Genomic DNA, 72,089 nt, shown 5'->3' on the forward strand with positions numbered 1-72,089 from the left:
CTTATCTTGCACTATAATTGAGTATAGACCTTGAACACTTCGTGGATGTGAGTATGGACCTTGAGAACACTTCAAAGACACCTCATTTCATGAGTGTACGGCTGCACACCCATTGGGCCGCATACTCATGGCCGCACACACACTCTAGGTGGCCATACACCCCTACACTCAATCCTACAAGGTCCTATCACTTGGTGCAAATAATTTCAAGTCCCTAGAGTGGTTTTCCATCACTTATAGTAGTGAAAAACCTTCATTTGACTCGTTTATGTGTCATTGATTATTAATTAGGATCGAATCGTATTCAAGGCTTCACCTGAACACCCAGCTTTCCGTACCGATCCTTCAATCAAACCACTTACCCGAGGTGAGTTCATACCCCTACGTTTTCCATGTTTTTAATGTTTTCAGGGGGGGAATACAAGCCAAACTCCAAGTATTTTATTAAGTTTTAAACTTATTAATGCAGTCCAACGATTTCCATGTTAATAACATATTCGGATGTTTTATCTCTTTTTGTAATATGTTGAGCATAAGGGAAACTACTATTTTGGAAATCTAATTTCATAGCTTTCAGAAAGGTTTTTACAAAGCAGCTCTATATCAACTCTAATAAACTATAACGAGTATAGTTTGGGATAACCCTCTAGGCATCTCTACCTAATCAGATTTCATAAATGAATATATATATATATATATATATATATATATATATATATATATAAACTATGGCAGATTTAGTTTATGTTATATATTTTCTCAGGAGTATAAATTACTATTATTCAAGGATAATTATTGTTTTATACTGTTTCTCGCTAGTAAACTAGAGTATACAGAATTGTGAGGCTCTACTTCAATACTGTACCCTTAGGTGTATAGTGATAAATCCTATCCCAGTATAACCAGAGTCTCCTGGAAGGAGAGTGTGAGATTTATGAATAGATCTATTCGGGACTGACAATCCCACACCAGAACTGCTAGCTACAGTTAGGCAGGCATGCCTGTGGTGGACAAATGTCATTTAGCTTAACGCCTGGAGAACGTTATAAAGGTCTCTCGGTCATATCAAGTATGGTTATACGACTCGCAAATAAGTATAAACTAACTTTGTTTACGGACTCTATTCTTCATTTGTTTTATTTTAAGTAATAAACCTACTTTTATATATGCTGATAGTAATCAAGGACTTCTAAATTGGCATCTCTACCTCTAGGACGGATAACATGTTTTCTAAAACTGATGGTTTATTTTCTACTAATAGACACTCTTTCAAGACCGCTTTTCATAAGAAAATACAGGATTTTCTTGAAGAACACTTTTCAGATGGATTCAAAGAACATTTTCTCACTAAAACTAAATACTTATGAACTCACCAGCTTTATGATGATATGCTTTCAAAACTGCTTGTATTCTCAGGGCATTAGTAAACAGGTACTTCCAGGAGTTCGGAGAAGACGAAGCGTTAGAGTCGCGTCTGTCTATTTTACTTTTGATATGAATAAAACTATGTATAAAACAATGTAAACCTTTTTCACATATGTATTCAATGTCTGGTTGTGTTTACTATGCTTGCTATGATACAATTGTTGTGATACTACGCATGACGTCCTCCACCCCGGAACGATTCCGCCATCACGGTTTCGGGGTGTGACAGATTGGTATCAGAGTCCTTGTTTATAGCGAACTAAGTATACCGAACCTTACATGGTATACAACTATAAATACTAAGGGGCCTAAGTGCTCTAAACTAAAAATATACTTTCAAAAATACAAGTATTTTTATAAAAGTATATAAGTATACCCGAGTATCAGAATTCGTGTCGTAAGTAGAACAAAACAAAAGTATTTGGATGTTGGACATCGCAGTTAAACCTAGGCAGTTATGTAATCATGTCTAGGGTGAATATAGCCTGATCAACTATATTCAGTCGGGACATGACCAACATGTGCTTGGGAGTGACTATGGTGTTACAGCAAGTCTAAAACTTACCTAGATACTAGAGGAGTTCTAGAGCCAAACATAAGGATTAAAATACTATAGGAGTATTTTAGGATGCTATAACGACTAAGCCAAAAACTTACCCAAGGATCCATCCTTCAAGAATCAAGCACGTAGCCATGATACATTGGAAGTATTATTAGATTCGATGCCTATTAACTATTCCTTTACCATCACCGCGCGTAGATAGCATGGCTGGATTCCATCTTCCTGGCAACCCGTACTTTCCCAACCAAAGAGATGGTGGATGGATCGAACCAGAGCCAGAAGGAAACCATGAAATCCCTTTTGACGATGACATTGCCGAACCATTTCCTGAAGAGACTGACTCGGAACCAAAAGTCGAGAACTTACCCCCAGTGGCCCCAATACCAAATCCCAACCCTCAGCTTGTACTCAAAGGCCCAACGCCTATGTGGGTCGGAAGCCTGGATAAGTGGAGTCACGAACAAGGCCAACCCCGCCCCTATAATGGGGATCACCGCTTCTACAATGTGGACGGAGGAGGCTCCGCAGATAGAGCCCTTCCAACTATAGTCCGCCGAGTGGCCCGCAATGTCGAAATGAATGTGGCGGCCATTCAACAAACTGTAGAACTCGAGGCAGACTCGGATGCCAACACAAACCGTATTCGCAGTCTCGAGCTTGCTCATGGGAGGATTTTGAGAGACAACGAAGCCAGCAGCGAGAACTAGCTGCAACTCGAGCGGAGGTCGTAGAGCTCCGAGCACGCCAATCAGTATACGAGAGCCGCCTGCTTGACATGGAGCGCCTGCTGGCTAACCTAAGGTTTCGCCCGAGGAATGCCCGTCGGCAGTAGGAAATATTCTACTTGTCCTTCCTCTTGGTTTAAAGAATAGCTTTCCTATTTATGTTCTAAGTAGCTCCTTTCTCTGTAGACATTCTTGTCTTGCAAGTACCGATTCACTAGTTCTTTATGTTGCTAAATTGTTCCTCTGTTGGTATGTTGTAGACCTACTCCTAGGTCAAATTTTCCAAACTCAGTGTAACCTTAATATCGACAATGGTACAACTATCATATTTCAATTAAAGATTATCATTGTCAAAAGTATACCTTGGATCAGTAGCATGCAAATTAAGCAATTTTATCAAGGTCACACCACCATTTCTTCTTAAAAAGCATGTGTCATAGGAAGTACTCTTACCTTAAGACGATCATTCCTTTTCCCCATCGATTTCAGATCAATTACCATAAAAGCTTCGATATCCTAATCGGCACGGGATGGTTAAGCCCCAAATCGTGCTGATATCCTTTGCTTCAAGAAAGCAGTTTGTCTCAATCTTTCCTTCTGACAGAGTCCTCACTGGTTTTCAGTGATAAGTCTGTTCGAACCTCAGTATCATTTCATGCGTCGAAGCCTAGGAGCATCTACGGAAGGAATGCTATGCATTTCTGGCTCATGCTGTCAATGAGACGCAAGAAGTTAAAGACCTCGAGAGCATCTTCGAAGTCTACAACTTTCTCAATGTCTTCCCCAAAGACATTCCAGGGATTTCTTCCGAGTGTCAAGTTGAATCCCGTATCGACTTGATCCTCGGAACTACCCTTATAGCCAAATATCCATATCGTCAAGAGCCGACGAAAATATGAGAGTTACTCAGCCAGCCCGATGAGCTGAGCAACCAGGAGTTCTTAAACTTATTGTATGTGAACTTTGTGTGCTCAAACCTTTTCTATCCTTGCTAAGACCATATCATGGGGATGTGGGTCGAATCAATGAGACTCAGATAAGCAAAACGGGAAACCTCAAGGCATAGATAAACATTTAGGATACATCCAGAGGCAACCATTATTGCTCACAAGCTTCTTTTCCTGGCATGTAGCGGATCATGCCTCCAAAGAAACGTAACCAACCCACCGGTAAAACACCAATCCTTCAGATGGATTCAGCTACGTTCCAAGCTACTGTCACAGCAGCCGTAGCAGCCGCCCTAGCTGTTCTTAACGCTAACAACACGAATGTGGGTGGATGTGTTAATGGTAATCCAAACCTTGGACTTAACCAACCTCAACAACAAGTGCCTACTAGAAAGGACACCCTTGATCCCCAACCTAACATCCCGAAGCGAAAGTTCGAAGGAAGTTGTTCAACCCAAGGACCTACTGAAAGGAAACGAATTGGGACAGTCAATACCCCAGTCAGCCTCGTTGTTCCAACCCCAACCGTATCTTACTTCGGAAACCTCCCGCACTGCAGCATATGCAACTACCATCATTATGGAGTCTGTCGAGTGTTGCATTGCACCAGATGCAACAGGAAGGGGCACACCTCCAGCAGATGTAGGACCCTAGTCGAGTTCGTCACTCTGAATGCCAATGTTGGGGCTAGCCCAACCTGTTACCTCTGTGGTAGTGTAGGACATTCCAAAAGAAATTGTCCAAGGGCTAAGAATGGCAAGGAAGCTCGCTTCGCGAAGACCCCGACTCAACATATTTTTCCTATTACCGATGCTAACACAATTCAAGTGTGTTGTGCATGTGGCGAAATGGAACATTTCAAAAGGGACTGTCCAACAGAGAAGAACGATGAGGAGACCGGAGGAGTCTGACCTCAGCAGATGGGAATCATCAAAGAACCCTACAATGTTCTGGGTACGTTCTCAAAAACCTCAATAATTATTCATAATCATGATTTCTTTCCCGTCCAAATTAAATCACAACTTACTTTTAAAAGTTGACGCCCTAATGGGTAAATTACGGTAGCCTAGTGTATACATTGGAGTCAGTTGTATTTATACATGGCTTGTGTACACCAAACGATCATAGAGGGATCTAGTAAGAACCAATCCATCAAGAGTTCATAGTTTCAAAACATCCGGACCCTCGCATTAGTAGTACCCACCAAGTCCAAATCAAACGCAGAAAATACCAAAGACGTTCATTTAGGGATGCCAATGTGCTAGCAAAACGATCCTCCCGGACTAACTTGACGCGCGATTCTACGACACCATCCTGTCTAGCTCGACTGAGTCTATGTTATACCAAACCCTTTTGTCTTAAATCGTTCGATCGCGAAACTCCCGTCGCTCGTGACGACAACTAGATGCGAACTTCAAAAAATTCATGTCTCTTCGAAACCCGAAAGTATTCATACGAAGAGTATCATCCACAAAGAGAAGGACAAAGTAAGGGAACTATCCGGACAATTGGAAATACATCGTGGGTCACTCATCTACCCTTAATTGAACTTTCTTGCAATGACGGTGACCTCCCCAGTATCAAGGTTGCATCGGTCGAAGCCCTCTATAGTCGTAAGTACAGATCCCCTATGTGTTGGGCTGATATGGGTGACACGCAAATAGTCAAGAGTCAAGTCTCCGACAACACTTGCACAAGTCCTAAAACCATCCGTAAGACGACTAAAAAGATCGTACGAAAGGGCTACGACCGATGAGAGACAAAAACCCTTGAAGTTCCAGATTGGTGGATGTATCCTTTTGCAGGTCACACCCTGGAAAGGCCCGATACGCTTCGGAAGGCGTTGAAAGCTAAAATCAGGATACGTTGGACCGTCCAAGCTCCTTTCTGGGATCAGTCCCGTAAGCATGCAAACTCCAGTTACCCCGAGAACTCAACGAAATCCATCCCGCCTTCCTCGTTCCAAACCAAAATGAGTGTCCATCCGATGAGACACCTACGATTTCCCCTCGACAACCTCTAGTTAGACGAGAGTCTACCCTTTGTGAGAGAATCATCCGAGCTCACGGAGCGAGAAGTCAAGCGAACGAAGTAACGTCACATCCCGATAGTGAAGGTCCGCTAGAATGTCAACCAGGAACTTGGATTCACTTGGGAGCACGAGAGTCCCATGAACCTTAAGTACCTCCATCTTTTTCAAGACCATGAGTTATATTCTTATTCTTGAATTTCGAGACGAAATTCCCTCGAACGGGGGGATGATGTGACAACCCGGAACTTTTATCTCGCACACTTAGTCAATTCAATCTAAGTGAAACTGGATATGTTGACTGCTTGCACTGTTTGAGGGTTCGTTTAAGTGATTTTAAGCTCGAGTATGACCAAGGTTGAGTTTAGGAACGAGTCGGCAAGCCATAGAGTGACAAAATCAGGCCATACACACCCTTAGGGGGTGTGTACGGCCGTACACATGGGTGTGCGGCCGCACACTCACCTCTTGGCCGCATACTCCCTTCTAGGCAGCACACCCACCTTATATAAAAGGTAGACCCCTTTCCTTTCATTCCTTTAACACCCTGGCAGCACACAACACCTTTTCTCTCAAGACTCTTCAACCGCAAACCCTCCCAAGGCTTCAAAAACGTGAGTAATCCATTCCTTAGCTTGTTGTACTTGAAGAACCACTTCATCTAAGCCTTGATTCATCAAGTTTCATCATGTTCTTCATCCCTTGAAGGAGTGCGGCCGCACACCTTCATAAGGTTGGCCGCACACTCCTAAAACAACCTCCAAAGTGAGAGTTTTACTTCCATATTCGAGATAGACATGCCCATAGCCTTGCTACACCTTGGAAATTGCATTCTGAACATTTTTGTGTGGGGTGTACGACCGCACACACCTGTGTACAGCCGCACACACACTTGTACAGCAACACACTCCAAGTGTGCGGCAGCACACCCAAGTGTGCGACCACACACCCAAGTGTGCGACCACACACTCATTCTAGGGCCCCAAACACACTTCTAGGACCCTTATCTTGCACTACAATTGAGTATAGACCTTGAGCACTTCGTGGATGTGAGTATGGACCTTGAGAACACTTCGAAGACACCTCATTTCATGAGTGTACGGCCGCACACCCATTGGGCCGCACACTCATGGCCGCACACACACTCTAGGTGGCCATACACCCCCTACACTCAATCCTACAAGGTCCTATCACTTGGTGCAAATAATTTCAAGTCCCTAGAGTGGTTTTCCATCACTTATAGTAGTGAAAAACCTTCATTTGACTCGTTTATGTGTCATTGTGTATTAATTAGGATCGAATCGTGTTCAAGGCTTCACCTGAACACCCAGCTTTCCGTACCGATCCTTCAATCAAACCACTTACCCGAGGTGAGTTCATACCCCTACGTTTTCCGTGTTTTTAATGTTTTCAGGGGGGAATACAAGCCAAACTCCAAGTATTTTGTTAAGTTTTAAACTTATTAATGCAGTCCAACGATTTCCACGTTAATAACATATTCAGATGTTTTATCTCTTTTTGTAATATGTTGAGCATAAGGGAAACTACTATTTTGGAAATCTAATTTCATAGCTTTCAGAAAGGTTTTTACAAAGCAGCTCTATATCAACTCTAATAAACTATAACGAGTATAGTTTGGGATAACCCTCTAGGCATCTCTACCTAATCAGATTTCATAAATGAATATATATAAACTATGGCAGGTTTAGTTTATGTTATATATTTTCTCAGGAGTATAAATTACTATTATTCAAGGATAATTATTGTTTTATACTGTTTCTCGCTAGTAAACTAGGTTATACAGAATTGTGAGGCTCTACTTCAATACTGTACCCTTAGGTGTATAGTGATAAATCCTATCCCAGTATAACCAGAGTCTCCTGGAGGGAGAGCGTGAGATTTGTGAATAGATCTATTCGGGACTGACAATCCCACACCAGAACTGCTAGCTACAGTTAGGCAGGAATGCCTGTGGTGGACAAATGTCATTTAGCTTAACGCCTGAAGAACGTTATAAAGGTCTCTCGGTCATATCAAGTATGGTTATACGACTCGCAAATAAGTATAAACTAACTTTGTTTACGGACTCTATTCTTCATTTGTTTTATTTTAAGTAATAAAACTACTTTTATATATGCTGATAGTAATCAAGGACTTCTAAACTGGCATCTCTACCTCTAGGACGGATAACATGTTTTCTAAAACTGATGGTTTATTTTCTACTAATAGACACTCTTTCAAGACCGCTTTTCATAAGAAAATACAGGATTTTCTTGAAGAACACTTTTCAGATGGATTCAAAGAACATTTTCTCACTAAAACTAAGTACTTATGAACTCACCAGCTTTATGATGATATGCTTTCAAAACTGCTTGTATTCTCAGGGCATTAGTAAACAAGTACTTCCAGGATTCGGAGAAGACGAAGCGTTAGAGTCGCGTCTGTCTATTTTACTTTTGATATGAATAAAATTATGTATAAAACAATGTAAACCTTTTTCACATATGTATTCAATGTCTGGTTGTGTTTACTATGCTTGCTATGATACAACTGTTGTGATACTACGCATGACGTCCTCCACCCCGGAACGATTCCGCCATCACGGTTTCGGGGTGTCACATAAATCTCAGCCAACTTCTCCGCATAATATTTCTCATTAATGGCTAATAAGTGAGCACTCTTCATCAAAAGATCCACTATTACGTAGATAGTGTCAACACCCCTTTCAGTCCTCGGTAACTTGGTAATGAAATCCATCGTAATCTGCTCCCACTTCCATAAGGAAACCTCCAGAGGCTGCAACTTGCCATGAGGGTGCTGGTGCTCAGCCTTGACCTTCTGACGGGTCAAACATCACTCCACAAACCATGCAACATCTCTCTTCATACATGGCCACCAATAATTATGCATCAAGTCGAGATACATCTTGGTAGCCCCCGGGTGGATGGAAAATCTCGATTTGTGGGCCGCCTCCATTAAAATTCGTCGGTCCCCACCCACATACGGTACCCATACCCGCCCATGAAGAGTCAAAAGCCCTCGATTGTCAATATTAAATGCCAAAATCTGACCGATCACCCGTTCACTTTTCAGATTTTCCTCTTTTATGGCCTCCGATTGTGCTTCCTTAATGATATCTAAGATTGGAGTCATCACAGTCATCCTCATGCACACATCCCGAATCGGGGCACTTTCCGCACTCCGGCTCAAGGCATCGTCCACCACATTGGCCTTGCCCAAATGATACAATATCTCGCAATCATAGTCTTTCACTACACCCAACCACCTCCTTTGCCTCATATTCAAGTTAGGCTGATCCATAAGGTATCTCAGACTCTTAAGGTCCGTGTAGATGGTACACTGAACACCATAGAGATAGTGGCGCCAAATCTTGAGGGCGAAAACCACCTTCCCCAACTCCAGAGCATGAATGTGATATCTTTTTTCATGAGGATTCAGCTGCCTCGAAGCATATGTTATCACATGCCCTCTCTGCATCAACACAACACCTAATTCCTGCAATAGATGCATCATAATAAACCATAAAGTTCTCAACTCCCTTAGATAGGGAAAGTACTGGCGCCTCACACAATCTCTGGCGAAGAGTCTCAAATGATGCCTGCTACTCAGGCCCCCAACTAAAAGCAACATTCTTCCTTGTCAACCTGGTGAGAGGGACATCAATCTTGGAGAAGTCTCTGATGAATCTCCAATAATAACCTGCCAAACAGAGGAAGTTTTGAATCTCAGATGGAGATCTCGGCACTTCCCACTGCATCACCGTCTCAATCTTGGCTGCGTCGACCAAGATACTGTTCTGATTGACAAGGTGTCCCAAAAATTGAACCTCGCACAACCAGAAGTCACACTTGGAGAACTTAGCATAAAGCCTCTCCATCCTCAAAACCCTAATAATCTCTCGTAGATACTCCTCATGATGTTCCCTAGTCTCCGAATATACCAGAATGTCATCGATAAAAATGATCACTGGTCGATCCAACATGGGCCTACACACCCGGTTCATGAGGTCCATGAACGCCACCGGTGCGTTGGTGAGCCCAAAAGGCATCACCACAAACTTGTAATGTCCATAGCGAGTTCAAAAGGCCGTCCTCTAAATATCTTCCTCCCATACCCTCATCTGATGATAGTTAGACCTCAAATCGATCTAGGAAAACCAATATGCCCCTTAAAGCTAGTCAAAAAGATCATCAATCATCGGCAAAGGGTAACGGTTTTTCACCGTAAGCTTGTTCAGTTCCTGGTAATCAATGCACATCTGGTGTGAACCATCATTCTTCTTGACAAAGAGGATTGGGGCTCCCCAAGGAGAACTGCTCAGCTGAATAAACCCCTTTCCTAACAGCTCCTGCAGTTGAGAGGATAACTCCTGCATCTCAGGAGGTGCAAGACGGTATGGTGCCTTGGCGATTGGCGTCGCACGTGGAACTAGATCGATCCGGAACTCTACTTGCTTCTTAGGAGGCACACCTGGTAACTCCTCGGGTAAAACATCGGGAAAATAACATACCACCGGAACATCAGAAACAGATATTGATCCCTTCTTCTCAACCCGAGTATCCATTACATATGCCAGATAACCCATACACCCATGTTTTAAACTCTGCCTTGCCCTGGCGGCAGAACAAAAAGCAGATCCTGATTTAGTATCATCGTCGTAGATAGTCAGCACCCCCCCCCCCACTGGGGTCTCGAACTGTCACCAACTGACAATCACAGTCAATCAGAGCCCCAAACCGGCTCAACCAATCCATACCCACGATCACACAAACATATCCCATCGCGATAGGGATGAGATCTATCAGATATCCAACATCGAAGATCTCTAATACACAACCCCGGTAGACATCAGTAGTAGAGACTGGCTGCTCATCAGGTATCGAGACTCTCAAGGGCCTGCTCAAGGTCTCTCATGGAATACTAAAATCGCGTCAAAATGATGATGACACAAACGATCGAATCGCACCCGAGTCAAACAGCACAAGCACAGGCAAATAATTCACAAGAAAAGTACCTACATGATTGATAATATAGGCATCATATTTAAACCAACAGAATTATAAAGAACACATACCAACCACGATGTCTAAAGCTGCACAGGCCTCCTCTGTTGTCAACTGAAATGCTCTCGCTTGAGCCCTCGGTGCCTCTGCCTTCCCTTGCCGACCATCAGTGATACGCAGGGTCGTAGGGGCCAGAGTCTAAACCGCCCTAGATGCAAGCTGAGGACAACTTGCCTTCATGTGGTCCACATGGTTGCAGCTAAAAAAAACCGAAATCCCTTGGGGAAATCCCTAGCCATATGCCCCTCCTTTCCACACAGGTAGCAAGCTGACCCGGAACGACAGGGTCCCTCGTGTCCTTTGCTGTACTTCCCGCAAGTGTGGCCCTTCTGGCCTCCAGCTCTCTGATCAGTGGGCTTGGGCCGCTTAGTCGATGATTGCGACTGCACTAGCCTCCTATCTCTCCCCTGGATCTCCCTATCTTGGGTCTCCAGCTCAATCTCTCTACTCCTGGCATTGGTCTGCAGCTCAGGCAATGTCATATACGTGGTGTTCGCCACGAAATCCCGGATATCCCTCCTCAAAATACTCAAATACCAAGTCACACGAGCCTGCTCTATTGATACCTGCTCAGGGAAAAATAAAGCCCTCTCATGAAACATCCTGGTGATCTCAGTCATTGTCTCTGTATTCTGCTTGAGAGACAGAAACTACTGGGCTAACCTTTCCTGCTCGACCACGGGTAAAAACTCATCCCTGAACATCTCAGTAAACCTCTACCAGGTCATCATATTATGCTCTGCAATAGAGTAGGCAACTGTCACAAACTTCCACCAGTCCTTCGCTCCCAAGCGAAGTAGGTTCAATGCGAATCGAACCCTCAAATTCTCTGGACAAGATAAGGTATAGAAATATCCCTCAACATCAAAGATCCATCTCATAGCAGCAATTAGATCTTGGGTCCCATCAAACTCGGGTGGCTTTGTGTTGGTGAACTCCCGGTACCATAACAAATCACCCTTCTGCGGTCTCGCAGCAGCAAGAGCTGCGGTGGCTGCGGCAGCAGTAGCTTCAGTGACAGCGGTATAGCGCTCATCAAAAGTCTCAATCAACATGGTCTTAACAGACCCAAACATCTTCGGGATAGCCTCTCTGATTGTTGCGGCCACTTCCGTGGCAACAAACGTGTAGATCTCATCATCACTGGCACTCGGCCTCTAGGGGTCGCTGGAGCCTGAACCTCGGGTAACCACCATACTGAAACGCATAAGAAAATTATCAAAAAACAGGCTAAAACGCATATACCAACACCCATACCCCGACAAGCTCTATAGTCCCTTGAGGTTATTCCTAGATCCGCGTACGAATCCAATGCTTCGAGTAGTACGGGTCCAATACTACCATCCACACAAACCCGTATTTGTCTCGAGTCGTACCCTCAAGACCCCAAGTCGCAAGGACTCTACCTCCAAAAAGCAGCTAGGACCCCCCCCCCTTCCTGCTGGTTCCCTAGAACTAGCACTAAACATCTAGACCCTAACCCTTAGACTGCTCCCAGCACTGCTCTGCCTCACAAGATCTTCGTTGCCCTCGCCATTTGCTTCATGTATGCCAATTGTACATAATACGAGACTCAATAGGCATTCGAATAAATGATACTACCTCAAATCCATAACTAAACAATGAACAAGAAGAAAGGCCAAATTAGGCATTCTAAGGCTATAAAATCCTAACTATGTACAACTATGTAGCATACACTCAGCAAATACTAAGGACATATTCAATCTCACAAGAACGAACTCCTAGGCTAAGGCATCACAAATCAAGCAACTTTACCACACTATTCCTGCAAGATTCCTTAGCCTATCACTAACTAGCATTCAATTCTATCAGCTCATTGTATAGATTTATCTGCTCTGCACTACTCATAATATAAATTATGGTATTTTGGGAAACTACCGCTCGAGCACTGGTTGATTGTACACACTGCTTCTCTATGTTTTTCTCCTGTAAAAATTCTGCATTCCTTGTTAAGTTCTTTAAAATAATTCAGATCTTTAGTTTGAGTTTGGACTCACCCAGAGGTTCATCCAAATCCCTCAAACCAGGGCTCTGATACCAAATTGTAACACCTTAAATTTTCGACCAAAATTTTCATTTTTAAATTACCAAAATTAGAGTTTCACAACCAAGTTATCAAATACATAATTATCCCAAAACAACCAGTATCATAATTATCAGAGTTCATAAACATGTCGCGGTAGTAAATCCCCCAGTGCGTTTGTATAATCAGACCTTCGCCTGCGTGCGGTCCTGTGAAGTACCTGTCACACATAAATCAACAACTTATATCACAAAGCTTAGTGAGTTCCCCAAGATACCACATACAACACAACGTACATAGTCAACACAAATAATTAACCCTAATTAATAATTAAGGTCCAAAAACTCACTCATGAGTCCAAATCCCATGGATAAACCTTCTAAGGGCAAAAGGACCATTTTGCCCTTCTCATGGTCCAAAATCCCTAAATCTTGACCAAGGGTCAAAGTTAACAAAATTCAACACTAAGCGAGTACGCTGAGCGTACCATAACCTACACGGGGCGTACAACTCAAATCAGCAAAATGGTGAGGCTGGGACCGGCTATGCGGGGCGTAGCCAGGAGTACGCCCAACGTACTCTGTTTGTTCCTATTTCTACCAACTTGTGTCTTAAACCCTTAAGACAATTACTCCCAAACATAGATCTGGCCATTCTAAGATGTCTAAAACCATAAAGTTATCAACTTTAAGCCTTTACACGGCTAGAAAAGTCCCAAAGCAACATTCATAAACTCCTACCACATTCTAAGCTATTTTGCTCATGCATGAACCAAAAGAAGTGATCAAGCTACCATTTTTATGAATCCACAAGTCCCATAATACATGAAAGGACAACTACAAATCCCTAGAGTTCCCCAAACTCATAAAGGTCTAATCTTTGGGGACAAAACTCTTAAAACTTCAAACATGTAGATCTAATGAAAGTCTTGTCAAGGTACAAACATTATACCTGAAAATGATGCACAATGAGGGAAGTTTTCCGGATCTACAAGCTTGCTAACACCCACTTCTTCTTCTCTAGCTTCCTTCTTCAACTAAATGCACCCAAAACACCCAAATGAACTTGTAAGGCTCATACAAACACTCAAACTCGGGATTAGGGTTTAGGGAAGGTTTGGAGGCTGATAAGGGTGACCAAAAGAGGACTTAATGTTCTTTATATAGAGAGCAACTTATGAAATTAGGGTTTGGGAGTCTGGGATAGTACGCCCGGCGTACAATATGTACGCCATGCATACTAGCTGGCCACCCTCAATCCTTACATTGCATGGGTACGCTGCGCGTACCCTTACGTACGCCCAACGTACGACTAAAATAGTGAAACTTTTTTCCAAGGGACCAAAAGTGCCAATTATGATAAAATTACAAGGAATATTAAAATACCTGGAAATTCGGGATGTTACACATACACTGATGTCCTTACACTGATGATAGACTGATCATATCAGGAAATGTATTTCTGACACTGACGTTGATATCTTGATTAGTGTGACTCTCTAACGTTGATGCTCTTATCAGCATACGACGTGCTGATGCTGATGTCCGAATCTGGAGTAGATCATAATTACTTAGTGAAGAAGCATTCTGAATATCTGATCTGATATGTTTCTTAAATACCATATCTGTATTTATCATTGAGTATTCAATTCCTTTAAATCAGGGATTTGAACTAAATAGAAGATCTGGAGAATCTGCGGAACTGTTATCTCCCAGGTTTATACTAGTAGTTATATTAGCCTCTCTCATTAGTTGAGATTCAATGATTTGCATTGATTATTTAAGATAGAGTATTTTCAGAGTATCTTTAGAGTTCTTGGTGATTTTTGAATCATTGTACCCATTCTGTTTCTAGGAACATTTTTCTTAGTGAAAAACATGATAAATAAAATTTGTTCTTATTTGTCAAATACTTGTGTTATTATTTTGCATTTCTATTAGATTTATACATAAGTGTTAGGGTTTTGGGACCAATATGTGGTATTAGAGCAAGCTAGAACATCCGTTCTAGGATTTGTTAAAGATTCAGAAGTTCAATCACTATTCAGAAACTTGAAAATCGGAAGAAGAAGAAGAAGAAGATAGATATTATATAATCATCTGGATATGAAGAATACATCAGACATTCAGAACAAAGAGTATGGTATGTTTTCTTATCTTTGGTACTATCTAACTGCATCATGTATGTATGGTAATTATAATGTCTCTCAGATGAGAGAACTATTTTTAAGTGGAAGGATCAACAACGATACAAATGTTCTTGATGATGAAGAACAAAAGAATAGTTTGAAAAGTAAAAGGAAAATCGATGCAAGTCCTTTGTTATGTTTTCCTTAACTGATGTATTGATCCAAATTCACCTTTATCTGTTTTCTTCATGGTTGAACTTAATCTGAAAGTCAAAGTCATTAATCAGAACCAAGATATAGATGACTTGAAGAAGAAACTAATAGAAAAGAAGAAAGATATATTAGATCTGAAGGAGAAAATAAAAGAGAAAGATGTACTTGAAGAAAGTTCATCATCAAGAAACCCTAGTTTTCACACTGATGAACATTATAATAGCTCTTGCACGAACAAGCCTCACGTTGATAAGACTCATGTTGAGAAACTACAAGTTGTTCATACTCGAAAAGCGTCATCATAAACCATTTCCATTCTTAAACGACCCACTCTGTCATTTCACCTCACACTGGAATGAAATCGGTTCAAACTGATAAGTCGGTTGCCGCTGACAACGATGTTCACACTGACAAGTCGAGTCTTACTTCAAAGAAAGTTCACACTGCCACTCCAGTTCGCACTGCCAATAAGTCTCGCACTGTTAAGACTCCACATGTTGACAAATTAGTTCACACTACAAAGACTTTTGGCACTTTTATCCATCTCTCCCTTTCAAGACTCCAGTTCCATCTAAAACTTCAAACATCAGAAGAGCTCACACAGGTAAATTCTCTGATGTATGTTATTGTTTTAGTAATTCTTTTTATACGACAAAATAAACAAAAAAAATCAGAGGCAACAATCAAAGAAGACTTGGGTTCCAAAGAAATCATTTCTGAACCAACAAAGATGAAGCAGGTTTGGATTCCCAAGTATACATCTCTTGATTCTAAAACGAAGCCAACAAATGAAATTGGAAAGATATATTGGAATCAAAAGAATCTAGGAAAGAAGAAAAGAGTCCATAAACCTGAATCTAATGTCTCCTTATCCGTTTAGAGACATTCAAAAGTGAGGTATGTTTATAAACCTAATCTCAAATGGGTTCCTAAGATTTTTTGTTATTTTATGAGGATGTGAGATAGTCTGGACTTTAAAAAGGTATATATTTGTTTTCTCTCTTATTGAAGAAATGTTTGAAAGGTGTGTCTATATGTTATTTTTATGTAAAAATGATTTTTAAAGTTTGTCTAGTAAAGCTTTGTCAGCAGATGTAATGTCACAACTAGGAAAATTAGGGTTGAGATTGTGATTCTTGTACAAATGATTTCAAGGGCGAAGTCTGATTCTAGTGGGGGAGAATTGTAACATCTGGTTTTCCAGGTATATTATTTTCATTATTTAATTTGAAAATCTTGGAGAGACTCGACGATTTGACGCCTCAACTCGTCGAGTAGGGTCGTGACTTGTGACGTGGATTAATGAATGGACTCGACGAGTCTGTAAGCCGACTCGCCGAGTCAGCACTGTTGAGGGAAACCCTAATTTAGCGGGCATGTGTCCTATATAAAGGCACTTATAGCCTCCCTTTGGTGGCCACACTTCCCTGAGAAACCCTAAACGACCTTGGAGCTCATAGAGTGAGAGAGAGAGAGAGAGAGAGAGAGAGAGAGAGAGAGCTAACTTTGAGATCTTTGGTGCATTTGTGGAAGGGAGAAGAGAGTTTTCAAGCAAAGAGTAAAGGAGGGGCATTGGATCTGCTAATACTCATCCAGGAGCTTCTGTTAAAGGTATCAAGTTCGAACCTTTCCTTCTGATTAAGTAGATGACATTTTTGGGAGATTAGGGCTCCTTTTTGTGTATATTTTGGGACTTGAAAGGTTTGGGGTTCATGAGGAAGCTTGAACTCTAGATCTAGACTGTAGGAGACCCTTAACATCTAAAGGTTCAAGCTTTATTCTGATTTGGTGAAGTCCTTGTGAGAAAAACCTTTGTTAAGGCATGATCTTGGCATTTCTTGCCGAAAATGCCATGCATGGACGTAAAGTCTATGACTTTACGTGATATTTGAGCCCTGAGAATGTGGATCTGGAGTTTGAGGAAGTATTCCGCCTTCAAATCGTCCGAATGCAAGCTGAGTCCTAATAGACTCGCCGAGTTGATGAGCCGACTCGGCGAGTAGCTTAGGGTTTGTCCCGATGAGTTGAATCGAGTTATAACTCGACGAGTTAGGGGTTAAATCGATGAGCTGGACCTTCCTGAGGTTACTGAGAAACGATGGGACTTGACAAGTCGCACGAGTGCAGTCGGCGAGTTTGGTCAATTTTGGACTGTTGACTAGAGTTTGACTTATGTTGACTGTAAGGTCTGGTCAAATGAGTAGTAAAAGTTAGGGAGGAGTAAAATGGTCTTTTACCCATATAAGGGACTAAGAGTGTAAGAGAGATCAACGAATAGTGTAATTGAGTGTGAGGGGAGTATCGATTAGAAATATTATCCATGTGATAGGCGGAGGCTAGATCGAGGATTTCGAGCACGAGATTTTACTAGCTAACTTACGAGGTGAGTCTTCTCACTATACTTTACCTTGAGTGGTATTTATGTGTGACCAGAGGGTCTTATGTGCTTACTTGAGTTGTGCTTTATTTGTGTGATATATATTATGATATATTATGCGAGGCTGAGACCGGACCGGAGGGTCCAACGAGCCATGGGACTGGAGGGTCCCAACCAGACCGGACCGGATGGTCCAACGAACCGCGGGACTGGAGGGTTCCACTGAGACACATAGAATGGAGGGTCTTACAGTGTTATAGCCTCGAGTGCCTAATATGTTGAATGTGGTATTTTGGGGAACTCACTAAGCATTCGTGCTTACCGTGTTATGTGATTATGTGTTTCAGGTACCTCCGAGGATCGCGGGAAGGCACCGGCTTGATTGTACACACACACCTGAGCTGGAGTTATATTTTTATGGATCCTGGATTGTGATAATTACTTTTTGAAAGCTATGTTGATGACTGATATTTGGAGTTTTTGATGTATGTGACATGTGTTTTGGTATAAATGAAAATGAAAAATTTGTTTAAAAATTTACGTCGTTACAAGTTGGTATCAGAGCCTTGGTTTGAGGGATTCAGATGCACCTTCGGGTATGTATGGACTCAAACTGAGGATTTGAGAAAAAAAATTCAAGAAAAACGATTTTTCTAAAAACAAGTAAGAGTTTCTAAGAGAAAAGCAGAAAAGAGCAGTGTGTACAATCAGCCAGCGCCCGAACGGTGATTTCTCAAAATACCCTTACTTTATGTGTTATGAGATATTTATGAGATGATTATGAGATATTATGCATGCTAGGGAGTAGGCTATGTATTTCATATCTTAGGACTAGAGTGGCCTGATTTGTGATGCCTTAGCCTAGGAGTTACTGCTACCGTGAGTTGTTCGAGTGTGAGTAGGTAGAAGGGAGGAGCTTATGAGAGGTCTACTAGAGAATGGCCTATGTTCGGAGAGGCATAGAGTACTTGTGATCTGGGATCCTAGGAGGAGGACTTGGGGTGAGTACTGATGCGGTGTGGGAGGTAGTATTGGGCCCGTACTGCTGAAAGCATCGGATCCGTAAGCAGCCCAAGTAAGAATCCTTAGGATGCTAAGGGGCAAGTAGGGGCGAGTGATCGAGTGTGAGTATACTCAAGCGAGTTTCTGATGATTTTATGTTGTGTTTCAGAGACATCTAGTGGGTACGCACCACAACCCAGGAGGCAGTGGTATCAGTGGTACTAGTGACGAGGAGATTCGCAGGATGATCCACGAGGAGGTGGCCGCAGCCATTCGAGCAGAGATACCGGAGATGTTTGGGTCTATTAAGACCGCCCTGATTTAGACATTTGATGAGAGATATGTTGCTCTTACCGAGGCGGCTGCTACTGCAGCCACTGCAGCTGTCGCTGCTGCTAGGCTACAGGGAGGTGACTCGTTGTTGTACCGGGAGTTCAGCAACACGAAGCCACCAGAGTTTGATGGGACTCAGGATACGATTGCTGCGGTGAGATGGATCTCGGATATCGAGGGGTGTTTCTACACTTGTTCCTGTCCGGAACGTTTGAGGGTATGGTTCGCGCTGAACCAGCTTCGCTTAGGGGCGAAAGACTGGTGGAAGTTTGTGACAGCCAGTTTCACTCCTGCAGAGCACACTACAGTGACATGGGAGAGATTTACCACGATGTTTCGAGAGGAGTATGTTCCCCCGGTGGAGAGGGAACGGTTGGCCCAGGAGTTTCTGTCCCTCAAGCAGAGGACAGAGTCAGTGACAGTGATTACGAGGATGTTCCATGAGAGGGCATTGTTCTGACCTGAGCACGTGTCTACCGAGCAGGCACGTATGAGCCGATATTTGAGCATATTGAGGAGGTATATCCGTGAGTTTGTGGTGAACTCGACTTATCGGTCATTTGTTGAACTTCAGGCAAATGCCCGAAAGAGGGAGATTGAGCTGGAGACTCAGGCCAGGGAGGAGGCAGAGTCTCAGGGAAGGGATCGGCGGCCGGTACAGTCTCAGTTGGCAGCCAAGCGGGCGAAGCCCGCTGATTCGAGATCTGGAGGCCAGAAGGGCTGCACTTATGGGAAGTGCGGCAAGAGTCATGAGGGGGTGTGTCGAGCGGGTGTTTGCTACAAGTGTGGCATATCGCGAGGGATTGCCCGAAGGGATTTGCAGTCTCCTTTCACTGCAACCAGACCGGCCATCGGAAGGCCGAGTGTCCCCAGCTGCTTCAGGGATCAACGCAGGATCTGCACCTGCTGCTATTCGAGCTACAGAGAGTCGGTCAGCGAAGGCTGAGGCACCGAAGTCTCGCGGGAGAGCGTTTCAGCTGACAGCGGAGGAGGTCCGCTCAGCACCCGATGTCGTGGCCGGTATGTGTTCTTTTACTTATTTATTTCGAGTTATTTGTGCTTCTATTGTGTTATGCATAGGTACTTTTCTTGTGAGTTCTGTACATGCCTTGGTGTTATTTGACTTGGATGCGAGTCGATCCTTCGTATCATTAGCTTTTAGTCATCACATCAATATCCGACGAGAGGCATTGAGTCGACCTCTAAGAGTTTCCATAGCCGATGAGCATGTGGTGCTTGCGACTGATGTTTTCCAAGGATGCACGATAGAGATCTTCGGAGTTGAGTTTCCGATAGACCTGGTACCGATCGCGATGGGGGATATCTGTGTCATCGTGGGCATGGACTAGTTAAGTCAATTTGGAGCTGTTATTGACTGTGACCGTCAGCTGGTGACTATACGAGACCCTAGTGGGGGAGTGCTTACAGTGTATGGCGAAGGTACCCGATCAGGGTCAGCATTTTGCTCGGCCGCCAGAGCGAGACAGAGTCTGCAGCAGGGTTGTAGGGGTTTTGTGGTGTATGTGATGGATACACGAGTTGCTGCCGAGAGATCGAGTTCTATCGCTGAGGTTCCGATAGTGAGGGAGTTTCTAGATGTTTTCCCCGAGGAATCACCGGGAGTGCCTCCCGAGAGGCAGGTGGAGTTCCGAATTGATTTGGTTCTGGGAGCGGCGCCTATTGCCAAGGCCCCTTATCGCCTTGCGCCGCCAGAGATGCAGGAGTTATCCTCGCATCTTCAGGAGCTGTTGGGGAAGGGATTCATCCGACCGAGTAGCTCGCCTTGGGGAGCGCCGATCCTTTTTCTCAAGAAAAAGGATGGTTCACACCGGATGTGCATTGATTATCGGGAGTTGAATAAGCTGACGGTCAAGAACCGTTATCCACTTCCAAGGATCGACGATCTGTTCGATCAGTTGCAGGGTGCATCTTGGTTTTCCAAGATTGATTTGAGATCCGGATATCATCAGATGAGAGTTCGGGAGGAACCCATCCAGAAGACGACCTTTAGGACTCGTTATGGGCATTACGAGTTCGTGGTGATGCCATTCGGACTCACTAATGCACCGGCAGCGTTCATGGATCTCATGAACCGGGTGTGCAGGCCCATGTTGGACCGGTCGGTGATCGTTTTCATCGACGATATTTTGGTGTATTCGAGATCCAGAAAGCAGTATGAGGAGCATTTGAGGGAAATTCTGGGGGTATTAAGATCGGAGAGGCTTTATGCCAAATTCTCCAAGTGTGATTTCTGGTTACGAGAGGTCCGGTTCCTGGGACACCTCGTTAACCAGAATGGGATATTGGTCGATCCGGGCAAGATTGAGGCAGTTATGAGATGGGAGGTACTGAGATCCCCTATCGAGATCAGGAGTTTTCTGGGTTTGGCCGGCTACTATCGGAGATTCATCAAAGACTTCTCCAAGATTGTCGTCCCCCTCACCAGGTTGACCCGAAAGGGCGTTACTTTTTCTTGGGGTCCCGAGCAGCAGACCTCATTTGAGACTCTTCGCCAGAAGCTGTGCGAAGCCCCAGTGTTAGCTCTTCCCGAGGGGATGGAGGACTTCGTGGTTTATTGTGATGCATTTATATCTGGGTTGGGTGTGGTGCTAATGCAGAGAGGGCACGTGATAGTGTACGCTTCGAGGCAGTTGAAGCCTCATGAGACGAGGTATCCCACCCACGATCTAGTGTTGGGGGCGGTGGTGTTCGCCCTCAAGATCTGGTGCCACTATTTGTACGGGGCTCGGTGTACCATATACACAGACCACAAGAGCCTGAAGTATCTTATGGATCAGCCCAACCTGAATATGCGTCAGAGGAGGTGGCTAGATGTAGTGAAAGACTATGATTGTGAGATCTTGTATCACCCGGTCAAGGCTAACGTGGTAGCCGACGCCCTGAGCCGCAGATCAGAGAGTGCCCCGATCCGAGATGTATGTATGAGGATGACAGTGATGACTCCAGTTTTGGATACCATACGAGAGGCCCAGGCGGAGGCCGTGAGACCGAAGAACCGCAAGAGGGAGCGAGTGATTGGACAGGTATCTGAGTTTGTGACGGATAGCCGAGGACTTATGACCTTCCGAGGGCGAATTTGGGTGCCCTATTCGGGGAGAGCTCGGCGTATACTGATGGAGGAGGCGCACAGATCGAGATTATCGATCCATCCCGGGGCCACTAAGATGTATTTGGACCTGAAGAGAGATTACTGGTGGCCCTGTATGAAGAGGGATGTTGCTTGGATAGTTGAGAGGTGATTGACTTGCCGCCGGGTCAAGGCAGAGCACCAATGACCACATGGTCCATTGCAGCCTCTAGAGATTCCCTAGTGGAAGTGGGAACAGATTTCGATGGACTTTATCACCAAATTATCGAGGATTGCGCGTGGAGTCGACGCGATTTGGGTAATTGTGGACCGACTGACGAATAGTGCTCACTTCCTTGCTATAAGTTAGAGCTCTTCCGCGGAGAGGTTGGCAGAGATGTATGTGAGAGAGGTAGTAGCATGGCATGGGGTGTCGATCTCTATTGTGTCAGATCGAGACGTGCATTTCACTTCCAGGTTTTGGAAGAAATTTCATGAGGAATTGGGCACATGCTTACATTTCAGTACTGCGTATCATGCACAGACAGATGGGCAGAGTGAGCGGACGATCCAGACACTCGAGGACATGTTACGAGCGTGTTTCATGGACTTCGGAGGAAGTTGGGACACCTACATACCATTGGCCGAGTTTTCTTACAACAATAGCCACCATTCGAGTATTGGTATGCCTCCCTTTGAGCTTCTTTACGGGAGGAGGTGTCGGACTCCCATTTGCTGGGAGAAGTGGGTCAGAGGGTGATGGGTAGCACGGAGATAGTGCTAAAGATGACTAAGCAGATTTAGCTAGTCAGGCAGAGATTGCTGACGGCCCAGAGCCGCTAAAAGAGTTATGCGGACAGGCGACGGTCCGAGCTGGAGTTTCAGGTCGGAGATTTTGTGCTCCTGAAGGTATCCACATGGAAGGGGGTGATCCGGTTCAAGAAGCAGGGCAAGCTGGGCCCCCGATATATCGGTCCGTTCAGAGTAACCGCCAGAGTGGGTAAGGTAGCATACCAGTTGGAGCTACCCGTGAAGTTGAGTCAGATTCATAACACCTTCCACGTATCCCAGCTGAGGAAGTGTGTGGTCGATGAGACGGCAGTGGTACCGCTAGAATACATTCAGGTGGATGCGAGCCTAAATTACATTGAGAGGCCGACCGCGATTCTAGATCGAAAGGAGAAGGTTCTGAGGAACAAAGAAGTGCCCCTAGTTCAGGTCCAGTGGCAGCATTAGAAGGGATCCGATTTGACTTGGGAGTCGGAGTCAGAGATGCGAGAGCAGCATCCTGAGCTATTTGCGGAGCATGACTTCAAGGGCGAAGTCTGATTCTAGTGGGGGAGAATTGTAACATCCGGTTTTCCAGGTATATTATTTTCATTATTTAATTTGAGAATCTTGGAGAGACTCGACGAGTTGACGCCTCAACTCGTCGAGTAGGGTCGTGACTTGTGACGTGTGTTAATGAATGGACTCGACGAGTCTATGAGCCGACTCGCCGAGTCAGCACTATTGAGGGAAACCCTAATTTAGTGGGCATGTGGCCTATATAAAGGCACTTATAGCCTCCCTTTGGCGGCCACACTTCCCTGAGAAACCCTAAACGACCTTGGAGCTCATTGAGTGAGAGAGAGAGAGAGAGAGAGAGAGAGAGCTAACTTTGAGATCTTTGGTGCATTTGTGGAAGGGAGAAGAGAGTTTTCAAGCAAGGAGTAAAGGAGGGGCATTGGATCTGCTAATACTCGTCCAGGAGCTTCTGTTAAAGGTATCAAGTTCGAACCTTTCCTTCTGATTAAGTAGATGACATTTTTGGGAGATTAGGGCTCCTTTTTGTGTATATTTTGGGACTTGAAAGGTTTGGGGTTCATGAGGAAGCTTGAACTCCAGATCTGGATTGTATGAGACCCTTAACATCTAAAGGTTCAAGCTTTATTCTGATTTGGTGAAGTCCTTGTGAGAAAAACCTTTGTTAAGGCATGATCTTGGCATTTCTTGCCGAAAATGCCATGCATGGACGTAAAGTCTATGACTTTACGTGATAATTGAGCCCTGAGAATGTGGATCTGGAGTTTGAGGAAGTATTCCGCCTTAAAACTGTCTGAATGCAAGCTGAGTCTTAATAGACTCGCCGAGTTGATGAGCCGACTCAGCGAGTATCTTAGGGTTTGTCCCGATGAGTTGAATCGCGCTATAACTCGATGAGTTAGGGGTTAACTCGAAGAGTTGGACCTTCCTAAGGTTACTGAGAAACGATGGGACTCGACGAGTCACACGAGTGCAGTCGGTGAGTCTGGTCAATTTTGGACTATTGACTAGAGTTTGACTTCTGTTGACTGTAAGGTCTGGTCAAATGAGTAGTAAAAGTCAGGGAGGGGTAAAATGGTCTTTTACCCATTCAAGGTACTAAGAGTGTAAGATAGATCAACGAATAGTGTAATTGACTGTGAGGGGAGTATTGATTAGAAATATTATCCATGTGATAGGCGGAGGCTAGATCGAGGATTTCGAGCACGAGATTTTACTAGCTAGCTTACGAGGTGAGTCTTCTCGCTATACTTTACCTTGAGTGGTATTTATGTGTGACCAGAGGGTCTTATGTGCTTACTTGAGTTGTGCTTTATTTGTGTGATATATATTATGATATATTATGCGAGGCTGGGATTGGAGGGTCCAACGAGCCATGGGATTGGAGGGTCCCAACCAGACCGGACCGGAGGGTCCAACAAACCGTGGGACTGGAGGGTTTCACTGAGACACATAGACTGGAGGGTCTTACAGTGTTATAGCCTCGAGTGGCTAATATGTTGAATGTGGTATTTTGGGGAACTCACTAAGCATTCGTGCTTACCGTGTTATGTGATTATGTGTTTCAGGTACTTCCGAGGATCGCGGGAAGGCACCGGCTTGACTGTACACACACACCTGAGCTGGAGTTATATTTTTATGGATCCTGGATTGTGATAATTACTTTTTGAAAACTATGTTGATGACTGATATTTTGAGTTTTTGATGTATGTGACATGTGTTTTGGTATAAATGAAAATGAAAAATTTGTTTAAAAATTTACCTCGTTACATCTCGGCCCAAATACTCTAGGCCAAAAACCCTTTTCCTTTTGGCTTCATTGGACCGAAAACCCCTTTATTGGGCCAAATTAAGCCCAAAAGTCCATACACACCTAAAAACCAAAAACTCTTCTATTTGAGCCATAGTGAAACCGAAAACCCACATCATAAGGACCGAAAACCTCATGGAGAGGTGTTTTCGGCCACCCTAAAAACGGAAAACCCTCTCTCAAGTCTCAAGCTAATGAAATCGGAATTGGGTTTAGACAAAAAAAAAGAGTTAATCAATTTAAAATGTGAGACCTAAATTTTACCCCACAAACTCCCATACAATTAACCATCATATATCCATGTATATGCACTAATGACCATCATATTTCTATGCTAATTATCCACCATGTAACAATAACCCACCATCCTCTCCTTTCTTTTAAACTTGCGGCCGAACACACACACCCACACCAAAAACTTCCTTCACACATTTCCTCTTAAGTTTCTTCCATTTAGCCTCTCCAAAATCGTGAACCACCTTCAAAGGAGGATATTTCTTCAAGTGGTCCTAGAAAACTTTGGTAAGTTTCTTGTAAAACCCAAATGATTATACACATTTTTCAGTTACGATCATCTTGTTTCCACACCATTTTCGTGTGGTAGAGTCCTTAGAACACTACCAATTTTCGAGTGTTCTTCAAGTTGTGCAAGGCTGGGCTCGACATCTTCTAAATTTTTCCTTGCCACAACTCACGAAATACCAAGGTGAGCTTCATACCCCCATGTTTTTCGTGTTTTTCATTCTTTTCGGGGGGGGGGGGGGGGGGGATACAAGTCAAGCTTCGTATAACCATTGGATATTTACATGCACCAACTTGTTTATGGAATGATTTGTGCACTTGATGTTAAAAACTTCAGAGTCTCCTGGAGGGAGAGCGAGATAGTTGTGTATAGATCTATACGGGATTGACAATCCCACACCTGAGTTGTTCGCTACAGCTAGACGGGCCAGTCTAGGGTGACAAATATCTTACCGATTCCGACGCCTGAAGAACGCCGTACAGGCATAACAGTCATACTAGCATGGTTATAATAACTCACTTAGGAATTAACAATACTATCTTGGTTTACGGGAAGCTTACACTTCACCGGTTTTATCAAAAAATAAAACTGCATACTACTTTTCTATACATTATTGGTTACATTGTTGGTCTTAGGGTTTATAAGACTATAGTTTTTCATACATCAGGGAATATTGGATTTTCTGGGAACTTACAAAACATGCATACATACATACATTTTCTGTCTTTGGTATAAGACATACAATTCATTATTATAGAAAATATCGGATTTTCTGGAAACATACAATACTTTTCAAACAAAACAGATACAAACTGTTTTCATACAAAAATGCTTATGAACTCACCAACATTCATTGTTGATGATTTTCAGAATGACTTGTATTCTCAGGTAACCAGTAAGCAGGTAGTTAAGTCATCGGGAACTGGATTTTGTTGCATTTTGGAATTGTTACTTTTCAGATAATGTTGTGTAAACTTTGAACAAATACACTATGTAAAAAATATAAGCTTGTATTCTCTATGTATGCTGAATGGGTTGCTATGTTTCATTCATATTCAATTGTTATGATACTATACAATGACGTCATCCGCCCCCGGACGTTTCCGTCGTCCTGGTTCGGGGGTGTGACAGATTGGTATCAGAGCATTGTTTATAGTGAAATAGTATATCTAACCATACAAGATATACAACTATAAATACAATGGGACTAAAACACTCTGATTAAAAACAAAATGTACGTATTTTACAAAAATATACCTACATGTGAGCACATTAACAATAGAGTCCTAATAAGAAACAAATAAAAGGTCTTTAGAGGAGTTGGACATCGCGACTAAACTTAGACAGTTATGTAGTCATATCTAGGGTAAATATAGCCTGATCAACTATATTTATTCGAGATATGACCAACATGTGTTTAGGAGTGGGCGAGGTGGACAACAAATATTAAACTTACCAACTTTAAAACCATAAGGGTCTAAGAACAAAACTAAAAGAAATAAAATACTATAGGGGTATTTTGACATTCGATCTATTTTCTCGTACTTATATATTCTCGTGCAGACGCCATGGCAGACTTTCACCACCCAGGAGATCCTTTTCCCCCAACCAGGGGAACGGGGGATGGATAGAGGAGGATCCGGAAGAGGTCATGGAGGAGTTCGAGGAAGAGGAGATCGATGAGGAGGTCGACGAGGATGAGGAGGAGGATTCAGACGTAGAGTCCGTAGTCATCGGCCCTCCTTACATGGCAAGGGCACCAGTGCATCGACGGGGCTACAATGGCCCTACGCCCCCTGGGCATATGATCTTGAGAGATGGAGCCGGCACCAGGGGCAACGCCCACCTTTCAGGATGGAGGGAGGATTTTATGATCTTCGCCATGGAGGGCCCGCGGACCGAGCCCTTCCCGTCATGGTCCGAAGGATTACAAACATCAGATACCAGGCTCAGACGACAGCCCACCGAGTCATGGGGATGAGGGATACTATGGAGGTCACAGTTGCATGCACTCGCGACCTCAAGAGGGACTTTTACCCTATGGACTGACTCGTCGAGGACCTTACTACCGTGCGAGCGGAAGTGAGGGAATATCAGGAGAGGCATGTTGCTCTAGAGGAAAGGGTGTTGATAGCCGAGCACCGACTAGCCAAGCTGCAGGGTGCCTCTAATTCATCCTAGGCACCACAAGGGACTACTCGACGTGAGTAGGATCTATCCTACTCACTAGCTACGATAGAATAGATGTATGGGTATAAGTTAGTGCTACCCCTTTTTTATTTTGTAGGACCGACCCTACGTCTAAGTGATTACACTATTCGGAGGGTCGATATGCTGCCGAATCGTATCTTGATGTATTGTAGACCTTATATAGGTCAATTTTTCCAAAAAAAAGTCATGTACCCCTACTCTATTATTAATGAAACAAACATGTGTTTTTATTTATGGATGTTGTTATCTGCTATGTCTTACTTATTCATTTTTTATTTGGTAAAATAAGATTTCAATTGTGTGTATAAAATAACGCTCGATAATCACTAGACCTGACATATCTAAATGCGATGTTTCATTACAATAGTATCCGCATCATAACCCTTATCAAAAACTTATCAAATTCCACTTGTGGCAGTAGAATGCCGCCCCGGAGATACGTCCGACGCAAGAACAACGAGACAACACCACCGCCACCGTCGCCTCCACCACAAATGGATTCGGTCGCATTCCAGGAGGGAGTTTCAGCTGCAGTCACTGCAGAACTGGCACATATTAACAACAATGGTGCAAATGGAGGCGGAAGTGGGAATGGAACAGTCAGTTCTAACCATGGGGTTAATCAAGGGCCTCAACGAGCATGCTCATACAAAGACTTCACAAACGGGAAGCCAAGGCCATTCAACAGAAGCGGGGGTGTCATAGCCCTAACTCGATGATTTGAGAAGACGGAATCAATCTTCGAGATTTGCGGATGTCCGGAAGAAAACAAAGTGAAATTTGCAACCTGTACTTTTGCTGATAGAGCCCTTACATGGTGGAATGGCCACATCGAGGCTCTAACCCTTCCAGTGGCGAACTCGATGGCTTGGGAGGACCTCAAGACCATGATGATTGAAGAGTATTGTCCTAGAGGGGAGGTACGAAAACTCGAGAAAGAAATGTGGAATCTCACTGTAAAGGACTCCGACATTGAAGCCTACATTGCCAGGTTCAGCGATCTGGCGATCTTGTTTCCGGGGAAGATCACCTCTGAAAGTAAGAAGTTCGAACGTTTCATTTGGGGGCTAACTCCCCCGATTCAAGGGAATGTGATTGCGGCAAACCCAAAAACGTTCGACAGCGCCAAACGCCTCGCCCAAAAGCTATATGACCATGGGGTACAGAAGTGCACAATGACTCCTACAATGGAACAGAAGAAGGGAAATGAGAACAAGAGGAAGTTTGGGAACAAGATGAAAGGACAACCAACCCAGGAACCCTCTAAAAAGCAACAAATTGTGGCAGTTCATGCTGCTACCGCTCCTGCCGCACCAGTACCAGCTGCACCAGCACCTGCAAAACCATATGCAGGCTCTCTCCCAATATGTGATAAATGTAATTTTCACCACAATGGTGTCTGCCGAGATCTGCAGTGCACAAATTGCAATAGGAAAGGGCACACTGCCCGATACTGTCGGACATCTGTTCAACAAGCCGCCCAATCCACCAGTGCTGATGTAAGTCAAGCATGTTATGGGTGTGGAGAAACGGGTCACTACAAAAGAAACTGCCCAAAGGTTAACAACAGAAACACCGGGTGATCGGGATGAGTCCTATCAATAGGACATGAGGAGGCAGTGAAGGATCCCGCAGTGGTCACTGGTACGTTTCTCCTCAACAACATCTATGCATGCATTTTATTTGATAGTGGGGCAGAAAGAAGTTTCGTGAGTCATAAATTTAAACATCTACTCAATTAAAATCCTCAAAAATTGAACGAAACATTAATGTGGAAATGGCTAACGGGAAAACAGAAACAACAAACAACGTATTCATAGGGTGCACGCTAACTTTAAATAACCACTCCTTTCGAATCGACTTAACGTCGGTTACTATTAGCAGTTTTGATGTGATCATCAGCATGGATTGGTTAAGCCCCCACCGTGCTGATATTATGTGCTACGAGAAGGTCGTTCGCCTTCACCTACCTAACAATGAAACCCTGGTTATATATGGCGACAAACCCGGAACAAACCTTCGTCTCATGTCGTGTATCAAGGCACAAAAGTGCTTACACAAAAAAAACCATGATTTCCTAGCCCACGTGGTGGACAAAAAGAAAGAAGAGAAGAGCATTAAAGACATCCCGGAGGTGTGTGATTTTCCCGACGTGTTTCCTGAAGACCTTCAGGGAATACCTCCCGAACGACAAGTCGAATTTCGGATCGACTTGATACCCGGAGCCACAGCAATCGCCAAATCGCCATATAGATTAGCTCCTGCGGAAATGCAAGAACTCTCTAGCCAATTGAGCAAGTTGTTAGACAAAGGGTTCATAAGACCAACCTTCTCTCCTTAGGGAGCTCCAGTCTTGTTTGTCAAAAAGAATGATGGTTTGTTTCGCATGTGTATTGATTACCGTGAACACAACAAGCTCACCGCCAAAATCGATACCCTCTTCCCCGGATCGATGATCTATTTGACCAGTTGCAAGGAGAAAGTTACTTCTCGAAGATAGATTTAAGGTCCTGGTACCACCAACTATGAGTCCGAGAAGAAGACATCCCCAAAACTGCATTCCGAACCCGCTATGGCCACTATGAATTCGTAGTAATGCCCTTCGGTCTAACAAATGCACCCGCGGCATTTATGGACCTGATTAATCGAGTTTTCCGACCCTATCTTGACAACTTCGTGATTGTATTTATCGATGATATACTCGTTTATTCACGAAGCAAAGAGGAACACAACCAACATCTACAGCAGGTTTTGGAAACACTAAGGGCGGAGAAGCTATACGTGAAATTCTCCAAGTGCGAGTTATGGATCTGCAGAGTGGACTTTCTGGGTCACATGGTCAGTAAAGAGGGAATACATGTGGATCCCTCCAAGGTCAAAGAAATCAAAGGTTGGGCAACTCCAAGAACCCCTACGAATATCAGGCAATTCTTAGGCCTCGTTGGATATTACAGGAGGTTCATTCAGAATTTCTCCAAGATCGCCAAACCACTCACCGCCCTAACCCAGAAGGGTGTACCCTTCATCTGGGAGAAGAAACAAGAGGCTGCCTTTCAAGCCTTGAAACAAGCCCTCTGCAGCGCTCCAGTACTATCTCTCCCAGAGGGAACGGAGGACTTCGTGGTGTATTGCGATGCTTCCAATCAAGGGTTAAGTTGTGTACTTATGCAGCGCAGAAAGGTTATAGTTTATGTGTCAAGGCAACTAAAGACCCATGAGGTGAACTATACTACTCACGATCTGGAGCTGGGAGCTGTGGTCTTTGCTCTAAAAATTTGGAGGCACTACCTCTACGGGACGAAGTGCACCATCTTCACGGACTACAAAAGCCTCCAACAACTCCTAAACCAAAAATAACTTAATATGATGCAGCGGCGATGGGTGGAGTTACTAAACGATTACGAGTGCGAGATCCGGTACCATCCGGGCAAAGCCAATGTGGTGGCTGATGCCCTAAGCCGGAAAAAGTACTCGGGTCGCCGAGTAAGAACGTAACAATGACCATCCACTCCCACTTGTCTTCACAAATCAAAGAGGCTCAACTGGAAGCCTTGAAGCCAGAAAACATCGCAAATGAAGCCTTGCGTGGAATGGACAAGAATCTTACGATCAAAGAGGACGGAGCCTACTACCTCATGGACCGGATATGGACCCTAAAATTTGGTGGGTTCAGAGACATGGTTATGAATGAAGCCCACAAGACAAAGTACTCCGTCCATCCAGGTTCAGATAAAATGTACCTGGATCTCAAGCAACATTATTGGTGGCCGAATATGAAAGCCGAAATTGCTACCTACGTAAGCAAGTGCCTGACTTGCGCCAAAGTTAAGGTAGAGTACCAGAAGCCCTCAGGTCTACTACAACAGCTAGAAATACCCGAGTGGAAGTGGGAACGGATTACAACGGATTTCATAACCAAGTTGCCCAAGTCAACGGGTGGACTTGACACTATTTGGGTAATCGTCGACCGATTAACCAAGTCCGCCCACTTCCTGCGAATAAGGGAAACTGATAAAATGGAGAAGTTAACCCGGACCTATATAAAAGAGATATTGAGGTTGCACGGCGTGCCATTATCTATTATCTCTGACAGGGATAATAGATTTACCTCTCGGTTTTGGTAGTCACTTCAAAGGTCATTTGGAACTCAGCTCGATATGAGCACCGCCTACCATCCCCAAACAGATGGACAAAGTGAGAGGACCATCCAAGCATTGGAGGATATGCTAAGGGCCTGTGTGATAGATTTCGGCAAGGCATGGGATACCCACTTGCCACTGATTGAATTCTCCTACAACAATAGCTATCATACAAGTATCAAGGTCGCTCCCTTTGAGGCACTATATGGTCGAAAATATAGATCACCTCTCTGTTGGGCGGAGGTGGGAGACACTCAACTGGCGAAGGGACTGGTACCCAACAGCACGCTAATCGGTCCTGAAATCATCAGAGAGATAACTGAGAAGATCGTCCAGATTAGGGAACGACTAAAAGCGTCCAGGGATAGGCAAAAGAGCTACGCAGACAGACGACGAAACCCCCTAGAATTTCAAGTCGGTGATTACGTACTGCTAAAGGTCTCTCCCTGGAAAGGGATGATACGCTTTGGAAGGCGGGGAAAATTGAATCCAAGATACATCAGACCATTCGAGATCCTTACCAGGATCGGTCCGGTGGCTTACAAGCTGCGGTTACCACTAGAGCTCAGCAATGTACACCCTGTCTTTCATGTGTCAAACCTGAAGAAATGCCTATCTGACGAAACTCTCATTATCCCGATTGATGAGATCGAAATAAATAAGAATCTCCATTTTGTTGAGCAACCAGTTGAAATTATGGATATGGAAGTGAAACGAACAAAGCAAAGTCGCATCCCCATTGTGAAAGTCCGATGGAGTGCCAAGCGAGGACCTGAGTTCACCTGGGAATGTGAAGACCAGATGATGAAAAAGTACCCACATCTCTTCCCAATTTCTTGAGAGCTGCTCTAGAACGAATTTCGGGACGAAATTCCCTTTAACGGGGGGATAATGTCACAACTAGAAAAATTAGGGTTGAGATTGTGATTCTTGTACAAACAAATTCCTTGTGTAACCCTATTTTATTGAACTATTGGAGTTCAAAACAACAATGTTATATGAATACATATGTTCACACACTTAGAATCAAGCTGTAATAGCTCTTGGAGGCCCAAGTTTGATCTAATAGCTAAACCCGATCTATTTTTGGGCCTTTGCTTAGAATTCTCGGCCCAAATACTCTAGGCCGAAAACCCTTTTCCTTTGGGCTTCATTGGATCGAAAACCTCTTTATTGGGCCAATTAAGCCTAAAATCCCATACATACCTAAAAACCAAAAACTCTTCTATTTGAGCCATAGTGAAACCGAAAACCCACATTATAAGGACCGAAAACCTCATGGAGAGGTGTTTTCGGCCACCCTAAAAATCGAAAACCCTCTCTCAAGCTAATGAAATCAGAATTGGGTTTAGACAAAAGTTGTCCTTGTTACAGGAAGGGGATGTTAATGTGAAGACAAAAGTTGTTGCACTAGCCTTTTTCTGATAAGGGCTCTGTCAAAGCAATCTGAGGATAGTTTGGTCATAGTCTATGCAATCTGAGGGTAGTTTGGTCATAGTCTATGTATGTTTCTCGTACAGCTCCTTGTGACACTCTCTCAAAAAGTATTCTCCATCTATCCTTCACAAACATTGAAGCTAATGTGTCATGTTTTTATATCAGTTTCTCATCAAGAAACCGCTATCAGTGTCATCCTTCACAATCACTCACGATAACCTATGGTTTTAGCTGATGATATCATTCATTTATTGGACTCATTCTTTGGTATGACTCACAATGTCATTCATAATGTCTCATGCTTCATGTGTATGTTCATTGGGTTGATATGTTGGTACTGCATAAATATTGCATGATGCATGGATTATGTTTGCATGACATATAATGGATGATTTCTTTGTGACCAAGCTGCTCCTACTGTGAAATGTTGTTGAAAAGACAGAAAAACATGTAGGTTGATTAAATTGTTAAGGGTGTATGACACATGTAGTATCGTATACATGGTTGACTGTTTTAATGAACCCGCCTAAGGAATTTCAGTCACTTGTGTCAATCTTCTTATTTAAACTAGGTACTACAAACACAACAAAGTTGCAGCAATCAGCTTATCCCTCAGCGTCTGTTTTGATATCAGCTTATCCCTCAACGTGATCTGTCAAAATCACCAACGTGTATATGATGATATATGGTTCACGTTGATGCAATATGACCTTGTTTCTTTTTGTAGGTTATCAAGATCAGTCAAAAGTGATTTTGTTTATTCCTTATGTCAGGAAGTAAATATGTAGATGAAAAGCATAGTTTGTTAACGTTATCACCGTTTTTACAGTTGTCATACAAAAAAAGCATATAAAAAGAAAGAAGGGCAGACATGGAAGCATGGTCTCATGATGTTCATGTCCTCTTTGGTTACCTGAGTCAGCAATGTCTAGAGAAAAAGTCAAAACATGTAACATCTAGTGGGACCAGCAAAGGACAAAGGTGTTAAAAGGTGATGGTGACAAATCAAGAAAAGCAAGCAAAGCACATGTGTAGCCTTTTGTCTAGTAAAAATTAAAGAGGAAATAGGGACAAGAAATGTAATCTTTCATGTGGTCTTGTCTAAACAAAAACATAAGTTGTACAATTTTGTGATGATCAACAAACTCTCAAGAAAAGCATTGCAGATCCCTCATTGGCAAAGAAGTTAAAATAAGGGTTATAACTCATATATAGCTGCAGGTCTAGCTTAAATGGAAAGAAAAAGACAAGTATAAGATGCTTGGTGCTATTATCAAGTCCCAAACGAAATTTCAAGTTAATGGGTTTTCTACGTTATAAAATTTACATATGAGCGGAAAAACACTTAACCCTTAAGTTCACATGCAACCTAGTTTGGATCTATGTTTTCTCTATTGATAGAAATAAACAATGAATATCAAGAAACCTTAAAGAGAGGCTATGAAAATCAAAAATTACATAAACATTATAATTACATACCTCTTGATTATTATAGCAAATAATTAAATTAAATCCTTTTGTAGTTCCTTGGAAAGCAAGCACCAAAAGCTTGGATTCCTCTAATGGATTGTACCCAAAACCCTAATAACTAGAAGACTTGAGGATAAGGGAGGCTAGAGCAGAATTTTGTCTCTTGAGAATGTGTAGGAGTGGATGAAAATATGAGACCCTAGGGTTCCTATTTATAGCTGAGAAGGAAACCTTGGATAACCCTATTTTAAATATAATAATAATATCATGAATTAGGTAATTATCCAAACTCTTTAATTATCCAATATGAACAATTACAACTTAGTCCTTGCACTTCCAATTAGTTCTAATTAACCCGAAATTAATCTCAATTAATTTCTGATTAATTCTTAATTAATTATTACCATTTCTAATTAATATATTAAACATATAATACGGAGTATATTAATAAATCATTTGTTAGAATATATTAATCATATAAAAATTAACAGATCGTCCTCTCTCTCTCTCTCTCTCTCTCTCCAAACGTCATTATATTCAGTTATCGGTTATGAGGGCAACCCAAAAAGGACTTTGTTTCTAATTCAAGAATATACCAATTTAGTTATTGGATTAGACACCTTAATACAACATAAGTATTGAGTATACTTCATGCAGGCTTCGAAGGCATGAAGACTCATACTGACTTTTGGTTTAAGTTGTGCTCCCATTGATTTTTTTTATTAATAATTCTTGGATTTCTGTCTCAAAGCTAAAAAGGGTGATGGTAACAAGTCATGAATTGCAAGACAATGCCTATGATTTTTTATTTTTTTCAGTAAGTAAAGCAAAGGGCATTTTCGTCCAGTTGGTATTAGAAAAAGGAAGGAGGTTAGAAGGCTTTTGTCCTTTGTATGGTCACATGTCAAGCACAATGAAAGAAAAGTCAAAGCCTACTCTTTATATTTCTCATGGAAAAGAAAAGCTACAGTCGCAAAGTGTTCATGTCTGAAAAGCACAAGAACAACAGATGATACCATGGATTGCTAGTCAATCTTTCAAAGTTGCTAAAGCTGAAAATCTCTTGAGCCTTGAACGAAAGCTGAAAAATCTCGTTTGCCTGGAAGCAAAATACATTAAAGCTATAAATGAGTCATTTTTTTGCTATCTTTTGGAGTTTATAATGAAGACTAGTCTAGATGTGACAACCCGAAAATTTTATTCCTATAAAATTTCTCTTTGGTCAAACTTATTCCTTCCATGATTCTTAAATTTTGATGGGTTATAAGTGTTGAAGCCTGGTTAACTAAGTGTGTAATAGTTTGGAAGAGAAAAGCATAAGGAATTGAGAAGCTTCGCATGGCCGCAAACAACTTCGGACCGTGAACCCTCGGTTCACGGCCGTAAACGAAGCTCCAACCGTGAACGAAGCTTCAGCCGTGATCGAGACTTCGACCGTGAACCAATTGCCAACCTCGAACCGTGAACCCCTCGGATATATATATATATATATATATATATATATATATATATATATATATATATATATATATATATATATATATATATATATATATATATATATGATTCAGCTAGTTTTTGCTTCATTTCTTCACTTTCACTCGAAATCTCAATCAAATCTCTCTCAAGTATCATCTTCCAAACCTTTAAATCTTCTTAGATTATTGTTTGGATCTTCAAGGTATTCTTCATTCCTTCAAGAACACCAATAACACACACAAATCTCCAGCCTAAAACACTTGAATCTTCATCATCCTTCAAGAACAGTTGGCCGTGAACTCAAGAACACAAGCTATTCTTGGGCTGTGAACATCTCCAGGTGGTCATGAACTCCATTTCAGCCTCCTAACTTGCTTCTAATACTCTTTTGGTGAGTTATTCTAGCATCCTAGGTTGTTTTCCAATCGCCTTTGTAGTTAGATTCACTAATTTCATGCCTATATGTATCATAATATGCTAAATAGGACTCGTTTGTGCTTTGGGATTTCACTCGGGAAGCTTACCAATCTATACCAAATCTTCTATTTGAATCCCTCAAATAAGGTGAGTTCATACCCCCATATTATCCAAGTTTTTTAAAAATGTTTTAGGGGGGGAATACAAGTAAAACACAAGATTGCTTGTGTTTAAAAACATAATTTACTTATTATGTTCTCTTACTGTTTAAATGTATTTGAACTTGAAACTTGTTAAAATCATAGAAATCAACTTATAAACTATAATAGGTATGGTTTATGGATCGTAGGAACTATTTTACAAAAATCCAGGTTAAAACATGGAAATGAACTTATAAACTATAATAAGTATAGTTTATGAAACAATAAGAAATCTTTTTACAAAATTACTTGTTAATTAAAAAGGTTTTACAATTTATGTAAATAATTAATACAGGATTGTGAACCACTCGATGTACCACTCAGGGTACCCGTTCGAATCTTAATTATAACCAGAGTCTTCATAAGGGAGAGCGTGAGTTGGTGTATAGATCTATACGGGACTAACTTTGTATTAGTATGGTTATAATGAATATTCACAATAGTATAAACTAATTATTTACATAAAGATATACTTTTCCCAAACTTTCCCAAGGGATACTAACTATATGATTTCTCAGTATATACAATAGGGTTAGATAAAATTGAAGTCTGGTAGACAGTGGAATGTGTGACTTCCGCCTCATTTCCTGTTCCTTGTTTGGTTGTGGGCTTAGGGCAGATTCACCCATTCAACTGTCTATTCGATCTCGGTATTATACAACTTGTGTGTACTAAGTGATCATGGGAGGGTAGTATCGTCACGTCGAGTTTTCAGGGTAATTACATGTTCAGATAGGAGGATTCAGACGCAGAGTCCGTAGTCATCGGCCCTCCTTACATGGCAAGGGCACCAGTGCATCGACGGGGCTACAATGGCCCTACGCCCCCTGGGCATATGATCTTGAGAGATGGAGCCGGCACCAGGGGCAACGCCCACCTTTCAGGATGGAGGGAGGATTTTATGATCTTCGCCATGGAGGGCCCGCGGACCGAGCCCTTCCCGTCATGGTCCGAAGGATTACAAACATCAGATAACAGGCTCAGACGACAGCCCACCGAGTCATTGGGATGAGGGATACTATGGAGGTCACGGTTGCACGCACTTGCGACCTCGAGAGGGACTTTTACCCTATGGACTGACTCGTCGAGGACCTTACTACCGTGCGAGCGAAAGTGAGGGAATATCAGGAGAGGCATGTTGCTCTAGATGAGAGGGTGTTGATAGCCGAGCACCGACTAGCCGAGCTGCAGGGTGCCTCTAATTCATCCTAGGCACCACAAGGGACTACTCGACGTGAGTAGGATCTATCCTACTCACCAGCTACGATAGAATAGATGTATGGGTATACGTTAGTGCTACCCCTTTTTTATTTTGTAGGACCGACCCTACGTCTAAGTGATTACACTATTCGGAGGGTCGATATGCTGCCGAATCGTATCTTGATGTATTGTAGACCTTATATAGGTCAATTTTTCCAAAAAAAAGTCATGTACCCCTACTCTATTATTAATGAAACAAACATGTGTTTTTATTTATGGATGTTGTTATCTGCTACGTCTTACTTATTCATTTTTATTTGGTAAAATAAGATTTCAATTGTGTGTATAAAATAACGCTCGATAATCACTAGACCTGACATATCTAAATGCGATGTTTCATTACAATAGTATCTGCATCATAACCCTTATCAAAAACTTATCAAATTCCACTTGTGGCAGTAGAATGCCGCCCCGGAGATACGTCCGACGCAAGAACAACGAGACAACACCACCGCCACCGTCGCCTCCACCACAAATGGATTCGGTCGCATTCCAGGAGGGAGTTTCAGCTGCAGTCACTGCAGAACTGGCACATATTAACAACAATGGTGCAAATGGAGGCGGAAGTGGGAATGGAACAGTCAGTTCTAACCATGGGGTTAATCAAGGGCCTCAACGAGCATGCTCATACAAAGACTTCACAAACGGGAAGCCAAGACCATTCAATAGAAGCGGGGGTGTCATAGCCCTAACTCGATGATTTGAGAAGACGGAATCAATCTTCGAGATTTGCGGATGTCCGGAAGAAAACAAAGTGAAATTTGCAACCTGTACTTTTGCTGATAGAGCCCTTACATGGTGGAATGGCCACATCGAGGCTCTAACCCTTCCAGTGGCGAACTCGATGGCTTGGGAGGACCTCAAGACCATGATGATTGAAGAGTATTGTCCTAGAGGGGAGGTACGAAAACTCGAGAAAGAAATGTGGAATCTCACTGTAAAGGACTCCGACATTGAAGCCTACATTGCCAGGTTCAGCGATCTGGCGATCTTGTTTCCGGGGAAGATCACCTCTGAAAGTAAGAAGTTCGAACGTTTCATTTGGGGGCTAACTCCCCCGATTCAAGGGAATGTGATTGCGGCAAACCCAAAAACGTTCGACAGCGCCAAACGCCTCGCGCAAAAGCTATATATATATATATATATATATATATATATATATATATATATATATATATATATATATATATATATATATATATATATATATGATTCAGCTAGTTTTTGCTTCATTTCTTCACTTTCACTCGAAATCTCAATCAAATCTCTCTCAAGTATCATCTTCCAAACCTTTAAATCTTCTTAGATTATTGTTTGGATCTTCAAGGTATTCTTCATTCCTTCAAGAACACCAATAACACACACAAATCTCCAGCCTAAAACACTTGAATCTTCATCATCCTTCAAGAACAGTTGGCCGTGAACTCAAGAACACAAGCTATTCTTGGGCTGTGAACATCTCCAGGTGGTCATGAACTCCATTTCAGCCTCCTAACTTGCTTCTAATACTCTTTTGGTGAGTTATTCTAGCATCCTAGGTTGTTTTCCAATCGCCTTTGTAGTTAGATTCACTAATTTCATGCCTATATGTATCATAATATGCTAAATAGGACTCGTTTGTGCTTTGGGATTTCACTCGGGAAGCTTACCAATCTATACCAAATCTTCTATTTGAATCCCTCAAATAAGGTGAGTTCATACCCCCATATTATCCAAGTTTTTTAAAAATGTTTTAGGGGGGGAATACAAGTAAAACACAAGATTGCTTGTGTTTAAAAACATAATTTACTTATTATGTTCTCTTACTGTTTAAATGTATTTGAACTTGAAACTTGTTAAAATCATAGAAATCAACTTATAAACTATAATAGGTATGGTTTATGGATCGTAGGAACTATTTTACAAAAATCCAAGTTAAAACATGGAAATGAACTTATAAACTATAATAAGTATAGTTTATGAAACAATAAGAAATCTTTTTACAAAATTACTTGTTAATTAAAAAGGTTTTACAATTTATGTAAATAATTAATACAGGATTGTGAACCACTCGATGTACCACTCAGGGTACCCGTTCGAATCTTAATTATAACCAGAGTCTTCATAAGGGAGAGCGTGAGTTGGTGTATAGATCTATACGGGACTAACTTTGTATTAGTATGGTTATAATGAATATTCACAATAGTATAAACTAATTATTTACATAAAGATATACTTTTCCCAAACTTTCCCAAGGGATACTAACTATATGATTTCTCAGTATATACAATAGGGTTAGATAAAATTGAAGTCTGGTAGACAGTGGAATGTGTGACTTCCGCCTCATTTCCTGTTCCTTGTTTGGTTGTGGGCTTAGGGCAGATTCACCCATTCAACTGTCTATTCGATCTCGGTATTATACAACTTGTGTGTACTAACTGATCATAGGAAGGTAGTATCGTCATGTCGAGTTTTCAGGGTAATTACATGTTCAGATAGGGTTACTGATAAACAAAACTGGGTATCATTAAGCTAAGTATAGTAATTATATTTGTGCTTCTCGGTCTTGGAGTGTTTAAGACTATAAATCGGTTTTATAGAAAATATAAGATTTTCTATGGTTTACATCGTTATTTTGGAAGATAAACTCATTTACAAAAGGTTTAATATTATATTATTAAACTATTATTACATAAAGGACCTTTATGGTTAATTCTATAATTCCTTAGTTTATACATTCAAATTATATATAAATAATATCCGATAGGCAGTAGAATGTGGGACTTCCGCCTCATTTCCTGTTCCTTGTTTGGTTGTGGGCTTAGGGCAGATTCACATATTCAACTGTCCGTTCGATATTAGGTTATATATAGTTAGTATAAACTAAGTGATTATAGAAGGAACTATTGTGGTTACCATTTTACCAAAGATTTGTTAAAGTTAATTATGTAATTACTTGATGAATACATTAGGATTATATATAATAAAGATCTGGTAGACAGTGGAATGTGTGACTTCCGCCTCATTTCCTGTTCCTTGTTTGGTTGTGGGCTTAGGGCAGATTCACCCATTCAATTGTCTAATCGATCTGTATTATATATAATTAGTATTCGCCGAATAATTATAGAAGGATTAACTTCAGTCATTTTACTTATTAAGAAAATATAGGATTTTCTTAAGGGACGTTTTCAAATTAAAGGATTATTAAACTTAATGTTAAATGTACTTAGTGAATATGTCAGGGTTAGATACATGAGGATCCGACAGATAGTGGGATGTGTGGATTCCGCCTCATTTCCTATTCCTTGTTTAGTTGTGGGCTTGGGGCAGAACCACACAATCGATTGTCTGTTCGATCTGAATGTATATGACTTGTATTCACTAAGTACTTGTAGAAGGAACAATCATGAGTTGTTTTACTTATCATCTATCAGCAGAAAATATAGGATTTTCTGGAGGAACTGCCGATCTTTTCAAAAGAATAAAGGATATACTTTCTATAACAAAAATACTTATGAACTCACCAACTTTAATATTGACACTTTTTCAAATCACTTGTATTCTCAGGGTCGTTAGTAGACAGGTACTCTCTTCCAGGTGTTGTGAAGATGGAGCTTTACGTCTTATCTTTTGTTGTACTTTTTATGTATTTCAAGTAATGTTTTGAACATAATGTAAATATTATATTATCAATACGATGGTTGTTGTTACTTTGATTACTAAGATGCATGTGTTGTGATACTTGACATGACGTCCTCCACCCCCGAACGTTTCCTTTGTTCCGGTTTGGGGGTGTGACACTAGAGGAGTATAGGCACATCGTTCCTTTAAAGTTCTCATGCAACTGAGAAAGATGCACATGGGCAGTTTGGTCAGAAATGATACAACTCCATGAAGACATGTTAGAAGGTATTATTCGATTTTCAAGAAAGAATGCATGACAGGTGCAAATAGTGTATCTATAAAAGCGAAACACAATTAATTTGAGTGTCGGATATAAAGAAATGAAGAAATAGAAAGTTGCATACGGATAACCTTCTTGTATGTGGAAAGTTAAAAAGAAAAACAATGGCATAAGGTACAAAGGAACGTTGGCAATGGTCATCACGGGGTCTGCTTGTGAAAAGTCAAAAGAGAATAGCCTAAAAGTCCTATTGTCTGTATTTTCTAGCTAACAGTGAATAGTTCTTTTCAAAAGATTTGTGTGTTGTCACTATTGTGAAACATGATCTGAAAATGGTCATTTACATGGCTTGGTTAATTAGTTTTATTTCGTTTTTAGTTAAATAATAATATAAATAAAAAATATTTCGTTTTTTAATGTTAATTACTTTAATTTTTAAATAAAAAAATCTCTTTTCTAAAATTTTAATTAATTTTATTTTAAGATAAATTTTCTTTTATGTATTTTCGTTTCTAGTTGTTAAGTTTATTTCTTTTCAAAAAAAAATAATAATAAAATAACAAAAAATTGTTTTTCTTAAAATTTTAATTAGTTTTTCTCTTATAATTAATTGTTTATTTTCGTTCATAGTTGTTAAAATTACTTCGTTTTAGTTTATTTAAATTTTTGTCTTTATTTTTATCTTTCTTTGATATTTATGTTTTAAATCCAAAAAAAATTCAAAAACAAGTGTTGTGCAGATTTTCTCGGCAAAAAATTTTCAAGTGTATAGTTTCTATCAACATGATAGAAATATAAAGAAGAGAATGCACCGGAACATTCAATTCCTGGGGAAAAATTTAATGTTGTGTCTGGTGTTCAAATTATCTATGAACATCAGAAGTTATTTACCCCCTAAAGCTCCTAATAGTTATTTATTTATTGTGTGTTGAAATTTATTTGGCTTCATGCACTTATTTACATCTGATCAAGAGATAACATGGATGTTTGATCATATGATGTTTTTAGATAGTTTCAAGTGGGTCTTGGTGATAGTCTACCTAATGTGTCAAGACACATTTGGTTCAAGATTTACAAATTCATTGCACCAATTCTTTGGAATTTATGAGAAATGTCATGCATTATAATCATACACCGTGCTCACAAAGTGTGTCAACGTGTTGAAAGAAATGAACCACAAGCTTAGGGGAAGCAATCAAGTCTGACAAAGGCAATTGAGCTGAAAATTGAAAAGCAGGTTGTAATGGTTTTTGAAGTTGAGACATATTCTTGATCTGGTATGGTCACTAATTCTAAAATCATTGTACCTTTTATGTTTTGATGGTGGCAAGTCTTAAGCCAAGTATGTAACTTTGACTGATAAATTGTCCCTAGAAGCATGTTGCTATATGTGACTAAATCTCTCTAAGTATCTTATCAGCGAGACCATCTATTGAGATGGCATTGAGTCACCCACCCACGTTGATTGTCTAGCATTGTCTAAACTTTCAAAGTGAGATTGCCTAGTCTTGATCAAAAATTATTATAAAGTCTGGGTGTTTATTTTCATGGTTAATCGTTTCTTACCTGAATCCGTCCTTGGAAGCATGCTTGTCGTATGCATCAAGTCTCATGTTCTGTTGAAATATCGAGCATTACCATAATATGAATTGACGATGGATTGATTCCAAGTTTCTTATCCTCTTCCTTGATGTTAATGATTAGCTGTCAAACCAACAATTGATGAAACTTATTTCCCCCATGGTGATGATCTTGTTATGCCACTGATAGTGAGTGAGACATACTTTTCTCTGATGTCAAGGAATTTCCGTATTAAACCATACGGTAAGGGATTTTTGGCAACCTAGTGTTTAGGAACACACTGTACCACCCATACAGTGTAGGAGGCATGAACATCAATCTAAACCACTATGATAAAACATACAGTAGTGAAAATCAAACTTTCACATGTCAAAGAACACCTGTATTACACCATACAACGTATGAGACATAAACATCCCACCCTTTAACTTTATTTGATGTTTTATTTCATTTCAGGTTTCTTGATGTCTTCATTTCAAAAAAAAATCATAAAGAAGACCACACTTATTGATGCGGTCAAAAGGGGAGAAATGTTTAGTTTTGCTCTCTTGTCACTTGATCATTCATAGTATAGCAAACACTCTTGAAAGAAGAAGGTTATACATCTAAGGGGGAGCAAAACTCAGATGTTGTTTATCTGAGGGGGAGCAGATATCAACATTCTCTTCATATGCAGTTAGTTCATTTTTTTTTATTATTTATTAGTTTAGTTTTGACATCATCAAATAGGAGGGGATTGTTGGGACACTTATTTGTATAGATTTAATGATGCAAAATATATATGTTATAGTTATAGTTTATCTGCTCATTGTAAACATTTAGTCTTGTCTAAGTAAGTGTAAATAATACAACTTAGACAAGCTGATGTGTTGGAGTTTGTTTATATAGTTAATCTGAATATATGATGATGGAAGCTCATATGTCGAAGACTGAAGACCATATTTGAGCTGCCTTAGCTGATCAGATCTGGAACATTTCTGAAGCCTCTACTAAAGTTTTGGTACCGCGAAAGGTCATTAATTGAAGACCCGATCCGTTGGTATTGATCAGTGTGTCCATACACTGATGTCCTTACACTGTTGATACACTGATCAAATGATACGTTGATACACTGATACATTGATGGTTATACACTACTGAAGCTGAAGTTGAAGCTGATCAACGAATGTCTTTCTGACACTAATGTTAATGCCCTGATCAACATGACTCCCTGATGTTGGTCTGGAACCTCTTGGTCCGGAACCCTCTTGGTCCTGAACCTCTTGGCCGGAACCCTCTTGGTCCGGAATCCTCCTGGTCCAGAACCTCTTAGTCCGGAATGTCTTCTAAGGAGCCAAGAGGAATTTCATCTTGGAAGCCTCTCATCCGGACCATCTCGCAATCTCGGAACTCCTGGCTCCGGACAACCTCGCCTATGGCCGCTCCGGAATATGCAGTTGGCTTCGCACCTTGGACCGGACCGCTGACTCCGCCTCCTAACTTTGGAACCGAGGAACTGCTCCGGAAATTGAAGCTCAGCTTCGGAACCTCGGCTATGACTCCGGAAATTCAACATGGCCTCCGGAATTTAACTTAGAGCTTCGGAATTTACCCTAGAGCTCCGGAATTTAGCATACAGCTTCGGAAATTGCCCTAGAGTTCCGGAATTCACTATTTAGCCCCGGAATTTGGACTATTCCGGACATTTTCTTCATTTTGGGGTATTTTGAGGTCGGGAATCCCACCAAACTCGTGTTTTTCTTAACTAAGACCCCTAAAACCTTTATTTTATGCCAAATTTAATTATTTAAATTATATTTACATAAAATACAAGTTTAGGAATTTAGGAAAACCTTATCCTAAATCAAGAAGAGGACAATGAAATTGACTTTATGATGGGATGCAAATTCCTCATTTCCCAAGCAAATCCCAGTTAAACACAAAAATACCCATGGATATAAGTCTTGCACACCAGTCCTCCAAGCAAGTGTCATATCACTCTTATCCCTCCACTTAGAATACGTGAACTCCTCTTGTTCCTTTTTCCTCACTTCTCATTTTTCACCTCTAGCAAACTTCTAAGAGTGCTCTCAACTCCTTCAAGCTTCAAGTTCATCTCTTCAAGAGAAATTCTCAGAATTCTTGGGTGAGTATTTTATCCTCTTTAAAACAATTATTCTTCACATTATTCTAAGATTTCATCATATTTACACATGAAAATTATTCTTAGAATACTCTAGAGATTTAAGAATCATTCAAGTTTGGAGCTTGGAAACTTCCTCATCACTCTTCGAATCACCCAACAAACAAACCAAGGTGAGCTTCATACCCCACCTTTTCAATATTTTAATGTTTTTGGGGGAGAGTACAAGTCAAATCTTGCCTAAATACTTGAAGAAGTGCTTATATACGTATGATTGTATGTGTGTGTGAAATATTATTAAATTAATATTTTAGTAATATACTCACGAACATAGGATTTCTCAATTTCATAAAGAACAGATGATACTTTGTGCAAAAGAGCCTCCCAACTATTGAGTGTGTCCAACTTAACCCCTTATCTATGCTTTCATGTCTAAAGATAAAAGTTGTAAAAAGGAACCTTACTAAGTGGACACCATTTCTAGTGATTTTCGAAAATAGAAACTTGGTGACTATTTTGCAAACTATCAGGGAGTATTTTATAAATATTCAACATAAAAGGTTGCGTCAAGAAAATATACAAATAGAGCCTTTATGACAGAAACATTTGCATGTCATAAGCTGCTGCCATAAAACCTCCAAGAACATAAGTAATGTTATATATGTCATAAAACAGAAAATGCGTGTCATAACCGGCAGTTATAAATTTATATAAATTATAACTTGACACTTTTTCTCTCCTGACTAAAATGACTTATTTTATTTCAATAAACGAAAAGGAACAAACACGAGCACCTAGTTAACGAGCACAATCAACGATATGGAACGAGAACGATACTTCTATTCAATAAGTACGAATTTCATTATTTATCTAACAAATAATGGATCTCTAACGATTTCTCAAAAGGTTGTTAATATTCTAGTCAGACAAATCTCAAAAGTACCTAAATATAAAAATATTAGTGTACGTCTAAGTCCTGTAAGGAGTTATAGCCAGAGTCTCCTGGAGGGAGAGCGAGAATTTGTGTATAGATCTATACGGGGTTGACACCCCGCACCTTCGCTGTTCGCTACAGCTAGACAGGTCAGTCTAGGGTGACAAATGTCTTTTTCCAAACTGAGGGCGCCTGAGAAACGCCAAAACAGGCACTTCGTCAGATTAGTATGGTTATAACGACTCACTAGAATATGTTACATTAACTAGAAATTTATGTAAGGAAAACCTCATAAATAAATTTTGGCACGTTGTGTTGACTGTCCTACACGTGATAAGTGATGGTCCGCATTTGTTGTGTTGACTGTCCTTCTTCATCGCGTAGAATGTCCACAATAGCCATATTGATTCTTTCTCATACAAGTATAGAGTCGTAATACTGCTATTTTTACAAATTAAAAAGCGTAGGACTCTATGGAAAACGTTTGTAAACGATTTTGATAACGATAAACTAACCCACACATATACATAGTTGGAAACTAGAACTTACGATTATTTTATAGCAGAAAATATAGGATTTTCTGGGGAAAACGATTTTTCTACGATTTCGATAACAATAAACTAGAAAGCACACACTCAATTTTACTCGATAAGAGGAACAAGATTTTCAACCATATTTCCTTTTTGAAAATAAGGGATTTTTCTTGAAACGATTGATTGTTACTATTCAAACGAACTATTCTCGGACACAGCTCGCTTTTACAAATCACACTACTTTTCAAAATCACTCCTTATAAGGATGAACAAAAGTAATGTCATGCATACACATATTCATGATTTTCAAGGCAAGACTTCAAACGATTTCATAGAAAATATCGGATTTTCTGAAAGTACAACAAGAACGATTCTAAACAAGTGTAAACGATTTTATACACAAAACTGCTTATGAACTCACCAACTTTTTAGTTGACGCTTTTCAAAACGACTTGTATTCTCAGGTATCTAGTAAGCAGGTAACAAGGGACACGGATGCAAGACTTTTAGCTGTAGCTTGGATTTTTCTACTTATGTCTCTTTTGTGTAATTTCGAAGAGCAAATACAATATGTAAACAATGTAAGTTTGTTATCTCAATGTATGATGTTTGGATTGCTCTGTTTCATTTATATTCAATTGTTATGATACTGCACAATGAAGTCACCCGCCTCCGGACGTTTCCGCCATCTGGTCCGGGGGTGTGACAAGGCGGTTGTTGGTGGCGGTGGCAAGGTGGATTAAAACCTGCAATTGATCGTTGAGGGCGACATTGGGGTTGTCAGGGGTGATCTTGGGGTTGTCGGAGGTGGAGCCGGACTCGATTTTTGGAGGCATTGAGATGATGATGAAAGCACCAATTGATATAAACATGTTAGAGTAGGTTAATCTCCCAATAAATAAGAAGAAGACAGAGAATCGTTTGGAGCAATTTTCTTAATATTCATTCATGCCTCAAAAGTAAATTACATGGAATATAAATATACTACCTACACTAACTAAGAAATGGAAACGTGCATGCATAATGGAATCATGGCCTCCTAAATATAAGCAATTACTATTTGACTAATTGACTAATTAAAAGAAAACATGGCTAAATAAAACGTGGCTAACAGGTTCGTATCAGAGTGGTATTTAATGATAATAAAAAAAATAGTAAAATAAATAATAAAAATATAACAAACAAATCAAATGGTAAATCAATCTTTTCAAATTTTGGTCCTCAATCAAACTAGACTAAAACTGCAATTTAAAAATTCGTTGGACTAAACTGGAAAAATGGCAAACCACATGACCAATTTTGTAATTTTGTCCCAAAAAAGGAGTATTAAATATGCTTCTCCCGTTACAAAAAAAATTTCGTCAAAGGGGCTCTTCACGAAGCTCCCTTGCGAATCTCTTTCTCTCCCCTAATCGGCGAAGGGGCCAGAATCAGAACTCGTAACATGTGTAAATAAGCATTTACTTGCTTTGTCCTGTATTGATTGAATCAATTTTCCCAATTTCCCCTTTTTAATTACTGATATGTAGTAACGATGAATTCCCCCAATTTTTTTTTCACCCGTTTGATTATTTTTCTTTCATTTTTTGATGTATCAGGAAGTGCATTTCGGATATTAGCTTCAAAATCGCTTGGATTTTAGGCTAATCTGGTAAGTTATGTTCAAATTAGTTTAATTTCTCTGTTTACTTTCAATGTTGGTGGTTGCGCATCACTCGAGTTCGATCATTTGAAGTTTTAATCGTTTTCTTTGAGAATTAAATGTTTGATGGTTTGTCGGTGGTTTCAAAGCAGATGACTTGAAGCTTACTAGGGTTTTCTTTCTGTGAAATCTTGGATTTTAGGTTAACTCTAAGAAAATTTGCGATTTTTGCGTGATAAAGACACAATGTTTTTACTTTCTTTTTAAACTGTGATTTTATAACTATTTTAAGTCAGAATGTTTAGTTACAGAAGCAATTTATAAAGTTTATTAGAATAGATTGAAATAGCAATTATTGCATGTATTGTTTTTAAATAATTGTATGTTATAAAGACTGCTCTAATTTTAGTATTCAATCTTCTTTTTGAACAGATTGAGGGCTTTACCTGTTCAAGACCAAAGATTATAGACAAATGGTACTACTTTTTTATACCATCTGTATATTGTTTATTTTTAACAATTGACAAAATTGACCATAAAAAAATGAAAGATTTAATTCGATATTTGGTCTAAATGGGTCACATTAAAAGTATTTTTTCTGATAAAAAAGTACTCTGGATTTTGGCTAGGGAAAAAACACTATTCCATAATTTAACTTTGAAAAATTTACCCAATTATAACAGTAAAAATTATTATTATTATTTTTTTTAAAACTTATATAGGATGCGAATGCTTCTGGTGAGGAGTATGAAAATATTGATTGGAATACAGATGATGAACTTGAAATCCAAAACATCGCCCCTTCATCTCATGCAACTTTAACAACTCTCAATTCACAAACTATTGTTAGTAATGGGGAGGTGAATTACTTTTTTACCCATATTTTATTAAATCTCATAAATTAAATTCCATTTTTACTGAACTTTATATTTTTTCATCTCAAGGCAAGCTCATCTGCAGGCCCTTCAAACTCCAATTTGTTTCAACATTTTCTAGGGATGGGGTTTTCTGAACAGTCGATTGCAAAAGCAATTAAAGAAAATGGTATATAATTTAAAAACTACAGAGATAATAAATTTTTTTTATATATAAATTTTTATTTCTCGATACGTGTAGGGGAAGCCAATACAGAATCAATACTTGAATCTCTGCTTACATACTCAGTAAGTTTTGTTTTTCTTATTCTGTTTAATGTGAGAGGGAAAAAAGAAGGGCAAATCTGTCAAAAAGAAACAGACCTAATAGCATACTTCAATTTAATATTAATGTTTGAATTTTGATTTTATATATTTACAGGTTCTTGAAGTTGAAGACTCTCCTGATGAATTAAACTCATGTCATCTCAATTCTCCTCAACAACAACAACAACAACAATCGTGTGTAGAAAATGGTGAATTGTCATCAGATTATGATGAGAGCGTATGTGATGATCTCTCTGAGTCTGATGACAGTAGTTGGTCTGGTGGTAGTGAAGTAGCTGTAAGTCAATTCTTGCCACGTCATCATTTCAACAGAATACGACAGTTTTATACTGTGTTTGACATATATTGAGACTGATATTAATTAGATAAAAGTTGCAACTTTCTGTCCTACCAAAAAAAAGTGGAAAAAGTTCAGACAGTTTTAGAGATTTGCTTTTGTTTTGTTCTCTTTCTTTGTGTAAAAGACGTAAATACCCTTGTAGTAATATTCCAAAATAGTCCTATAAAGCTGTCTGGTACACTCTAGTCTAGTCTAGTCTGGTTCCATCAACATAGCTTTATGAGCTGTCAAAGGTTGCTTTATTGGTGTCTAGTTCTTTTCATTAATTTATCTGGACAAAATTACCCTTTTCTTTTTTAGTTTAAATTTAAAAATGCTTTTTGAAATTGTCAAAAGAATGTTGATGTATGAAAATCTATGTTGAACAGAATAATACCAGTTCTTTACCTAAACATGAGAAATCATTATTATCCTTAGCAAATATGGGGTATAGCGTAGAAGAGGCTTCAGCAGCCATGGAGAGATGTGGTAAGTAGATTTTTTTAAAAAAATATTTTTTTTAATAAAGTTTAATTTTAATTTATTATTATTATTAAATGGCATAAACCAAATTGTTTTTCATTACAGGTCCAGAAGCTTCTATTGTAGAACTAACTGATTTTATCTGTGCTGCTCAAATGGCAAAAACAGAAGCCGTATTTTTTGAGGATGAGGTATTTATTTTTTCTTGACGATAACAAAAAAAAAAAAAACTTTTAAAAATATTCTTCATGTGTTTTCGACATTTTTATGGTACATTTGAGTTATATTTTATTGATCATGAGTCAAACAACAAAAGTTGCTAAAAAGAAAACAACTTTAAAAGTCACGAAATGTATATTTAAAATGTTTACAAATTACAACCTCCTAAATAGATTTAAAAATAAAAAGAAGGCTAAATGCACTTTTATGTAACAATGTTTCACATTTTTCCCAATTTATGCAATAAAGTGGTTTTGAGTTTTCTGTGTTATACACTAGGTGTAAAATTAAAAAAAAATATTAAAATGTAAATAATAAGTATTTTTTAAAATAAAATTTTGAAATAAGAAATAAAGAAACATATTAATTGCAATTTAGTATAATATTTATTACATTTGATACTTTACATATATAACTATAAGTATTATGTGGCTTTTTAATTTTAAAAATTAGAAAAAAACCATAAATTGACATGTGGGTATTATTTATTTAAAAATTATGACAAAATGACAAGTGTCAAAACTCATTAGAGATTGACATGTGGCAAAATTATTTATTACAGTAAATGCAACGATGTTTGTTTTAGGACCAAAAACACATTTTACTAGTAACTTGTGTAACTGGTTGAAACATGGTTGTATAATTTGTATAGATTGGTAAAAGATTTGAAAACATTGCATAAAATTTGTAAACGAAATAAGACATTGTTTCATAGCAACAATCTTCTCTAATAAATGAAAGTTTTTTTTTTGCCATTTGTCACACTTTCATTCAATTTGTCAGATGTCATTTTGTGGTTATTTTGAATTATTTTTTTTATAAATGTGATTCTATAAGTTTTTCTACTCTTTTAATGTAATAATTGCAATAAATGTAGTAATAAATACATATCAATTTTATTAATGAATTACCTTTTAATTTCAAAATTCCCAAAATTAAAGCTCTTTAGTTTTCTTCTATTAGTTTAAATTATTTGTTTAAATTTAAAAGATAAAAAACATTTTCATTATAATAATTCATTATTTTTCTTATAAATTCAAAGTTTTTAAATAATTTGACATTTATATTTATTTATTTATTTTTTTAATTAACACTAGTCTACTTTAATATTTACTCTAATAAATGAAAGTTTTTTTGCCACATGTCACTCTCATTCAATTTGCCAAATGTTATTTTGTGGTTATTTTGAATTATTTTTTTCCACATGTCATTTTATGAGTTTTCCTATTTTATAAACTTCCACATAATATTTTAATGTAATAATTACAATAAATGTAGTAATAAATAGATATCAATTTTATTAATGGACTTACATTCTAATTTTAAAATTTTTTAATTTAAGTTCATTAGTTTCTTTTGTTTATTTATATAAATTATTTTTTTTAAATTAAAAGATAAAAAAAACATTTCAATTTTAATAATACATTATTTTTCTTATTTTCTTATAAATCCAAAGTTCTCAAATATTTAGACCTTCATATTTATTTATTTTTTAAATTAACTCATGTAATACATGAGTTTACAACTAGCTGGTAAAAAATGAAAACCTTATTGCATAAATTAATAAGACAAAACTGCAAAAATGGTCCATGTGGTTTCTCATTTTATGTGGTTAAGCTCCAAATCTTTGAAAAGTTGTAGATTTGGTCATTTTCAACAAGTTTTGTTGTGGTTTTGGTCCATTTTCCGTTAACTTTAACAGCATGGTTGTTAACTTTTCTTAAATGATTATTTTACCCCAGGGACCATTTCTACATATATTCTTTTTGTTTTTATTCAATTATTATATATTAATAAATGTTATTTTTAATATATACTATTTATATCTTAATAAATATTGTTTAATTAGATTATTAGTTTCTTTTAATTTTAATTTCTTTGTTATCGAATATTTTAATTGGATTATTATATATGAATAAATATTATTTTTCATATATATACTATTTATATATTAATTAATATTATTATATTGGATTGTTAATTTATTTTAGTTAATTTTGTTTATAGGAGTAATTCTTTTTATTGGATTATTATATATTAATAAATATTATTTTAATTTATAATATTTATATCCTAATAAATATAGCATTATCAGACTATTAATTTATTTTAGTTAGTTTTTAACTCCTTTTTTTGGATTATTTCTTTTTTATTGAAATATTATTTTTAATTTATTATTTTTTTATATAATAAATATTATTTTGTTGGATTATTAGTTTTTTAGTTTATTTTTAATGTATACTATTAATTCTTTTTAATTTTATTGGCTCCACCACAATGTTGTCGGAATACGCAAAAACGCCGCCTACTCATTAACGAAATTCGTCGGGTTCACTGCCAAAAATCTTTATCGGAGGTCCGACGTAAACCCTACTAACTTTTTCCATCCAACATTCCCGGTAGCCACCTACGAAAACCTCTTCACAATTCGTTGAAATCCTCCATATCCCACACAATGCGCAACAAACTCCTATAAACATTAAAAGTGGTGGTGGTGATCGGGTGATAGTAGTGGTGTTATCGCAGTTGACTACCGTCATCATTGGATGGAAAAAGTTGGTGAGTTTCTATCCGACCTCCGATGAAGATGTTTTGTGGTGATCCTAACGATTTTCAATGATGAGAGGCATGCTTTTGCGTATTCTGACGACTTTGTGGGGAACTAATAAAATTAAAAAGAAAAATAGTATCTTAAAAATAAACTAATAAACTAATAATCCAATAAAACAATATTTATTATATAAAAAAATAATAAATTAAAAATAATATTCCAATAAAAAAGAAATAATCCAAAAAAAGGAGTTAAAAATTAACTAAAAGAAATTATTAATTTGATAATGTTATATTTATTAGGATATAAATATTATAAATTAAAATAATATTTAGTATATAATAATCCAATAAAAAGAATTACTCCTATGAACAAAATTAATTAAAATAAATTAATAATCCAATATAATAGTATTAATTAATATATAAATATTATATATTAAAAATAATATTTATTCATATATAATAATTCAATTAAAATATTTTTATTAGTATATAATAATTCAATAAAATTAAAAATAAGATATGTAGAAATGGTCTCCGATGGTAAAATAGTTATTTTATAAAAATTAACGGAAGAGGGACCAAAACCACAACAAAACGTGTTTAATAGGACCAAATCTAAAACTTTTCAAAGGTTTGGACCTTAACCACATAAAATGAGAAACCATAAGGACCATTTTTGCAGTTTTGTTAATTAATAAAATTAAATGTTATTGCAAAAAAGGAAAAAATGTGCAAGTTTGTTGCATAAAATTCATGATTATTATAATAGTTTTATAATCTGATATATAAAATATGTAAAATCTGTAATAAAGTCTCAAATATTTTGGGTCGGTTTACACTTTAGTTATAATTTTTATTTTTTTAATAGAAAAGTTATGATTATTTTATATTTTACCCAAATTAACGAAATAATAATATTTTTTTTCAAAAAATAAATGTTAGAATTAACCTGTTCAACACTTTTTTTTTTTTTTTTCTGGAGATAAACTATTATTATAAAGTTATACACGAGTCAATTTAACCCGAGTCCACTGAAAAATCGACCCGATTTAACCCAATATCTTATCGGGATCACAAAATTATCTTTTCATTATTCATCTGATTTCAGAAACCGAAGCTCCCACTTCGCGTCAATGGCGATTTCAAGAAGCGAAAATTATACGACCTCGAGATATGGAAAACAAAGAAGCGAAAGGGGATTCTTTCCGAAGAAGACGAAGGTCTCCGTCTTCCAAATCCGATGATCGGATTCGGAGTCCCAACAGACACACACGTCATCACTCACAGAGTCCTCCCCGACGCTGCCATCGGACCTCCATTCTTCTACTACGAAAACGTAGCCCTAGCTCCAAAAGGCGTCTGGGACACCATCTCTCGCTTCCTATACGACGTCGAACCGGAATTCGTCGATTCAAAGTACTTCTGCGCCGCCGCTAGAAAACGCGGGTACGTTCACAACCTTCCGATCAAAAACCGATTCCCGCTTCTTCCTCTTCCTCCTCGCACTGTAAACGACGCGCTGCCATTGACGAAGAGGTGGTGGCCGGAGTGGGATAAGCGAACGAAGCTGAACTGTTTGCAAACGGTGATCGGAAGTGCGAGATTGACTGATAGAATAAGGAAAGCTCTTGAAAAATGGGGGGATAATCCGCCTGTGCATGTTCAGAAGTTTGTTCTTGAGCAATGTCGGAAGTGGAACTTGGTTTGGGTTGGGAAGAACAAGGTTGCGCCATTAGAGCCTGATGAGGTTGAAATGTTGTTAGGGTTTCCGAGGAATCATACCAGAGGAGGAGGGATTAGTAGGACAGATAGATACAAATCACTTGGCAACTCGTTTCAGGTAATAATTAGTTAATTACATATTATTATTTTTGAGGTCAAGTTAAATTAAAGAAATAGCATTTCTTTCTATTATGACATTGTTTATGAAAATCCAAAACCCAGTTATAATTGTGTCATACTCAAATATAAAACAATTTTCAATGTTATAACTGGGTAGACTCTAAGAAGAACTATTTAAAAAAGGGATATTAACTAAACCAACTCTTATAAAGAGCTTATCAACAAAGATGACCGTTTTTTTTTATCAATTTTTGAAAAATAACCATTTTCTCCCTCCAAAATAATGCTCCATGCTGGACTTGTTTTTGAAATTCCATAGTTCTTTTTTTTTCGCAATTTTTTTATAAAACTCTACTGTTTTGAGTGCGGAATTTTTTTTAGATTCGGTTTTCAAAATTTTTCCAAGAAAATGAAAATTTTCTGTTTTTCAAACTGAATGTAAATTAGAATAGTGATTTTTACAGTTTTCTAAATTTATGTAAATTAGAATAGTGATTTTTACTGTTTTCTAAAATTTTCATTGAAAACTGAAAATGAAAATTAACTTTATTTTCTAAAAACATTTTCTTGGAAAATGAAAACAGATCTCTACAAACAAACACACGGTTTTTCAATAAAATGTCTGATTTTATACCCTTGTATTGTATATACTTCCATTTTACTATGTTTCTTTTAACTTTTTGTTACATTTAGTAAAAAAAACATAGTATTTTCTTGAAATTTCGGAATTGTTCATCAGATTTTGGACTTGTTCTTGAAATTCCGTAGTTTTTTATTCCTATATGAAATCCGGAATCCGGAATGTCGGTCTGAAATATATTTTTTGTCAGAAAAAACTACTTTTTAGTCGATTGGAATCACCCATTCCAGACTTCTTAGTTCTTCAAAAAAAAAAAAAATTTTTTTTGGGTTATTTTCTTTAACATTAATTTAAAATACGGTTGGTTTTGATTATATTTCTCAAAGCGTAAGATCTTATATAACAAAAGAAATCTAAAGTACAATACTATAATAGAAATATAAAGAAATGAAAGTAGGATATTATCATACACAAACAAAAGGTTTATATTTATATTTTGTCTACAGGTAGACACAGTAGCATATCATCTGTCAGTACTAAAAGACATATTCCCAAACGGAATCAACATGCTATCGCTCTTCTCCGGAATCGGTGGTGCCGAAGTTGCACTCCACAGGCTCGGAATCAAGCTAAAAAACGTGGTGTCGGTTGAAATCTCGGAAGCAAACCGTGACATTGTGAGAAGCTGGTGGGAACAAACGAACCAAAAAGGGAATCTGATTCACTTAGCCGATGTGCAACAACTAAACGGAGACCGGCTCGAGCAGTTCATGGGCTCGTTCGGTGGGTTCGACCTCATTGTGGGTGGCAGTCCGTGTAATAATCTAGCCGGGAGTAATCGGGTTAGCCGGGATGGGCTTGAAGGGGAACACTCGTCCTTGTTTTATGATTATTTTAGGATCTTGGATATAGTTAAGTGTATTATGAATAATAAATAGGGAAAATAAATCATCGAATGATGTGTTGTTGTGGTAGGGTTTATTGACTGTTTCGAATGAATAATTTGTGATTTGTATTAGAGATGATTATAATGTATTTCTGTTGCAAATGCAGCAGGGTGCTTGCTTCTGAATTATTGCTTTCGTTATTTTCTTGGAATATGCTTTTGTTTTTTGTTGCAAATTTATAGTTAAAAAAAAAATCCAACGGAGTAGTATTAGACCGTACGGTATACTAAGCACGAGACCGCCCGTGGTATACGTGGTCACGAATCACGACCGTGCACACCGTACTGGTGTGTCAATTCGACCGTTGTGAGTGGACGACCGTGAACACCGTACTGGTGTGTCGTTGTGAGTCGTGGTCGTTGCGTTTCATGATGGCTAATTGGCTATGAGAGCGGACGACCCATGAGAATCTGGGTTGTCAATTCGACCATTTAATGGTGGTATTTTTGAAGTTATTATTATTATTATTATTATTATATTCAAACTCATTACCTATATAAATACAATACATAACCCTTATCTTTCATCAAATTTCACACTTTATCTCTAAAACAAAAAGACATGGATTTCTTTAAGAATTTTGACTCGGATAATGACAAAGAATTCATCTCGACCTTCTTCAACGTTGTGCAACACATTCACGATGAAAAAAGTTCGAATATTGCGCGTTCAAGATCGGTCGTCAATCGTGATCGTCAAGCCGCACACGACTTATTGGTACGTGATTATTTTGCCGATAATTGTCTTTACAATGAAGATGCATTCGAACGTTGTTTCCGTCTTAATAAAGTTATATTTTTACGTATTGGTAATGCTTGAGAGGTCCGTTATGATTTTTTTAAACAAAAACTCGATACTAGAGGAATAATGAGTTTTAGTTGTATACAAATTGCACTTACGTATTTGGGAAATTGTATAACCTTTGATGCATCCGGCGAGTACTTAAAAGTATCCGAAAGGATCGCAGTTGAGTGTGTAGATTGGTTTTGTGCATGTGTGTATGAGGTTTTTAAATTTTTTTTTTTGCGTAAACCTATTCCACGTGATATTGAGATATTATATTTGGCTCATGAAGAGAGACATGGATTTTCGGTTATGCTTGGCAGTCTAGATTGTACGCATGTAGCTTGGGGAAAATGTCCAAATGTGTGGCGCGGTCAATTTACGCGAGGTGATATATGTGAGCCAATGATATGAATATGAGTTCCCATTCCGAAAAGAGTTCTAGTTCCGAGCCAAACCTTAGTTGCGATTGGTTACGATTGAGTGCGAACGATCGTAATGAATCGCAATCTAGTGTTTTCAGATGTGAATGTCAACCTCAAAGTGTTATTGAATGCGGACATGGAGTTGGATGTGAACGATCGCAACCTATCACAGTCAAATGGTTGTGAACAACTTCAGAGTGAGATAAGATGCGATTCCGACACATGCATGGATCAGATTGGTGTACTTTGGTTCCGATGGGTTGTTGCTTGGTGTTGGATCCAATGGTTATTTGTTGTTGGGCTTGGATACAAAAACTACTTGGATGCGAAAGCTACTTGGTTCCGACGGACTACTCGGTTCCAATGGGATGTTACGTTTAAATGTGATGGGTTACATGGGTGCGAATCTGTTGGATGCGAACGAGTGGACAACTGTTGGATGCGAACAGACTGATGATGGATGCGAAAGTTGGTTGGGAGCAGCTCCTAACACGTGGACTTTGGCATGATTTCTTAAGGACAAAGATTCTAGACTCTACCTTATTTTTGGGAACGATTTTATGTTATTTTATTTTATTTTCTTTTAAGCTTTTATTAGGTAGTTTCATTTTTATTAATTACTTTCCTTTCTTTTGTAATAGTTTGTAAGGCTATAAATAGCCTCTTTAAGCATTGTAATCGATATTGAATGAATGAAGTTGAATTTTGAACATTTGTTCTTACGTTCTTGAATTATTGCGTATAATTCGGATTGTCGTCATTGTTTGGGACACGTTTCTCATTCGTGGCTCGATTTCAAGTCAATAGGTCTTGGCTTGTCATCAAATATCATGTGACGGATGCTTTCCTGATCTTGATACGGATTCAAGTTAATAGGTCTTAACTTGTTTTCACCCGATATTCAATCTATAGGTCTAGGTTGTCTATCAAATCTATCCATTTTGTCATTTTCTTATCGTTCTTGTTCTTGTTTCTTATTTTCCGTTGCGTTTATAAAATCATAAAAACCCAAAAAGAAATCAACCCCCTCATATTTGTATTAGCCAACTATAATACTAAAAGTTGTTGCATCTCAGTTTTTGTGGATATGTCATTCGTTTTTTGAAGTTGCATGGTCTAACAACGACATTAATGTTTGGCCGGTCTCCTCTTTTCAACGATATTTGGACCGACAAAGCACCTGATATGTCGTTCACGGTGAATGGACATTCATACAAATACGGTTACTACCTTTGTGATGTAATATACCCTGATTATTCTATATTTATGAAGACATACTTGGTTCCACGAAATGAAAATGCAAAGTTGTTCACAAAAAGGCAAGAATCCGCAAGAAAGGATATCGAGAGGGCATTTGGAGTCCTCAAGCAGACATGACATGTAGTGAAATACGCCACACGACTATGGGATAAAGATAGAATTAAACGAATGACCGAAACATGTATTATAATGCATAATATGATTATTGAAGATGAAGGTCGAACGATTTGCACATATGATCCATATGACGTTGTCATCCCGATTGAAGAGTTCGTACCCGGGACGACTTAATTTTTAGCACGAATTGTTGAAATTTATAACATTGAAACGAGTTTCAATCTTCGAGAAGATGTCGCGGAGCATTTGTATCAACTTAACATGAACGAAGATTAGCTTTTTTATGTTTGTTTTTTTAATTATAGGTTATTTAAGTAATGTTGTTTTTAATATTAATGTAATGTTTATTTATTATCAAATGAAAAACTAATTAAAAAAATGTATGTTTTCTTTTCAAATTTTAAAGTTGTATTTTTATTGTAACTTTGAATTAAAATAAATATAAAAAAATGATATGGAGTGGAGTGGTAGTGGCGGGTATCCCATAGGTTTAGTGGTAGTTAGTGATGATGATGTGACACCCACCACTATAATGGTTAGTGATGAGTATAACGGATGACCTTATGTTCTCCGTACTTGTAGCACCTGGTTCATGGTATGTATTTTATTTAAGTATTTTGCGTTTTGGCCTGGGACTCGGCGAGTTGAAGGCCCAACTCGTCGAGTAAAAGCGGATTTGATCCGGGATTTAAATGACGGACTCGGCGAGTCGGCTTCCAGACTCGACGAGTAGACTCTGACCGGACAAAACCCTAATCTAAGGGTTTGCACCCTATTTAAGCATCTCATTCGGCCACCCTTCGTCCCTATTGCTTCCAGAAACCCCCCATAGCAAACCCTAACTGTGTGTGTGAAGACCTAAAGGCATTTGTGGCGATTCTTGGTGGTTTTGATCACAAGGAAGAAGGAAGGGCCTAGAGGAATCAAGAGGAGACCAAGGGAGCTCAAGTTTGTGCATCATTTGCAGTTCCCAGAAGGTATAAAGTCGATGCCTTGCTTGTTCATTTGCTAGATCCCTTTTTGGGGAGATTTAGGGCTTTTATAAGCCATTCTTGGTAACCAACCATGATTGCAAGCATGGTTGGGGGTTGAGGCTTCGGATCTAGGTCCATGGAGGAGTTACAAGGCAGAAAAGGGATGCTTTTGCACCCATGGAAGCCCCCATGCAACTTAAGAGCCTCTTTTAGAGCCTTTTTGGCTCAAAGTCCCATGCATGCACGTAAAGTTCGTAACTTTACGTGCTAGATCGAGTTTAGGGACCTAGATCTATCATCTGGACAAGAGTTGTACACCAGAAATCGAAGAAATAGACTTGGACTGTATCGACTCGGCGAGTCGTTCTTGGGACTCGGCGAGTCCGAGGTTAGACTCCCCTTTTCTGTTATGGTTCAAGAGACCCAGTTGAGTGTTAGAAAGGTTTTAGAGGGTCCAGGGGAGTGACCCAAACGTATTGAGATAAGCCATAGTCCTGGAGTTCATAGGACTCGGCGAGTGCATGAGCCGAATCGGCGAGTCCATGGCAATCTCCAAACTCTTGAAGATGAAATCGACGAGTTGTTCATACAACCGGCGAGTCGAGGACAAGACTTGTTCATAGGATGAAGATGAACTCGACGAGATGTTCATACAACTCGGCGAGTCGGATGAAGGTTCATCCGGGGTTGTTTTAGAAGGAGAACTCGTCGAGTCGTTGCCAAACTCGACGAGTAGAGACGTAGATGAGGACAGTTGAAGAGATAGGGACTCGACGAGTTGGCGGCCCAACTCGGCGAGTCAGGTCAACTGGAAGTTGACTTTGACTTTGACTTCGACTTGGTCAGGGGTAAAATGGTCATCTTACTCTAGGAATAGATATCAGATTCTGATTAAGTGTTTTGTGGGGATTATAGCCGGAGGATTTCCGGAGCAGCAGCAGACAGAGATTTCCCGCGCAGATTATCAGCAGCTACTCGTTCGAGGTGAGTTACCTTCCAGTATGGGTGGGTCTAAGGCCACAATGCCGGCCCACCAACAAGGGTAGTTGTTAGATAATTGTCTTTGTGATAATTGTCTTGGTATGGTTATGTGCTTTGGTCATGGGATATGCCTGTGTGACATGTTATGTGTGTTACTGGTAGTGGTAGGGATTAGTTTTTCCCTGGCATCGGTCTTTAGGATTGAGGGGGGTAGGTCAGTACCCACTTATGCCTGATTGTATGATTATACCTTGTTATTGTATGATAATGGTAGGGGGTGAAATAGTCCCCAGTTACCGGTTGAAAGATACCGATGGTAGTTACCGATTGAAAGATACCGATGACAGTTACCGGTTGAAAGATACCGATGACAGATAGCGGTTGAAGGGTACCGATGACAGTTACCGGTTGAAAGATACCGACGATATTATATGGTATGTGGTATGATGGGGGAACTCACTAAGCTTTGTGCTTACAGTTTCAGTTTTGGTTTCAGGTACCTCTTCGTCTAAGGGGAAGGAGCTGGCGGTGTAGCAGCGCATCACACATTCACACATGATTTCCGCAATGAGCTTTTGGGATTGTACTCTAATTTCCATCACTTATAATGTTATGATTTTGTGACACGACATTGTGGTTTAAACCTGATGTAATATTAACAATGTTCTGGTAACATATTTTATGAATTGCTTAATTTCAAAACAAAATTTTTGGTCTCAAATTTTGGGATGTTACAAGTTGGCATCAGAGCCCTGGTTTGAGGGATTCGGACACACCCTCGGGGGTGTCTGGACTCAAACCGAGGGATTAAAAATTTTTACTAAGAAAATGGTTTCCTAAAATCTAAATTAAGGGATTTCGAGAAAGAACAAGGTGTGTGATGCGTGCTACCGGCCGAGATCAAGTAAGTTTTCCCCAAGATACCCATACTTGATATGCTATGTTATATGACTTATGATTCTGAGAACTGCATGCTAGATTAGGGCTAAGGATCTAGGAAGGATGCCTTATATGCCTGTTGTATGAGCTGTATGCTAGGGCTGTTTAGTCAGCAGCAGGATAGCCTGATTAGGTTATGCCTGATGCAGTTACTCGATGCACGAATGCTGCTTGCTTTGTGCTTAAGGGGTCCTGGCTAACTTTAACTAACTAGTGAGCGGATATGTAGCAGTACTCGCAAGCTAGTTAGGGAAGGGAAGTAGGGACTCCTAGTGCAGCTGATGGCGGAGAGTAGGTCGGAGAGTGCCCTAGGAAAGCCTAGGACGAGATTAGTAGAAAAGGGTATCGGTAAAGGGACTTGGTGAAGTTGAAGCAATCCTTGAGGAAAGTACGGATAGATGTGGAAGGTAGTATGGGCCCGTACTACTGAAAGCAGAGGATCCGTACTCGAGTCAAGGAGGGCCGAGATGGAACCAGGAAACTTAGAGAGTGCGTGAGACCTCTCAGGGGTATATATGATCCTGACGTTTATGTGTTTATTTTCAGTATGGAGATTACACGACATGGAGCAGGATCTAGGTCAGGATCAAGGTCAGGCTCGGGCGCGGGATCCGAGCAGGTTGATGACGAGTTACGCGAGTTCATCGCGTCTGAGATCACTAGAGGTATCCTTGAGTCGACCCCCATCATCTTCGGGTCGATCAAGGAGGGGCTTATTGAGTTGATGTAGGATCGCCTCCAGGCATTCAGGAGGGATGCGGCGTCCAACCAGTTGGGTACGCGCATGCTGTCCTTCAAGGACTTTAGAGGAAGTGGTGTGCCGGACTTCCATGGGGTGAAGGACCCCATTGCTGCTATGAGATGGATCGCAGACATCGAGTCTGCGCGGTTGACGAGCTTCTGCCCGGAAGGGTCGAAGGTCCGTTTTGCTCCAGGATGTTTGAGGGATCGAGCCAGAGATTGGTGGGAGTTGGTTGGTGATACATTGGGAGCCCCAGCCATCGAGGCTATGACGTGGTCAGATTTCGTGACCCGATTCAGGGCCGAGTTTGCACCAGCTGTGGAGCTTCAGCAGCTGGCCAGGGAGTTTTTGGATATGAGACAGACTACGGAGACTGTGGCGGAGATCACCGTCAAGTTCCGGGAGAGGGATTTATTGGTACCCTAGTATGCAGGAGATGAGGATATGAGGAGGACCCGCTATCACGACATGTTGAGAGCCGATATCAGGGAGCACGTCAGCTTCTCGGCATGTCCGACCCTGGACTCCATGATTGCTAGGACGCGGGAGAGGGAAATCGATCTGGAGCACCTCAGGAAGAGGAAGGCAGAGACTATGCAGGTTACGGGGGTTTCGGGGAAGAAACCCAAGGGATTCGACTCTAGGTCGAAGGGCCAGCAGGGACGGGACCGCTGTGGAAAGTGCGGCCGGTCACATGAGGGAGTTTGCCGCACTGGGTCGGGTTCAGGCTTCTATAAGTGCGGCAAGACTGGGCATTTTGGCAGAGATTGTACTGCCCCTACCACTGCGGTTCAGACATCAGACCTGATTTGCTTCCATTGCAATCAGAGGGGCCATAAGAAGGCCAATTGCCCTAGATTGACGACAGATGCTGCGGCGCCGACAGTGGCGCCAACTCCGGCGACTGCGCGGGTTATGGATGGCCGGAAGGTCAAGACGGAGGCTCCAGTGGTACGGAGCCGAGCATTTCAGCTGACAGCCGAGGAGGCACGCGCTGCACCCGATGTGGTGATGAGTATGATTTCTTATTCACGCTTTTATGTTATGTCGCTGTGATTTTGATATATTATGTATGTGCCTTGTTAGGATCGTTCCATGTGAACGGTATCCCAGTTCAGGTGTTGTTTGATTCGGGTGCTACCCGCTCGTTTGTCTCTCTTGCGCTTAGCAAGAAGTTTCCTGAGCCTTCGGGCATGTTGGATTGCCCTCTAGAGGTCGAGATTGCGGACGACCGGTCAGTGCGAGCATCAGAGGTCTTCAGGGACTGTGTTTTGAGATTGTTCGAGGAGCGTTACCTGGTAGCCTTGGTTCCTATACCTTTGCGGGGGAACAAGGTTATTATCGGTATGGATTGGCTGAGCCCCAATGGGGCAGTGATCGACTGCGCGCAGCAGCTGGTGAGGATCAGGACCCCAAGTGGGGGAGAGCTGGTGGTTCAGGGCGAGAGGCCACATCAAGGACCAGCCTTATGTTCGGCAGCTAGAGCTAGGCGCTACCTCCAGCAGGGCTGCGCAGGATTTGTCGCCTATGTTATGGATACCCGGGAAGCGGGTAAGGCGACGGTGGGCGATGTTCCAGTGGTGCGAGAGTTTGCGGATGTATTCCCCGAGGAGTTGCCAGGGATACCTCCGGAGAGGCAGGTAGAGTTCAGGATCGACCTAGTCCCTGGTGCGGCTCCGACAGCCAAGGCACCGTATCGGTTAGCTCCTCCTGAGATGCAGGAGTTGTCTACACAGCTGCAGGAGCTGTTAGACAAGGGGTTCATTAGACCGAGCAGTTCACCCTGGGGAGCCTCGATTCTGTTTGTGAAGAAGAACGATGGGTCGCATCGGATGTGTATAGACTATCGGGAGGTGAATAAGGTAACGGTGAAGAACCGTTACCCCCTTCCGAGGATTGATGACCTCTTTGACCAGCTACAGGGTGCATCTTGGTTCTCCAAGATTGATTTGCGCTCAGGATATCATCAGACGAGGGTCAGAGAGGAGGATGTGCAGAAGACTGCGTTCCGGACGCGCTATGGCCACTATGAGTTCGTGGTGATGCCTTTCGGGCTCACCAACGCTCCTACCGTGTTCATGGATCTCATGAATCGCGTGTGCAGGCCGATGTTGGATCGGTCTGTGATAGTTTTCATCGATGACATCTTGGTTTATTCCAAGACACGAGAGCAGCATGAGGAGCACTTGCGAGAGGTGTTAGATACTTTGAGGAGGGAGAGATTGTATGCCAAGTTCTCCAAGTGCGAGTTCTGGTTGCGCGAGGTGCAGTTTCTTGGGCACCTTGTCAACCAGGACGGGATTTCGGTTGATCCGGCCAAGGTGGAGGCCGTGATGAGGTGGGAGGTTCCGAGGTCTCCATCCGAGATTCAGAGCTTCCTGGGACTGGCAGGCTACTATCGGAGGTTCATTCAGGACTTCTCCAAGATAGTCGTGCCCCTGACCCGGTTGACGAGGAAAGTCGTGGTCTTTCGCTGGGGGCCTGAGCAGCAGGCTGCATTTGAGACATTAAGACATAGATTGTGCGAGGCGCCAATCTTAGCTCTGCCAGAGGGCATGGAGGATTTTTTCGTATACTGCGATGCGTCCATCTCGGGTTTGGGCGCAGTTTTGATGCGAAGAGGACATGTTATTGCTTACGCTTCAAGGCAGCTGAAGCCTCACGAGGCGAATTATCCGACGCATGATTTGGAGCTGGGGGCGGTTGTTTTTGCCCTCAAGATTTGGCGTCATTACCTCTACGGGGTCCGTTGTACCATTTACACAGACCACAAGAGTTTGAGGTACCTCATGGATCAGCCGAATCTGAACATGAGGCAGCGTCGGTGGTTGGATGTGGTGAAGGATTATGATTGCAAGATCCTTTACCACCCGGGGAAGGCCAATGTGGTGGCCGACGCGCTTAGCCGCAAGGCAGCGCCGATCAGGGATGTCTGTATGCGGATGACCGTGGTGACTTCGCTGCTGGAGCAAATCCGAGAGGCCCAGCAGGAGGCTATGAAGGAGGAACATCGGAAGAGCGAGCGTATTGTGGATCAGGTTTCCTCCTTCGACTATGATAGTCGAGGGCTGTTGACCCTCCACCGTAGGGTGTGGGTCCCCTATCATGGAGGTGCGCGTCAGACATTGATGGAGGAGGCGCACAAATCCAGGTTTTCTAGCCATCCCGGGGCGACGAAGATGTATAGGGATCTTCGTCTTGACTATTGGTGGCCCTGCATGAAGCGGGATGTGGCATGGTACGTGGAGCGGTGCTTGACCTGCAGGAAGGTCAAGGCCGAGCATCAGAGACTACACGGCTTGATGCAGCCGTTAGATATTCCCATGTGGAAATGGGAAGACATTACGATGGATTTTATCACGAAGCTTCCCAGGACCGCTTGAGGCGTAGATTCGATTTGGGTCATCGTCGATCGATTGAACAAGAGCGCCCATTTTATTCCGATTCAGGAGAGTATTTCGGCCGAAAGGTTGGCCGATATCTACATCAGGGAGGTGGTGGCGAGGCACGAGGTGCCAGTTTCGGTGGTTTCAGACAGGGATGTGCGGTTCACTTCCAGGTTTTGGAAGAAGTTTCATGACGAGCTGGGTACTCGTCTGCACTTTAGCACTGCATTTCACCCGCAGACAGATGGTCATAGCGAGCGGACCATCCAGACTCTGGAGGATATGCTGCGGGCGTGTGTGTTAGATTTCGGTGGTAGTTGGGATACTTACCTCCCATTGGCTGAGTTCTCGTACAACAACAGCTACCACGCGAGTATCGACCGTCCTCCCTTCGAGATGTTATACGGGAGGAAGTGCAGGACCCCGATATGTTGGGGTGAGGTTGGCCAGAGGGTCATGGGGAGCACCAAAGTGGTGCTCAAGACGACAGAGAGGATTCAACAGGTTCTGAGCAGGCTTCAGACTGCTCAGAGTCGGCAGAAAAGTTATGCCGACAATCGCCGATCAGACCTGGAGTTTCAGGTCGGGGATATGGTTCTCCTGAAGGTGTCGCCATGGAAGGGCGTCATCCGATTCAGGAAGCGGGGAAAGTTGGGTCCCAGGTATAGTGGACCCTTCAGGGTTATAGCCGGGGTGGGCAAAGTGGCGTATAGGCTGGACCTGCCAGCCGAACTCAGTCAAATTCATAACACTTTTCACGTCTCCCAGTTACGGAAGTGTTTGGTGGACGATTCGGCAGTGGTACCTTTAGAGGATATTCAGGTCGATGACAACCTGAATTACATCGAGCGGCCTGTAGCGATCCTCGACCGGAAGTCGAAGGATCTGAGGAACAAGAGGGTCGAGCTGGTGAAGGTGCAATGGCAGCACCGGAAGGGCTCAGAATGGACTTGGGAGCCGGTGGATGAGATGATGGAGCATTACCCAGAGCTTTTCTAGGAACGAGCAGCAGACTTCGAGGACGAAGTCTAAAATAAGTGGGGGAGATTTGTAGCACCTGGTTCCTGGTATGTATTTTATTTAAGTATTTTGCGTTTTGGACTGGGACTCGGCGAGTTGAAGGCCCAACTTGTCGAGTAGAAGCGGATTTGATCCGGGATTTAAATGACGGACTCGTCGAGTCGGCTTCCAGACTCGACGAGTAGACTCTGACTGGACAAAACCCTAATCTAAGGGTTTGTACCCTATTTAAGCATCTCATTCGGCCACCCTTCGTCCCTATTGCTTCCAGAAACCCCCCATAGCAAACCCTAACTGTGTGTGTGAAGACCTAAAGGCATTTGTGGCGATTCTTGGTGGTTTTGATCACAAGGAAGAAGGAAGGGCCTAGAGGAATCAAGAGGAGACCAAGGGAGCTCAAGTTTGTGCATCATTTGCAGTTCCCAGAAGGTATAAAGTCGATGCCTTGCTTGTTCATTTGCTAGATCCCTTTTTGGGGAGATTTAGGGCTTTTATAAGCCATTCTTGGTAACCAACCATGATTGCAAGCATGGTTGGGGGTTGAGGCTTCGGATCTAGGTCCATGGAGGAGTTACAAGGCAGAAAAGGGCTGCTTTTGCACCCATGGAAGCCCCCATGCAACTTAAGAGCCTATTTTAGAGCCTTTTTGGCTCAAAGTCCCATACATGCACGTAAAGTTCGTAACTTTACGTGATAGATCGAGTTTAGGGACCTAGATCTATCATTTGGACAAGAGTTGTACACCAGAAATCGAAGAAATAGACTTGGACTGTATCAACTCGGCGAGTCGTTCTTGGGACTCGGCGAGTCCGAGGTTAGACTCCCCTTTTCTGTTATGGTTCAAGAGACCCAGTTGAGTGTTAGAAAGGTTTTAGAGGGTCCAGGGGAGTGACCCAAACGTATTGAGATAAGCCATAGTCCTGGAGTTCATAGGACTCGGCGAGTGCATGAGCCGACTCGGCGAGTCCAAGGAAATCTCCCAACTCTTGAAGATGAACTCGATGAGTTGTTCATACAACTCGGCGAGTCGAGGACAGGACTTGTTCATAGGATGAAGATGAACTCGACGAGTTGTTCATACAACTCGGCGAGTCGGATGAAGGTTCATCCGGGGTTGTTTTAGAAGGAGAACTCTTCGAGTTGTTGCCAAACTCGACGAGTAGAGACGTCGATGAGGACAGTTGAAGAGATAGGGACTCGACGAGTTGGCGGCCCAACTCGGCGAGTCAGGTCAACTGGAAGTTGACTTTGACTTTGACTTCGACTTGGTCAGGGGTAAAATTGTCATCTTACTCTAGGAATAGATATCAGACTCTGATTAAGTGTTTTGTGGGGATTATAGCCGGAGGATTTCCGGAGCAGCAGCAGACAGAGATTTCCCGCGTAGATTATCAGCAGCTACTCGTTCGAGGTGAGTTACCTTCCAGTAGGGGTGGGTCTAAGGCCACAATGCCGGCCCACCAACAAGGGTAGTTGTTAGATAATTGTCTTTGTGATAATTGTCTTGGTATGGTTATGTGCTTTGGTCATGGGATATGCCTGTGTGACATGTTATGTGTGTTACTGGTAGTGGTTAGTTTTTCCCTGACATCGGTCTTTAGGATCGAGGGGGGTAGGTCAGTACCCAGTTATGCCTGATTGTATGATTATACCTTGTTATTGTATGATAATGGTAGGGGGTGAAATAGTCCCCATTTACCGGTTGAAAGATACCGATGGTAGTTACCGGTTGAAAGATACCGATGACAGTTACCGGTTGAAAGATACCGATGACAGATAGCGGCTGAAGGGTACCGATGACAGTTACCGGTTGAAAGATACCGACGATATTATATGGTATGTGGTATGATGGGGGAACTCACTAAGCTTTGTGCTTACAGTTTCAGTTTTGGTTTCAGGTACCTCTTCGTCTAAGGGGAAGGAGCCGGCGGTGTAGCATCGCATCACACATTCACACATGATTTCCGCAATGAGCTTCTAGGATTGTACTCTGATTTCCATCACTTATAATGTTATGATTTTGTGACACGACATTGTGGTTTAAACCTGATGTAATATTGACAATGTTCTGGTAACATATTTTATGACTTGCTTAATTTAAAAACAAAATTTTTGGTCTCAAATTTTGGGATGTTACAGTACTAAAAAAATAACTTATTATGTTATTTTTATATTTGTTAAAACTATTAAAAATTTTCATTTGTTTAATTAATCATTAACAATTGGATAACTTAAGTATACTAGTTGCATATAACCTTCATTGAACTAAAAAGATTATATGTTATTAATTTAATTTATAAAGCTTATGTTAAATATTAGTTATAGTTTTTGGGAAATAATGGTATTATAGTGCTTTTGACAAAGTTGTAGCAACTTTTTGCAATATCATTTGTAGTTTTTGAATGAAGTTATAACAATTTATTGTGATATCTATCTCTTTCTTCGATTGAGTTTTGATTCAGTTGACCATCAAATTTTTATGAATGTCACAATTTACTCATATAAATTCAAATCGTGTTAATTAAAGATTGAACGTTTATTTTTGTTCTCATTTTCTCATTATGACTATCTATTCCGATTTTGCATGTTATTTCAAGGAATTTTGACTTAAATGACCCTCGAAGTTATATAAATTACGGTTGGTTGTGGAAAATTGTTTTCATTTTTCAAGAAAATGTTTCAGAAAATAGCGTTGAGTTTTCTTTTTCCGTTTTCAATGAAAATTGTAGAAAACGCATTTGGTTGAAATTGGTGGAGTTTCTATTTTCTATCTTAAAAATTTAGAAAATTTTGGAAAACTTTAAAAATCAATTTTCTAATTTACATACAATTTGAAAAATAGAAAATTTTTATTTTCTTAGAAAATTTTAAAAAACTGAATCAACCAAATACGTTTTTGAAATTTTCGTTTTCATGAATTTTTTTTTTTTTTTTGCAAGTAAACACATTTCTTTCTTTCTTTCTTTTTTTTTTTGAGAAAAACAACAATCTTTTGATGAAAAATAACATTCATTATTTTAAAAATTATATAAAATTATATATTTCATTTACATTGTTTTGGAGAAAAAAAATGTTATTGTCACCGGAGCCCAACATACTTTAATATATTGATTTAAATAGTTCCTCATGACTTTTTTTTGGTAGTTTAGGGGCATAAAGTCTATTTTTATCTGCTAAAAAAGACTCAATACTTGTTATTATCGGTATCCTTGATGACGTGACTTTTTTCACAAGTTATAAGAATTAAACTAAAATCCACCTCACAAATTACCAAATCATAACCAGAATCTACTCAAACACTTAAAATGTCGGCACCATATCAGAACATCTCCGACTCCCACCAAAGAAACTAGTCATAGTCGAATCAACGTCCTTGAGTCCAACATCGATGCTCAACGAACCCCTAGTTCTGTCACCGGTGTGTACCATGACATCCGTATCTCTGTACTTCCCCATACATTTGCAACCCACCACAACCGCTTCTCCGCCTACCCAACACGTTTTCATAGTTGGATTCTGAAGAATAAGAACTCTCCTACGAGGAAGACGACTCATTGCAAACCATCATCATCTTGACAACTTTCTTTTTCGCCTTCTCTTATTTCTTCACCCTCTTTGACTCGTTGTAACCAGAATCCTGTTCTTCCCGTCCGACCCTTTCCCTATGCCTTGCTCTGCCACAAAACTCAACGAATTCGCCTCATAAACAAGTCGTAGATGGTCTCAAGGGTTCATCCCCACTCCACTATACATCAAAGTATCGTGAATCGTTTACATAATAGATCTGACCTCAAGGAGGGATTTTGATTTTTGGGTGTGTGAGAACGAAGTCTCCGGTGTAATTATCGAGAGTGAAGGCGTGTGCGCCGGAACCGAAGGTGGTGCAGAGTATGGTGGCGTAGGAGTAAAGAACATAGATGGTGGCGACGAGGCGATTGCCGCTCTTTAATGAATTCAGCAACGCCTTCTCCTCCGTTGGAAGATTATCGGGTTCTATTAAACGATTGTAGATCCCAAATATTGTTCCAGTGGGGATTGAAGCGTTGATGTTACGAGAACCATCTAGGGGATCTGTCACCACCACAAATGGGGCGTTATCGGTTATCCAAACGGGAGCATCGTCTTCTTTGGTAGCCATAACTGCAACTTTTCCAGAGTTTTTCAAAGAAGATAAGATGGTCTCATTCTGTTTAAGAATACGAAACCCCCAAAATTTTTGACAAAAGAGATCGAAAAATACAGACAAATGATTAGAGTACATACAGAACCAATGTCGAGTGGCTTAGGTTTGTCTCAATCAGAGTCAACATCTGGGCCACTGCCGGAGCCGGAGAAGACAACATCGGAGCAGGTGAGGATGAAAGATGTTAAGGGATTTGATCGGATTCGGGTTCTAAAGAAAGCATTACAT

General features: G+C 40.4%; 1 protein-coding gene and 1 pseudogene across 4 annotated transcripts; one reads left to right on the forward strand and one right to left on the reverse strand.

The window, feature by feature from the left end:
* The first annotated feature begins 48,625 nt into the window (after positions 1-48,625).
* On the forward strand, positions 48,626-57,191 carry LOC145167174 (DNA (cytosine-5)-methyltransferase DRM2-like). Of its 4 annotated transcripts, none has more exons than XM_079086272.1 (11): positions 48,626-48,709; positions 48,860-48,912; positions 49,336-49,379; positions 49,626-49,763; positions 49,848-49,947; positions 50,020-50,066; positions 50,200-50,382; positions 50,814-50,913; positions 51,013-51,098; positions 54,791-55,522; positions 56,611-57,191. In XM_079086272.1, the coding sequence occupies exons 3-11, from the start codon at positions 49,377-49,379 to the stop codon at positions 57,040-57,042; spliced, it is 1,821 nt and encodes a 606-aa protein (XP_078942398.1). In that variant the 5' UTR covers positions 48,626-48,709; positions 48,860-48,912; positions 49,336-49,376; the 3' UTR covers positions 57,043-57,191. The 4 variants fall into 4 exon arrangements, with proteins under 4 accessions (XP_078942398.1, XP_078942399.1, XP_078942400.1 ...); XM_079086273.1 differs by having other exon boundaries at positions 49,675-49,763; XM_079086274.1 differs by having other exon boundaries at positions 49,675-49,763; positions 49,864-49,947.
* A 13,747-nt stretch (positions 57,192-70,938) lies between these two features.
* Positions 70,939-72,028, reverse strand: LOC145167176 (uncharacterized; annotated as a pseudogene).
* Positions 72,029-72,089: the final 61 nt, after the last annotated feature.

This window comes from Lactuca virosa, chromosome 3, assembly GCF_052849685.1.
Source record: "Lactuca virosa cultivar CGN04683 chromosome 3, Lactuca_virosa_CGN04683_v6, whole genome shotgun sequence".
Classification (NCBI taxonomy): domain Eukaryota; kingdom Viridiplantae; phylum Streptophyta; class Magnoliopsida; order Asterales; family Asteraceae; genus Lactuca; species Lactuca virosa.

What these genes read in the sequence shown, in the direction of transcription:
- LOC145167174 (XM_079086272.1), top strand. An exon ending in CTATTGTTAGTAATGGGGAG is followed by an intron (nt 49,764 to 49,847) that starts GTGAATTACTTT and finishes TTTCATCTCAAG; the next exon opens with GCAAGCTCATCTGCAGGCCC. An exon ending in AATCTCTGCTTACATACTCA is followed by an intron (nt 50,067 to 50,199) that starts GTAAGTTTTGTT and finishes ATATATTTACAG; the next exon opens with GTTCTTGAAGTTGAAGACTC.